The 71,079-nt window shown below is 46.6% G+C and overlaps 3 protein-coding genes and 2 non-coding genes across 7 annotated transcripts; 4 read left to right on the top strand and 1 right to left on the bottom strand.

The window, feature by feature from the left end:
- Positions 1–15,146: 15,146 nt before the first annotated feature.
- LOC138656801 (uncharacterized) lies at positions 15,147–17,583 on the top strand. Its single transcript, XM_069744054.1, has 4 exons — positions 15,147–15,288; positions 15,706–15,818; positions 15,940–16,086; positions 16,437–17,583. Exons 1-4 carry the CDS (start codon positions 15,205–15,207, stop codon positions 17,353–17,355), a joined length of 1,263 nt encoding a protein of 420 aa, XP_069600155.1. The 5' UTR covers positions 15,147–15,204; the 3' UTR covers positions 17,356–17,583.
- Positions 17,584–17,668: 85 nt separating this feature from the next.
- Positions 17,669–35,235, bottom strand: LOC138656802 (uncharacterized). Of its 3 annotated transcripts, XR_011316972.1 has the most exons (5): positions 35,147–35,235; positions 30,504–30,602; positions 19,275–19,410; positions 19,046–19,190; positions 17,669–18,965 (listed from the first exon to the last, which is right to left on the bottom strand). XR_011316972.1 is itself a non-coding variant. In XM_069744056.1 (4 exons), the coding sequence occupies exons 1-4, from the start codon at positions 35,150–35,152 to the stop codon at positions 18,197–18,199; spliced, it is 1,056 nt and encodes a 351-aa protein (XP_069600157.1). In that variant the 5' UTR covers positions 35,153–35,216; the 3' UTR covers positions 17,669–18,196. The 3 variants fall into 3 exon arrangements, 2 of the variants coding, with proteins under 2 accessions (XP_069600157.1, XP_069600156.1); XM_069744056.1 differs by lacking the exon at positions 30,504–30,602 and having other exon boundaries at positions 35,147–35,216; XM_069744055.1 differs by lacking the exons at positions 30,504–30,602; positions 35,147–35,235 and having other exon boundaries at positions 18,073–18,965; positions 19,275–19,581.
- A 19-nt stretch (positions 35,236–35,254) lies between these two features.
- Positions 35,255–58,340, top strand: RPS3A (ribosomal protein S3A). The gene is made up of 6 exons (XM_069744057.1): positions 35,255–35,411; positions 41,412–41,515; positions 43,339–43,526; positions 44,810–45,018; positions 54,788–54,897; positions 58,169–58,340. The coding sequence occupies exons 1-6, from the start codon at positions 35,350–35,352 to the stop codon at positions 58,288–58,290; spliced, it is 795 nt and encodes a 264-aa protein (XP_069600158.1). The 5' UTR covers positions 35,255–35,349; the 3' UTR covers positions 58,291–58,340.
- Positions 43,861–43,929, top strand: LOC138660483 (small nucleolar RNA SNORD73). The gene has a single exon (XR_011317877.1). It is a non-coding gene; the product is annotated as a small nucleolar RNA SNORD73 (small nucleolar RNA).
- On the top strand, positions 45,079–45,147 carry LOC138660485 (small nucleolar RNA SNORD73). The gene has a single exon (XR_011317878.1). It is a non-coding gene; the product is annotated as a small nucleolar RNA SNORD73 (small nucleolar RNA).
- Positions 58,341–71,079: the final 12,739 nt, after the last annotated feature.

Raw genomic sequence — 71,079 nt, forward strand, 5'->3', positions numbered from 1 at the left:
AATTAATGGACACACTGTCTGGGGGAAATGCTGGACATACTGGGGCAGATTGCTTGGCATACTGGGGCAGATTGCTGGACACACTAGGGGTAATATGCTGGACACACTGGGGCAGATTGCTGGACACACTGGGGGCAGGACTGGAGGCATGGGCAGAATGTAGATACGGGGCATGATTGGAGACACGGGGCAGAATGAAATGCATGGGGCAGGATTGGATCATGGGGCCGGATGGATACGATGGAGACAGATGGGGCAGGATGTGGAGATCATATGGGGTAGAATGGATACTCATGAGGGCAGGATGCGAGAACATATGGCTGGAGCCAGGAATGAGATAAACGGGGCCAGGGTGAATTAAGGGATATTATTACTGCAGTGATGTATTTATTTTATTTTTTGAGTATACTGTTTTAAATGGGGGGACGGTCCTGTTACTGTGCAGAGTGACAATATATCGCCTTTTTTTCTTCATGTGGTGTAATGTAGAAGTTGGGAAAAATTAAGTAATATGTTCTGCAAGCGGAGCTTGAGATAACTGTGTTATTTCCTGCAGAAATGAGTCCTGACTGGAAGAAATCATGGTGGTCTGTGCTGGATGAAAGATGAAGGACTTCACCTAGAGACGTCACTGGTGAGTCAGTGTTACCTATACACTGACACTATACACTGTATACTATATACAGAGCTCCTGTGTATAATGTCACCAGTGATCACAGTATTACCTCTACACAGACACTGCATATCAAGTACAGATCTCCTGTGAATACTGGCACTTATGGTGATAGTATTGTGTTTTTTTGTTTGTTTGTTTTTTATTACTGATCAGTATTGTAGTATTCAGTCACTATGTGGTAATATGTGGTCTGGAAATGGTGTTGTGGTATTTGTCCCTTGTATATGCTATTTGGTCACCAAGTGGTGGTAATATGTGGTCTTGACATGGTGCAGTGGTATTTGTTCCTTGTATGTGATATTATTCGATCACTGTGGTTGTAATTTGTGGTCTGGTCATGGTGCGGTGGTATTTGCCCCTTGTATGTAGTATTATTCGGTCACTATGTGGTCTGGTCATGGTGTGGTGGTATTTCTTCCTGTATGTGGTATTATTGGTCTTGGTCTTGGATTGTGTTGTGTATGGCGGTCATTTGTTCTCTCTGATATTAATTAGGAGAAGATTCTTCATTTCCATTAGAGTTTTAATGCTTTGTACACAGCGGCGGAGATGCACTTACAAGGGGTTTCCTGTGGAAAAAAGTAATCGCCTCTCCACAGGATAAGTGATAGCGTATTGATTGGTGGGGGTCTGACTGCTTGGACCCATTCAGCAAAATGTGGAACGTTTTATCCCCATTAGACTGGAGTGGCATCCATATTCATTCCCTCAGTGGCTGCACTTGTTTTTTTCTGGAAGCCCCAAAGAGAATGAATGGAGCTGCGGTCAGAAATCCCACCTGCCGCTGCATTTTAAAATAGTGATAAAAGTGTCCTGTCAGGGATAAAACTTCCCCATACTTCCGATCGGTGCAGTTTCTAATGGTCGGATCTAAGCGATCACCTATCCTGTGGAGCCCATGGATGGGTGATAACTTGTTTTAACCAAGAACCCCTTTACCCCCAAGGGTGGTTTGCACGTTATGGACCGGGCCAATTTTTACAATTCTGACCACTGTCCCTTTATGAGGTTATAACTCTGGAACGCTTCAACGGATCCCAGTGATTCTGACATTGTTTTCTCGTGACATATTGTACTTCATGATAGTGGTAAAAATTCTTTGATAGTACCTGCGTTTATTTGTGAAAAAAAACGGAAATTTGGCGAAAATAACACCATTTTTTTTTTAGGGACCGCATCTCATTTGAAGTCATTTTGAGGGGTCTATATGATAGAAAATACCCAAGTGTGACACCATTCTAAAAACTGCACCCCTCATGGTGCTCAAAACCATATTCAAGAAGTTTATTAACCTTTCTGGTGCTTCACAGGAATTTTTGGAATGTTTAAATAAAAATGAACATTTAACTTTTTTTCACAAAAAATTTACTTCAGCTCCAATTTATTTTATTTTACCCAGGGTAACAGGAGAAAATGGACCCCAAAAGTTGTTGTACAATTTGTCCTGAGTACACCGATACCCCATATGTGGGGGTAAACCACTGTTTGGGCGCATGACAGAGCTCGGAAGCGAAGGAGCGCCATTTGACTTTTCAATGCAAAATTGACTGGAATTGAGATGGGACACTATGTTGCGTTTGGAGAGCCCCTGATGTGCCAAAACATTGAAACCCCTCACAAGTGATACAATTTTGGAAAGTAGACCCCCTAAGGAACTTATCTAGAGGTGTGGTGAGTGCTTTGACCCACCAAGTGCTTCACAGAAGTTTATAATGCAGAACCGTAAAAATAAAAAATCATTTTTTCACAAAAATTATTTTTCGCCCCCAATTTTTTATTTTCCCAATGGTAAGAGAAGAAATTGGACCCCAAAAGTTGTTGTACAATTTGTCCTGAGTACGCTGATACCCCATATGTGGGGGTAAACCACTGTTTGGGCGCATGGGAGAGCTCGGAAGGGAAGGAGCGCTGTTTGACTTTTCAATGCAAAATTGACAGGAATTGAGATGGGACACCATGTTGCGTTTGGAGAGCCACTGATGTGCCTAAACATTGAAACCCCCCCAAGTGACACCATTTTGGAAAGTAGACCCCCAAAGGAACTTATCTAGATGTGTTTTGAGCGCTTTGACCCACCAAGGGCTTCACAGAAGTTTATAATGCAGAACCGTAAAAATAAAACAAAAATTTTTTCCCACAAAAATTATTTTTTAGCCCCCAGTTTTGTATTTTTCCGAAGGTAACAGGAGAAATTGGACCCCAAAATTTGTTGTCCAATTTCTCCTGAGTACGTTGATACCCCATAAGTGGGGGGGAACCACTGTTTGGGCGCATGGGAGGGCTCGGAAGGGAAGGAGCTCCATTTGGAATGCAGACTTAGATGGAATGGTCTGCAGGTGTCACATTGCGTTTGCAGAGCCCCTAATGTACCTAAACAGTAGAAACCCCCACAAGTGACACCATTTTGTAAACTAGACACCCTTAGGAACTCATCTCGATGTGTTCTTAGAGCTTTGAACCCCCAAAGTGTTTCACTACAGTTTGTAACGCAGAGCCGTGGAAATAAAAAAAAAAACTTTCCCCAAAAAATTATTTTTTAGCCCCCAGTTTTGTATTTTCCCGAGGGTAAGAGGAGAAATTCGACCCCAAATGTTGTTGTTCAATTTGTCCTGAGTACGCTGATACCCCATATGTGGGGGGAACCACTGTTTGGGCGCATGGGAGGGCTCGGAAGGGAAGGAGTGCCATTTGGAATGCAGACTTAGATGGAATAGTCTGTAGGCGTCACATTGCGTTTGCAGAGCCCCTAATGTACCTAAACAGTAGAAACCCCCCACAAGTGACCCCATATTGGAAACTAGACCCCCCAGGGAAGTCATCTAGATGTGTTGTGAGAACTTTGAACCCCCAAGTGTTTCACTACAGTTTATAACGCAGAGCCGTGAAAATAAAAAATCTTTTTTTTTTTCCACAAAAATTATTTTTTAGCCCCTAGTTTTGTATTTTCCCAAGGCTAACAGGAGAAATTGGACCCCAAAAGTTGTTGTCCTATTTGTCCTGAGTACGCTGATACCCCATATGTTGGGGTAAACCCCTGTTTGGGCACACGGGAGAGCTCGGAAGGGAAGGAGCACTGTTTTACTTTTTCAACGCAGAATTGGCTGGAATTGAGATCGGACGCCATGTCGTGTTTGGAGAGCCCCTGATGTGCCTAAACAGTGGAAACCCCCCAATTATAACTGAAACCCTAATCCAAACACACCCCTAACCCTAATTCCAACTGTAACCCTAACCACACCTCTAACCCTGACACACCCCTAACCCTAATCCCAACTCTATTCCCAAATGTTAATGTAATCTAAACCCTAATCCTAAATTTAGCCCCAACCCTTAAGGCCCCTTCACATTAAGCGACGCTGCAGCGATACCGACAACGATCCGGATCGCTGCAGCGTCGCTGTTTGGTCGCTGGAGAGCTGTCACACAGACAGCTCTCCAGCGACCAACGATCCCGAAGTCTCCGGGTAACCAGGGTAAACATCGGGTAACTAAGCGCAGGGCCGCGCTTAGTAACCCGATGTTTACCCTGGTTACCAGCGTAAAAGTAAAAAAAAAAAAAACACTACATACTTACCTACCGCTGTCTGTCCCCGGCGCTCAGCTTCTCTGCACTCCTCCTGTACTGGCTGTGAGCACAGCGGCCGGAAAGCAGAGCGGTGACGTCACCGCTCTGCTTTCCTGCTGACCTACGCTCACAGCCAGTACAGGAGGAGTGCAGAGCACAGCGCCGGGGACAGACAGCGTTAGGTAAGTATGTAGTGTTTTTTTTTTTTACTTTTACGCTGGTAACCAGGGTAAACATCGGGTTACTAAGCGCGGCCCTGCGCTTAGTTACCCGATGTTTACCCTGGTTACTAGTGAAGACATCGCTGGATCGGTGTCACACACGCCGATCCAGCGATGTCCACGGGAAGTCCAGCGACGAAATAAAGTTCTGGACTTTGTTCAGCGACCAACGATCTCCCAGCAGGGGCCTGATCGTTGGTCGCTGTCACACATAACGATATCCTTAACGATATCGTTGCTACGTTACAAAAAGCAGCGATATCGTTAACAATATCGTTATGTGTGAAGGTACCTTAACTGTAGCCCCAACCCTAACCCTAGCCCTAACCCTAATGGGAAAATGGAAATAAATACATTTTTTTAATTTTTCCCTAACTAAGGGGGTGATGAAGGGGGGTTTGATTTACTTTTATAGCGGTTTTTTTAGCGGATTTTTATGATTGGCAGCCGTCACACACTGAAAGATGATTTTTATTGCAAAAAATATTTTTTGCGTTACCACATTTTGAGAGCTATAATTTTTCTATATTTGGGTCCACAGAGTCATGTGAGGTCTTGTTTTTTGCGGGACGAGTTGACGTTTGTATTGGTAACATTTTCGGGCACGTGACATTTTTTGATCGCTTTTTATTCCGATTTTTGTGAGGAAGAATGACCAAAAACCAGCTATTCATGAACTTCTTTTGGGGGAGACGTTTATACCGTTCCGCGTTTGGTAAAATTGATAAAGCAGTTTTATTCTTCGGGTCAGTACGATTACAGCGACACCTCATTTTTATCATTTTTTTATGTTTTGGCGCTTTTATACGATAAAAACTATTTTACAGAAAAAATTATTATTTTTGCATCGCTTTATTCTCAGGACTATAACTTTGTTATTTTTTTGCTGATGATGCTGTATGGCGGCTCGTTTTTTGCGGGACAAGATGTCGTTTTCAGCGGTATCATGGTTATTTATATCTGTCTTTTTGATCGCGTGTTATTCCACTTTTTGTTCGGCGGTATGATAATAAAGCGTTGTTTTTTGCCTCTTTTTTTTTTCTTACGGTGTGTACCGAAGGGGTTAACTAGTGGGCCAGTTTTATAGGTCGGGTCGTTACGGACGCGGCGATACTAAGTATGTGCACTTTTTTTTTTTTTTTAGATGAAGAAATGTAATTATGGGAATAATATATATATTTTTTTTTCATTATTTAGGAATATTTTTTTTTTTTTTTTTACACATTTGGAAATTTTTTTTTAACTTTTTTATTTTGTCCCAGGGGGGGACATCACAGATCAATGATCTGATAGTTTGCATAGCACTCTGTCAGATCACTGATCTGACTTACAGTGCTGCAGGCTTCACAGTGCCTGCTCTGAGCAGGCTCTGTGAAGCCACCTCCCTCCCTGCAGGACCTGGATCTGCGGCCATCTTGGATCCGGGCCTGGAGCAGGCAGGGAGGGAGGTAAGACCCTCGCAGCAACGCGATCACATCGCGTTGCTGCGGGGGGCTCAGGGAAGCCCGCAGGGAGCCCCCTCCATGCGCGATATTTCCCTGTACCGCCGGCACATCGCGATCATCTTTGATCGCGGTGTGGCGGGGGTTAATGTGCCGGGGGCGGCCCGTGAGCGCTGCCGATCGCATATGACGTACTATCCCGTCCATGGGAATTAAGGCCCACCCCACATGGACGGAATAGTACGTCTAATGGCAGAAAGGGGTTAATGTAAACTACCGTAATTGTACATCCCAGTTATTGGGACACACGGTAGTTGTGCACCAGCCGCTGGTGATTTACAGCTGATGCTCCACTATAATGACAGATATTTGCATATAGCTGTAGGGTGGGCCCCTAGAGTCCATTCCTCTGGTGGGCCCCAGACACCCCAATCCGACGCTGTATGGGGCGTATTTTGTATGGAGCCATCATGAACTGTATGGAACATTATATGGGGCTCCTGATTCAATATGGATATTCAAAAACACTTAACCTACTGATGTCTCAATGAATTTTACTTTTATTGGTATCTATTTTTATTTTTTGAAATTTACCGGTAGCTGCTGCATTTTCCACCCTAGGCTTATACTCGAGTCACTAAGTTTTCCCAGTTTTTTTATGGCAAAATTAGGGGGGTCGGCTTATACTCGAGTATACACGGTATGTCCCTAAGCCAATGTGCATAATGTAAATAACTTCTTATACTCACCTACAGGGCGGTCCGGTGTTATGTTTGGCGCTGGTCTTCATCCGGCGCAGTCCTTCCCGTGGATGATGTGTTCTACATCATCCACACAACCTCCCTCATCACGCTTCTGTGCAGGAACACTTCTCTGCCGAGCACAAAGCAAAGTACTGCAACGGGCAGAAAGAAGTGCGCTTGCACAGGAGCGCGATGGAAGACACCGTGTGGATGACATGGGACGCGTCATCGACTCAAAGAAAGAAGGACGGTGATAGAGGAGAAGGCCCTGGATTAAGACTAGTGAAGCCCATTGGATAGGGCTAGGCAAGTCTAATATGCCACTATCCTAAGGGCATACAGATAATGGTTGTGCTTTATAAAATGCTGTATATAAGGGTATACAGGCAGTGGGCCTACTATATATACACAGCATTCTAGAATGCTGTAGAAAAGTGCATATAGGTAGTGGTCGTACTTTATATGGGGGGGGATAGAAACAATGATTGAATACTCTGTAGTAAGTAAACGGCTATAGTGCAAGAAAATAACTTAGTTAACATGCTTTTTGGGGGCCCGAGAAAGGAGTCAGAAAAGCGTGTCGGGGCAGATGCGCTGCTGTGAATGTCAGAGTCTATATCTACCATGGTTCTCTTAAGGTAATTTTACCAGAATCGTTTTATCTGAGCATGGTCTCATATAAGGGTACTAGCTATTGAACCGTTCTACGCCCGGGTGGCGAGCATTTATATTGGTATATGGTCTTCATCCTGGTATGTGCTGCTCCATCCTGCGTCCCCATCCTGTCATGTGCTGCTCCATCCTGCGTCCCCATCCTGTCATGTGCTGCACCCATCCTGCTCCCCCATCCTGTCATGTGCTGCTGCCATCCTGCGCCCCCGTTCTGTCATGTGCTGCTCCCATCCTGCGCCCCCATCCTGTCATTTGCTGCTCTCATCCTGCCATGTGCTGCTTCCATCCTGCGCCCCCGTTCTGTCATGTGCTGCTGCCATCCTGCGCCCCCGTTCTGTCATGTGCTGCTGCCATCCTGCGCCCCCGTTCTGTCATGTGCTGCTCCCATCCTGCACCCCCGTTCTTTAATTTACTGCTCCCATCCATATGCCCCATACGCTGCTCCATAAAGGTTTATGGCCCCCATAAAATGCTCCATAGTATATGCCCCTATACACTGCTCCATAAAGGTTTATGGCCCCCATAAGATGCTCCATAGTATATGCCCCATACACTGGTCCATTATGGTTTATGGCCCCCATAAGATGCTCCATAGTGTATGCCCCATACGCTGTTCCATAAAGGTTTATGGCCCCCATAAGATGCTCCATACTATATGCCCCCGTACACTGCTCCATTATGGTTTATGGCCCCATAAGATGCTCCATAATATATGCCCCCGTACACTGCTCCATTATGGTTTATGGCCTCATAAGATGCTCCATACTATATGTCCCCGTACACTGCTCCATTATGGTTTATGGCCCCATAAGATGCTCCATAATATATGCCCCCGTACACTGCTCCATTATGGTTTATGGCCTCATAAGATGCTCCATACTATATGTCCCCGTACACTGCTCCATTATGGTTTATGGCCTCATAAGATGCTCCATACTATATGCCCCCGTACACTGCTCCATTATGGTTTATGGCCTCATAAGATGCTCCATACTATATGCCCCATATGCTGCTCCATTATGGTTTATGGCCTCATAAGATGCTCCATACTATATGCCCCCATACACTGCTCCATTATGGTTTATGGCCTCATAAGATGCTCCATAGTATATGCCCCCGTACACTGCTCCATAAAGGTTTATGGCCCCCATAAGATGCTCCATAGTATATGCCCCGTACACTGCTCCATTATGGTTTATGGTCCCCATAAGATGCTCCATAGTGTATGCCCCGTACGCTGTTCCATAAAGGTTTATGGCCCCCATAAGATGCTCCATACTATTTGCCCCCGTACTCTGCTCCATTATGGTTTATGGCCCCATAAGATGCTCCATAATATATGCCCCCTTACAATGCTCCATTATGGTTTATGGCCTCATAAGATGCTCCATACTATATGCCCCCGTGCACTGCTCCATTATGGTTTATGGCCCCATAAAATGCTCCATTGTATATGCTGCTCCTATATATATATATATATATATATATATATATATATATATATATATATATATATATATATATATAAATAACATACTCACCTATCGTCGCTGGGCGCCGAGTGCTGGGGGGGCCTGAGCAGGCGGGGACACTGGCGCGCTGTGGGGGTCAGGTGCCGGTATCGCTGCCAGCTCAGGCCCCCAAGCACTTACTATATTCACCTGGCCCCATTCCACCGCTGCGCTCCGCCATCTTCCCGGTCCTCGGCCTGTGACTGGTCAGTCAGAGGGCGGCGCCGGCGCGCATTAAGCGCGTCATCGCACCCTCTGAACTGAACGTCACAGGCCGAGGACCGGGAAGATGGCAGCACGCAGCGGTGGAACGGGGCCAGGTGAATATAATACTTACCCTCCTGGCGGTCCCTGCTTCTCTGTTGGAGATCGCGTTATGCGTTAAGGGTTTACGCATACCGCGATCTCCTGGGAGCGTCACTCTGTGAGGCCCAGACTGCGCCGGCGCTTGCGCAGTCTATAAAGGCTTCGGACAGAGTGACGCTCCCAGCGTTATATTATAGATATTACCCTTAGTGGTAGGATGTAGCCGGTGGTGGGTGGAGAAACACAGGAGTAAGTAATGTGGTTTTAAAATTATGCTTTTCAATAAATATTTGTATTTTATTATCCATTAATGGCCTTTTGATCATCGTTTTTGTCCTCATCTATGTAGTAGATTTATATAAGTCCTATTAATTTCATGGTATTTAAAAAATTTTTTTTTATAAATGGTGTTATACAATTTTCAAAAAATATTTATCTACCATGATTGTTTGTCATGTTTATCTAGATATGTGCGCACGTTGCAGACATGCTTGAGGAACGTTCTGCATCTCTTAGCAGAAAACAGTGGAAATTCTGCATTTTTTTTTATGCGGATTTGATGTGTTTTTGCAAATCCAGAGCGCTAAAGATATATTTCTAAAAAAAAAAGGAATTGTGATGTATTTTCCATATTCAACCTCTTCACGAGATACCCTCATTAATATTAACTAAAGACACACACATCCATGTAGGAGCATTAACATAATTAACCTACATATGCTGAAAAAAAATCAACTAAGAAACCTGCTTGAAATGTAATGTATTTTTCAAAAAATAAAAAAAAACCTGCATGGGCTCCCGCATAATTTTCATAACCAGCAGAGGGAAAGTTGACAGCTGATGTTAATATTCTGGAAAGGAACCAATAACCATAAAGGTTTCCAGGCTATTAATATCAGCTCACAGCTGTTTGCTTAGCCTTTACTGGCTATTTTACAGGGGGACACAAAAAATATTGACATGGGGTCCCCCTATAAAATCCAACCAGCAAAGGCTGGGCAGACGGCTGTAGGCTGATATTAATAGCCTGTGAAGAGGCCATGGATATTGGCAGCCCCACAGGCTAAAAACCATCAGCTCTTAGCCATCCCAGAAATGGCGCATCTTATAGATGTGCCAATTCTGGCACATAGCCTCGCTCTTCCCACTTGCCCTGTAGCAGTGGGGTTCATATTTGTGGGGTTGACGTCACCTTTTTATTGTCAAGTAACATCAAGCCCACAGGTTAGAAATGGAGAGGCATCTCCATTACTAAGCTGGCCTAATGTCACCTTACAATACAAAAGGTGACATTAACCCCTTATTACCCCATATGCCACCGCTACAGGGCAGTGAGAAGAGAGAGGCTGAGTGCCAGAATTGGCGCATCTTACAGATGCACCTTTTCTGGGGTGGCAATAACCATGGTCCCTCTCTAGGCTATAATATCTGTCCTCAGTCACTGGCTTCCCTCTGTGGCACAGAAAATTGTGCGGGAGCCCACGCCAGTTTTTCCAGTGAAAACATTTTTAATAAATACATACAGGTCCCAAATTTTACACACACGCACTAACCGTATTAATCACTGACCTATATAAATCTAACCGTTCTGCAATGGTTTACTGTATGTAAACCATGTCTCCTATCCTGTCAGCTTCTGCAATGATTTGACAGAATCCGACAAATTAACTCTTTGTAAGTATTGTAAGCTGTCAGTGTGATTTTACTGTACACTGCACCTGAATTGCCAGCCTTTCAAAGAACACCGTTGCATATTTCTCGCAAGTCACACTGATGGCCCGTGTGGTGTGAATTTTTCTTGCACAAACAGACTTTCATTGGCGAGTCTCGGCTGATATACGGTGCAAATCGCAGTATACTGCAATTTCACTCGCACATATAATACGGCCGTGAAAAAAAAAATTGATGGGAGCTGCCCAATAGATTAACATTGGTCCGAGTGCTATGCGATTTTTTTTCTCACATAGCACTCGTCCATATTCTTCTCTAGTGTGATTCAGGCCTTAAGGGGAAAATCATTCAAAACGTGAAAATTTCTATTTTTTAAAATTTGTACCATTTCTGATTTTTTACAAAATAAAGCAAAACATATCAACCCAAGTTTACCGTTATCATAAAGTCTAATATGTCACGAAAAAAAAAAAAATCTCAAAGTCAATGGGATATGTTGAAGCATTCCTGAGTTATTACTACAGGTCCTTCTCAAAAAATTAGCATATAGTGTTAAATTTCATTATTTACCATAATGTAATGATTACAATTAAACTGTCATATATTATAGATTCATTATCCACCAACTGAAATTTGTCAGGTCTTTTATTGTTTTAATACTGATGATTTTGGCATACAACTCCTGATAACCCAAAAAACCTGTCTCAATAAATTAGCATAATTCACCCATCCAATCAAATAAAAGTGTTTTTTAATAACAAACAAAAAAACCATCAAATAATAATGTTCAGTTATGCACTCAATACTTGGTCAGGAATCCTTTGGCAGAAATGACTGCTTCAATGCGGCGTGGCATGGAGGCAATCAGCCTGTGACACTGCTGAGATGTTATGGAGGCCCAGGATGCTTCAATAGCGGCCTTAAGCTCATCCAGAGTGTTGGGTCTTGCGTCTCTCAACTTTCTCTTCACAATATCACACAGATTCTCTATGGGGTTCAGGTCAGGAGAGTTGGCAGGCCAATTGAGCACAGTAATACCATGGTCAGTAAACCATTTACCAGTGGTTTTGGCACGGTGAGCAGGTGCCAGGTCGTGCTGAAAAATGAAATCTTCATCTCCATAAAGCATTTCAGCCGATGGAAGCATGAAGTGCTCCAAAATCTCCTGATAGCTAGCTGCATTGACCCTGCCCTTGATGAAACACAGTGGACCAACACCAGCAGCTGACATGGCACCCCACACCATCACTGACTGTGGGTACTTGACACTGGACTTCAGGCATTTTGGCATTTCCTTCTCCCCAGTCTTCCTCCAGACTCTGGCACCTTGATTTCCGAATGACATGCAAAATTTGCTTTCATCAGAAAAAAGTACTTGGGACCACTTAGCAACAGTCCAGTGCTGCTTCTCTGTAGCCCAGGTCAGGCGCCTCTGCCGCTGTTTATGGTTCAAAAGTGGCTTTACCTGGGGAATGCGGCACCTGTAGCCCATTTCCTGCACACGCCTGTGCACGGTGGCTCTGGATGTTTCCACACCAGACTCAGTCCACTGCTTCCTCAGGTTCCCCAAGGTCTGGAATCGGTCCTTCTCCACAATCTTCCTCAGGGTCTGGTCTCCTCTTCTCGTACAGCGTTTTCTGCCACATTGTTTCCTCCAACAGACTTACCATTGAGGTGCCTTGATACAGCACTCTGGGAACAGCCTATTTGTTGAGAAATTTCTTTCTGGGTCTTACCCTCTTGGTTGAGGGTGTCAATGATGGCCTTCTTGACATCTGTCAGGTCGCTAGTCTTACCCATGATGGGGGTTTTGAGTAATGAACCAGGCAGGGAGTTTATAAAAGCCTCAGGTATCTTTTGCATGTGTTTAGAGTTAATTAGTTGATTCAGAAGATTAGGGTAATAGGTCGTTTAGAGAACCTTTTCTTGATATGCTAATTTATTGAGACAGGTTTTTTGGGTTATCAGGAGTTGTATGCCAAAATCATCAGTATTAAAACAATAAAAGACCTGACAAATTTCAGTTGGTGGATAATGAATCTATAATATATGAAAGTTTAATTGTAATCATTACATTATGGTAAATAATGAAATTTAACACTATATGCTAATTTTTTGAGAAGGACCTGTATATAAAGCGACACTGGTCAGATTTAACCCCTTCAAGTCGCGGCCCTTTTTCGTTTTTGCGTTTTCATTTTTCACTTCCCTCCTTCCGAGAGCCATAACTTTATTTTTCCGTCAATATGGTCATGTGAGGGCTTATTTTTTGCCGGAACGAATTGTACTTTTGAACGACACCATTGGTTTTACCATGTCTTTTACTAGAAAACGGGAAAAAAATTCCAAGTGCGGTGAAATTGCAAAAAAAGGGCAATCCCACACTTGTTTTTTGTTTGTCTTTTTTGCTAGGTTCATTAAATGGTAAAACTAACCTGCCATTGTGATTCTCTAGGTCATTACGAGTTCATAGACATCTAACATGTCTATGTTATTTTTTATCCAAGTGGTGAAAAGAAAATTTGCTTAAAAAAAAAAAAAAAAGTGCCATTTTCCGATACCCGAAGCGTCTCCATTTTTCGTGATCTGGGGTCGGGTGAGGGTTTATTTTTTGCGTGCCGAGCTGACGTTTTTAATTACACCATTTCGGTGCAGATACGTTCTTTTGATCGCCCGTTATTGCATTTTAATGCAATGTCACGGCGACCAAAAAAAACGTAATTCTGGCGTTTCTGATTTTTTTTCTCACTACGCTGTTTAGCGATCAGGTTAATGCTTTTTTTTTTATTGATAGATCGGGCGATTCTGAACGCGGCGATACCAAATACGTGTAGGTTTTTTTTTTTTTGTTTTATTTAAGATGGGGCGAAAGGGGGGTGATTTAAACTTTTATATTTTTTTCATATTTTTAAAAACATTTTTTTTTTACTTGTGCCATGCTTCAATAGCCTCTATGGGAGGCTGGAAGCTGGCATAGCCTGATCGGCTCTGCTACATAGCAGTGATCATCAGATCGCTGCTATGTAGCTGAAATGCAGGTGTGCTGTGAGCGCCGACCACAGGGGGGCGCTCAAAGCAAGCCTGCATCAGTAACCATAGATGTCTCAAGGACCTCTATGGTTACCTTCCTGATGCATCGCCGACCCCCGATCATGTGACGGGGGTCGGCGATGACATAATTTCCGGCCGGAAGCGCCGGTTGAATGCTGCTGTCTGCGTTTGACAGCGGCATTTAACAGGTTAATAGCGGCGGGTGAGTAGCGATTTCACCCGCCGCTATTGCGCGCACGTCAGCTGTACAAAACAGCTGTTATGTCGCGACTTTGATGTGGGCTCACCGCCGGAGCCCACATCAAAGGGGGTGACACGGCATGCGCAGTACTAGTACGGCGCATGTCGTGAAAGGGTTAAAAAAAATTGGCCCCGTCACTAAGGGGTTAAGTGCTTGTACAAGTGAACATTGTTTCAAAAGTGGTTTACCCGGCTAAGGCTACTTTCACACTAGCGTTTTTTTCAATACGTCGCAATTCGTTGTTTAGGGGAAAAAACGCATCCTGCAAAGTTGTCTGCAGGATGCGTTTTTGCCCCATAGACTAACATTAGCGACGCATTGACACACGTCGCAACCGTCATGCGACGGTTGCGCCGTGTTATGGCGGTCCGCCGGGAGCAAAAAATGTTACATGTAACGTTTTTTGCTGCAGACGGTCCGCTTTTTCCGACCGCACGTGCACGGCCGGAACTCCGCCCCCACCTTCCAATGAGGCAGCGGATGCGCTGGAAAAATGCATCTGCTGCCCCCGTTGTGCGGCGCTTTCGCTGCTTGCGTCGGTGCGCCACAACATCGCATAGCGACGTGCGGTGCACAACGCAAGTGTGAAAGTAGCCTAAGGCTGGTTTCACACCAGCGTTCGGCAGCCTTCTTCCTCCGTTAAGCCCCACCCACTACTGCACCTCTTCTTTCAGCTCCGCCTACGTCTGCATGCGTCCCCTATCTTTAACATTGGGTACGCAGGCCTGCGTCGTTTTGACGATGCGCTGAACTCAGTTGAACGCAACATGTTGCATTTTGTTGCGGTCGGCGCGTCTAAACAACGCATGCGGAGGCATCCGCTTGGCCTGCGTACCCAATGTTAAGGGTATGTGCACACGTCAGGTTTTTTGTGCAGAATTTTCCTGAGATTTTCCTGAGGAGAAATTGGCACCACTCCCAGGAAAACCGCATGCGTTTTTTGTGCGTTTTTTATGCGTTTTTTATGCGTTTTTTTACATGCGTTTTTTGTGCGTTTTTTATGCGTTTTTTACAGCAGTAAAGTTGGTTGAAAAAAAAAAAAAAACATGAGCTCATTTCCTGGTCCAACCCCTCTTCACCATTTAGCTTCCTTGTTGAATTCAAGATGCCGCACCATCGTCTAACTCCAGAACAGAACTGCCTACTGTTGCATACGGCACTACTTTTGCTGCACCACTACAGCGAGCTGGTAAGAAAATGTCATTAGATGTGAACACTTTCCGTATTAGGCTGGGTTCACAATGTGTACAGCAGCCCGTTCAACACATACGTTCACGGTCTGCTGCAACGCAAGTGCTGACTTTGGCACATCACTAACGCAGATGGAGCATCTGCTAGCTACATCTGCGCTAGCAGTGACAGACCCGGAAACGCTGCAGTCAGAGTCTAGAGGTCCGACCGTCACTCAAATGACGGCACATGGCTAGTGATGTCACACATAGGAGTCAATTGTGGCGCTAGCGGACTACGTTTCACCGCATTATGCAGCGGTGTTACGAAGTCCGTCAAAACGGACTGGGGGAACGCAATGTGAACCCAGCCTTGCCAGCTGTATAACATGTGTTGTACAGTTCCATGTAATAACACATACTATATTCTCCCATAGGAGCAATCGCGGAGAAGAAGGGATAGACGGCAAAAAAGGATGTGGGTTCATCCCATCATTCATGAACGGGAGGAAAAGGGACACTTCCATGTTCTTTATCGTGATTTAAGGAGGTAAGATATAGTGAGAAATTGTATGTTGACAGCTGTGTTTCTTTGTACCTTTTTTTGATATATACAACATACATTATGTGTGTGTTTAAAATTAAAGTTTTATGTTCCTTTTTATTTTCAGCTTTCCAGATAAATTTTCTCAGTTTTGCCGTCTTTCCATTGAGGCATTTGATCGTCTTCTAATTCTTCTTGGTCCACACCTCACTTACGAAGATACGGTCATGCGAAGAGCGATCTCTGCAGAAGAAAGGCTGCTCATCACCTTGCGGTAAGGCCTTGCTGCTAGTGCACCCCTAAATGCTGCCACAAATGCTGCCTGTTTAATCCGTAATGCTGCCGCTATGCTGCGAGTGCCCCCATAATGCTGCCAGTTTCCCTCATAATGCTGCCGCTATGCTGCGAGTGCACCGTTTCCCTCATAATGCTGCCCCAATGCTGCGAGTGTACCGTTTACCTCATAATGCTGCCCCAATGCTGCGAGTGCACCCTGTTTCCCTCATAATGCTGCTGCAATGCTGCCTGTGTCCCCATAACGCTAGTGGCCATGATGTGGATGTTTTATCTTGCGACACAATTTGTGTTGGTAGGTTTTCTAAATTTTTTTTTTTCTTTCTTCAGGTTTTTAGCCACAGGAGAGAGCTATACATCCCTGCACCTCCAATTTAGGGTTGGCAAATCGACCATCTCGCAAATTGTACGGTGCACATGTACCGTCATCTGGCAGAAGTTGCGGCCCATCGTGATGCCTTGCCCAACCGAGGAGACTTGGCTGCAGGTTGCAGCAGGCTTTCAAACTGTGGCCAATTTCCCCAACTGCGTAGGTGCTGTTGATGGTAAACATGTGAGAGTGCTAAAGCCACCAAGATCAGGATCACGCTTCTTTAATTATAAGAAGTATTTTTCAGTGGTCTTGATGGCGGTGGCTGACGCACATTACAAGTTTGTTGCCATCGACGTTGGTGCCTATGGTAGTACTGGGGATTCTCGGGTGTTGCAATCATCACAGATTGGACTTCAAATTCTTCGAGATGGCGGCACGCTCCCAGCCCCTAGACCTTTGCCAGGTTCCACACATCCAGTACCCTTTGTGATGGTATCGGATGAGGCATTTCCCTTGAAGCCCCACCTGCTGCGCCCATACCCACGAAGAGCACTGGATGACCGGCGGAGGATTTTTAATTATAGGCTGAGCCGTGCACGAAGATATGTGGAATGTACCTTCGGGATCATGTGTAGTCGGTGGAGGATCTTTCACACTGCCATCCAGTTAGATCCGGAGACCGTGGACACTGTGATAAAGGCATGCTGTGTGCTCCACAACTATGCTCGTGAATACAGCACTGAGGTAGTTGAGGAATTACAGGTGTCAGAATTAGATGCAGTGGACAACTTTGGTCAAGGAAGGCAATGTAACACGGGTGTGCGTGTGAGAGAAACCTTTGCAGACTACTTCATGAGTCCTGAAGGTGCCGTGCACTGGCAATACTCTTGTGCCGGTGTTGAGCTGCCAGAACTGCAGAGAAGATCTGATGCCTAAACAGAATCAAGGCCCAAGACTGGACGTGAGATATAACAGCACAGAACATATGACGGCGGAACCCTATCCACTAATGAACCAGTCTGTACGGCACAGATGCTAACACCTGTGAAAATGTGAGGCATAATCCCTATCAACCGTCGCCAAATCCCTATCTACCAAGGCCCCTTTTTAATTAATCTAATTGTAAACATTGCTAATAAATAAAAAATATTATTTAAACAATAATCGTTTCCATGTTGTTATTGTTTACCGTTGCTTAATCAGATCCCATTTCCGAGCTTCTTATTTTTATGATAATAAGAAATCTGAGTAGTTAAAATAATTTTTTTTAATAAAGTAAAAGAAAAATTAATTACATTAAGAAACTTTTTTTAATGTATATGAACTTACATTTTATAACAAAACTTAAAGGGAACCTGTCACCCCAAAAATCACGGGTGAGGTAAGCCCACTTCTGTAATGCTGTAGATAAGCCCCCGATGTTATCAGAAAAAGGAGAAAAAGACGTTATGTTATACTCAACCACAGGCGCTCTCGCTGCTGGTCAGGTCAGATTGGCGTCTCCGGTACGCTGCGGCCTGACCTGATCAGCAGCGAAAGCGCCTGTGGTTGAGTATAACATAACGTCTTTTTCTCCTTTTTCTGATAACATCGGGGGCTTATCTACAGCATTACAGAATGCTGTAGATAAGCCCCTGATGACGGTGGGCTTACCTCACCCGCGATTTTCGTGGTGACAGGTTCCCTTAAAGAACTTTTGTAAGATTTGGTCATGAACACAACGGTTTAACATTCAGTACACTTCCGTCTCTACTGAAATAGGATGAGATATCGAAACTCAAAATTGATGGTATTCCGGTTGGTAGCCCATATCATTAAATAAGTCAGGTTGGGAGTAGACACTGCTATTGGGCATACTGGAACGATGGCCAGTTGAACTAGGTAAAGGTGTATGGCCACTGTACGCATCTACTTGATTGGCCCTGTATGTTGCCGCCTGTCCGTAACGCTGCGATGCAGCAGCTGGTGGTGGTGGTGGTGGAGGCATAATGGGGTTGCTGAAAATGTTGAAAATACCCGTCATTACTTGTGGAGCAGGGGGTAGGGTTGGTGTGTCATCAATTGCCATTAACAGACAATTGACAGCTGTAACGAACATTTGCTGCTTGTCCCGTGGCAGTGTTCTAACACGGTCTGCCAAAAATGACCCAAATTTGTCATGCTCATCTTGCTTAGAAGAATTATCAAGAAGATTGAGCGTTTTACTCGTTAATTGTTCTATAATTTGACCTTGTTTGGTCTTCTTTTGCACCGGTCTTTTCACTGCCACGGGACGGACAGAAGCAGCCCCCCTCCCCATGTGCCTCGACACACCGCCACCAGAGTTTGCACCAGCGTCAGAGGAAGTAGAAGTAGTGGTATTTGCTGCAACGTCCTGTTCTCCAAGGGAATCACTTATTTCGTGTGACCTTCCGGACAAAGACATGTTCCCCGGAGATTCTTGGCTGTTCATTATGCAGTCTTCTACTTCCTCTCCAATACTGTCCACCGTGGTGTCACCATCGGTAAGGTCCGGAGGTGTTTGGGCAGAGATGTTGCTTTCGGTTCTGCAGACCCAAAAATAAAACAAAGGTTACAAAAATACAAATCATTACGTCAAGCAACACTATTTATTTATATTATCTACCTCCTCAAACTCCGGCTTCCCAATATGAACTTCAGCTGGTCTCCATAGGGCACCCTCTTCCTTGGCGGCGAGCTGCCACTCGGAGTCTTGAGTGATTTAAGATATCTGTCTGTGACAGACCGCCATCTCGTCTTCACATCGCCCACTGCAAATTTAAAATTTTTAAATAAAACATTACAAATCCATTCTTCTTCCTTTTTTTAAAAAAAGGAAATAAATTTATACTTACAAATCTGTGTTTGCTGCTGTGTTGGGAGATTCGGCCACTCTGGAAAGAGAGCGGTTACTATTTTGGGCCAGGCATCACGTTTTGCCCCCTTGTATTTTTCACTTGACCGGTCCCAGACCTCAGGGTGTTGTTCAATCTTCATAAAAAAGGACAACAAGTAAAAAAAATTGAAATTAATTGTGGCCAACAATAAATACACGGTTATGTAAATTTGCATATTTTAGATATAGTAGCATACATCGCAGCAACATAACATAGTGACCAGCCACGTAGTATATTGCACAGGCACTTAGTATATTGGCCAGCCATGAAGTATATTGCCCATCCACGTACTATATATTACCCATCCACGTAGTATATTCCACGTAGTATATTGCCCTACGTTGATGGCCAATATACTACGTGAATGGGCAATATACTATGTGGAATATACTACGTGGATGGCCAATATACTACGTGAATGGGCAATATACTACGTGAATGGGCAATATACTATGTGGATGGGCAATATACTACGTGGAATATACTACGTGGATGGCCAATATACTACGTGAATGGGCAATATAGTACGTGGATGGGCAATATACTACGTGGAATATACTACGTGGATGGCCAATATACTACGTGAATGGGCAATATACTACGTGGATGGGCAATGTACTACGTGAATGGGCAATATACTACGTGCATGGGCAATATACTACGTGGATGGGCAATATACTACGTGGAATATACTACGTGGATGGCCAATATACTACGTGAATGGGCAATATACTACGTGGATGGGCAATGTACTACGTGAATGGCCAATATACTACGTGAATGGGTAATATACTACGTGCATGGGCAATATACTACGTGGATGGGCAATATACTACGTGGAATATACTACGTGGATGGCCAATATACTACGTGAATGGGCAATATACTACGTGGATGGGCAATGTACTACGTGAATGGCCAATATACTACGTGAATGGGTAATATACTACGTGAATGGGCAATATACTACGTGGATGGGCAATATACTACGTGGAATATACTATGTGGATGGCCAATATACTACGTGAATGGGCAATATACTATGTGGATGGGCAATATACTACGTGGAATATACTATGTGGATGGCCAATATACTACGTGAATGGGCAATATACTCCGTGGATGGGCAATATACTACGTGGATGGCCAATATACTACGTGGATGGGCAATATACAAAATATAGTATATTGCCACATCCATTTTGTATATTGCCCAGCCACATAGTATATTGACCATCCACGTAGTATATTACCCATTCACGTAGTATATTGCCCCGCCACGTAGTATATTGCCCATCCACATAGTATATTACCCATTGACGTACTATATTGCCCATCCACATAATATATTACCCATTCACATACTATATTGCCCATCCACATAGTATATTGACCATCCACGTAGTATATTACCCATTCACGTAGTATATTGCCCCGCCACGTAGTATATTGCCCATCCACATAGTATATTACCCATTGACGTACTATATTGCCCATCCACGTAGTATATTACCCATTGACGTAGGATATTGCCCATCCACATAATATATTACCCATTCACATACTATATTGCCCATCCACGTAGTATATTACCCATTCACGTAGTATATTGCCCAGCCACGTAGTATATTGCCCAGCCACGTAGTATATTGCCCAGCCACGTAGTGTTTTAATGAAATAAAGACACCGAGTTTTTGACCATATTTTATTAGTTTGGTATTGGAAGGGTTAAAAAAAATGGTTTACAATGGAACAGGTGCAATTGCACCTGTCCCATTGTAAACATTACTGCAGATGACATATATCATCTCTGCGCAGCCTCACCGGCTGAACGGAGATGAACTGATAGCATGGGAAAATTTTCCCACGCTCCAGCGTTCACCTCCGGTCAGCCGGGGAGTCCGCGCAGCTGCAGTGACTGCCGAACGAGTTCCCCCGAACAGCGCGAGCTGCGTTCGGGAGAACTCGGTATACAGTGAACGGGATCGCTTTACGATCCCGTTCATTGTATCGGCGGCCGCGGTTTAGAGCAGCCGCATGTTATGTGGCTGCTCTAAACTCCAGATCATCGTGGGACAATCGTTTAATTGGATGCTGCGGAGGGTAGGTATACGTTGTGGTTTGTTATTTTAATTTTTTCTGACAAGGGAATCGTGGAATTGGGCGTTTAGGTGAGTATGGTTTTTTTTTTTTTTTATTTTAGGTGGCGATCGCCGGGGACAGGTAATTATAAGGTAACCACTGGCCACCAATGAAATTGTACTTTTTATTATTATTTATTCCACTGTCCACCAATGAAAATAAATAATAATTTACATATCCGTTCCACTGGCCACCAATGATAATTATTAAACACTGGCCACCAATGATAATACACTGGCCACCAATGTAAATAATTATACACTGGCCACCAATGTAAATAATTATACACTGGCCACCAATGTAAATAATTATACACTGGCCACCAATGTAAATAATTATACACTGGCCACCAATGATCATACACTGGCCACCAATGACAATTAAGTTTAGGGGAGAATAGGGGTATATAACTAAGTTTATTAGGGGAATGGGCCCGTAACCACTGTTCACCAATGACCATAGGGGACATTTCATGGGGGAAATAGTACATTGCAGCAGGGACAGTTGGATGGGAAATACTGCTCCCATCGAGCTGAGCCTGCTGCAACGACTTGGAGGGAACAGACATCGGCCGATGAGACTAGTCTCATCGGCCGCTGTCCGAACACACGCACACACATAGATACACATACACACACATATATACACATATACACACACACTTACCACACTTATCATCTGCACCACATCCAGCCTCATCCGATCATACCCCTCCATGTCGGCAGCCATAATACAGGAAGACGGGAATGGTGAGTTTCCTCTTCCTGGATTATGGGATGGGCATGAAATGGCATGATGGGATAGATGGCATGTCACTTCCTGTAGTTTTTCAGGAAATAAACGCTAGAAATCCGCAAATTTTAATATGATTGCGGATTTCTAGCGTTTCAATACAAGTCAATGCATGCGGGAAATCAGCGATTCCGCAAAAATAATGAACATGTTGCTTCTTTTTCCGCAATTCGTTTTTTTTGCGGAAAAAAACGCTACATTGGCACAATTTTTGCGGATTCAATACAAAAGATTGGGAGCCTTATGTTAGCGTTTTTTTCACGTTTTTATCGCGATTTTATTGCGTTAAAAACGCGAAAAAAACGCAAAAAAACCTGAACGTGTGCACATAGCCTAAAGATATGTCTGCATGCATCCTGCATACCCTAGCTGGAGCTGAAGGAAGAGGTGTGGCAGTGGGTGGGGCTTAATGGAGTAAGAAGTCTGCCATCCGCAGCCCTGCCGAACGCTGGTGTGAAACTAGCCTAAGGCCAGTCTCACACGTCCATATAATTCCGGTACCGGAAAAATCGATACCGGAATTATCCGTGTCCGTGTGCTCACGTGGCACATCCATGTGGCACACGTGCGGCATCCGTGTGCCGATTGGGTACCACACGCACCGTGCAGGAGACAGCGCTACAGTTAAGCGCTGTCCCCTGCATCTGGTGCTGAAGCCGCCATTCATTTCTTCTCTCCAGCAGCATTCGCTGGAGAGAAGATATGAAAAATCTTCTTTCCCCAACCCCCTCCATACAGGAGAATCTGCGGCCAGGAGAGGAAGCAGCGAGGGAGCCAAGTAAGTATTTTATTAACAGCGAGGGGGCGCACAGGGGGTGGGAGGGGGTTGGGGACAGGGATCTTTTTTTAACCCCTTTACCCCCAAGGGTGGTTTGCACGTTAATGACCGGGCCAATTTTTACAATTCTGACCACTGTCCCTTTATGAGGTTATAACTCTGGAACGCTTCAACGGATCCCAGTGATTCTGACACTGTTTTCTCGTGACATATTGTACTTCAGGATAGTGGTAAAAATTATTTGATAGTACCAGCGTTTATTTGTGAAAAAAACGGAAATTTGGCAAAAATTATGAAAATTTCGCTATTTTCCAACTTTGAATTTTTATGCAATTAAATCACAGAGATATGTCGCATACAATACTTAATAAGTAACATTTCCCACATGTCTACTTTACATCAGCACAATTTTGGAACCAAAATTTTTTTTTGTTAGGGAGTTATAAGGGTTAAAAGTTGACCAGCAATTTCTCATTTTTACAACACCATTTTTTTTTTTAAGGACCGCATCTCATTTGAAGTCATATTGAGGGGTCTATATTATAGAAAACACCATTCTAAAAACTGCACCCCTCAAGGTGCTCAAAACCATATTCAAGAAGTTTATTAACCCTTCTGGTGCTTCACAAGAATTTTTGGAATGTTTAAATAAAAATGAACATTTAACTTTTTTTCACAAAAAATTTACTTCAGCTCCAATTTGTTTTATTTTACCAAGGGTAACAGGAGAAAATGGACCCCAAAAGTTGTTGTACAATTTGTCCTGAGTGCGCTGATACCCCATATGTGGGGGGGGAACCACTGTTTGGGCGCATGGGAGGGCTCGGAAGGGAAGGAGCGCCATTTGGAATGCAGACTTAGATGGAATGGTCTGCAGGTGTCACATTGCGTTTGCAGGGCCCCTAATGTACCTAAACAGTAGAAACCCCCCACAAGTGACCCCATTTTGGAAACTAGACCCCCTAAGGAACTCATCTAGATGTGTTGTGAGAGCTTTGAACCCCCAAGTAACATAGTAACATAGTTAGTAAGGCCGAAAAAAGACATTTGTCCATCCAGTTCAGCCTATATTCCATCATAATAAATCCCCAGATCTACGTCCTTCTACAGAACCTAATTGTATGATACAATATTGTTCTGCTCCAGGAAGACATCCAGGCCTCTCTTGAACCCCTCGACTGAGTTCGCCATCACCACCTCCTCAGGCAAGCAATTCCAGATTCTCACTGCCCTAACAGTAAAGAATCCTCTTCTATGTTGGTGGAAAAACCTTCTCTCCTCCAGACGCAAAGAATGCCCCCTTGTGCCCGTCACCTTCCTTGGTATAAACAGATCCTCAGCGAGATATTTGTATTGTCCCCTTATATACTTATACATGGTTATTAGATCGCCCCTCAGTCGTCTTTTTTCTAGACTAAATAAACCTAATTGCGCTAATCTATCTGGGTATTGTAGTTCTTCCATCCCCTTTATTAATTTTGTTGCCCTCCTTTGTACTCTCTCTAGTTCCATTATATCCTTCCTGAGCACCGGTGCCCAAAACTGGACACAGTACTCCATGTGCGGTCTAACTAGGGATTTGTACAGAGGCAGTATAATGCTCTCATCATGTGTATCCAGACCTCTTTTAATGCACCCCATGATCCTGTTTGCCTTGGCAGCTGCTGCCTGGCACTGGCTGCTCCAGGTAAGTTTAGCATTAACTAGGATCCCCAAGTCCTTCTCCCTGTCAGATTTACCCAGTGGTTTCCCATTCAGTGTGTAATGGTGACATTGATTCCTTCTTCCCATGTGTATAACCTTACATTTATCATTGTTAAACCTCATCTGCCACCTTTCAGCCCAAGTTTCCAACTTATCCAGATCCATCTGTAGCAGAATACTATCTTCTCTTGTATTAACTGCTTTACATAGTTTTGTATCATCTGCAAATATCGATATTTTACTGTGTAAACCTTCTACCAGATCATTAATGAATATGTTGAAGAGAACAGGTCCCAATACTGACCCCTGCGGTACCCCACTGGTCACAGCGACCCAGTTAGAGACTATACCATTTATAACCACCCTCTGCTTTCTATCACTAAGCCAGTTACTAACCCATTTAAGTGTTTCACTACAGTTTCTAACGCAGAGCCGTGAAAATAAAAAATCTTTTTTTCCCACTAAAATTATTTTTTAGCCCCCAGTGTTGTATTTTCCCAATGGTAACAGGAGAAATTGGAAGTTGTTGTCCTATTTGTCCTGAGTACGCTGATACCCCATATGTTGGGGTAAACCCCTGTTTGGGCACACTGGAGATCTCGGAAGGGAAGGAGCACTGTTTTACTTTTTCAACGCAGAATTGGCTGGAATTGAGATCGGACGCCATGTCGCGTTTGGAGAGCCCCTGACGTGCCGAAACAGTGGAAACCCCCAATTATAACTGAAACCCTAATCCAGACACACCCCTAACCCCAACCCTTTTCCCAACCGTAAATGTAATCTAAACCCTAACTTTAGCCCCAGCCCTAACGGGAAAATGGAAATACATTTTTTTTATTTTTCCCTAACTAAGGGGGTGATGAAGGGGGGGTTTGATTTACTTTTATAGCGGGGTTTTTAGCGGATTTTTATGATTGGCAGCCGTCACACACTGAAAGACGCTTTTTATTGCATAAAGTATTTTTTGCGTTACCACATTTTGAGAGCTATAATTTTTCCATATTTTGGTCCACAGAGTCATGTGAGGTCTTGTTTTTTGCGGGACGAGTTGATGTTTTTATTGGTAACATTTTCGGGCACGTGACATTTTTTGATCGCTTTTTATTCTGATTTTTGTGAGGGAGAATGACCAAAAACCAGCTCTTCATGAACTTCTTTTGGGGGAGACGTTTCTACCGTTCCGCGTTTGGTAAAATTGAAAAAGCAGTTTTATTCTTCGGGTCAGTACGATTACAGCGATACCTCATTTATATCATTTTTTTATGTTTTGACGCTTTTATACGATAAAAACTATTTTATAGAAAAAAATAATTATTTTTGCATCGCTTTATTCTAAGGACTATAACTTTTATTTTTTTGCTGATGATGCTGAATGGCAGCTCGTTTTTTGCGGGACAAGATGACGTTTTCAGCGGTATCATGGTTATTTATATCTGTCTTTTTGATCGCGTGTTATTCCACTTTTTGTTTGGCGGTATGATAATAAAGCGTTGTTTTTTGCCTCTTTTTTTCTTACGGTGTTTACTGAAGGGGTTAACTAGTGGGCCAGTTTTATAGGTCGGGTCGTTACGGACACGGCGATACTAAATATGTGTACTTTTATTTTTTTTTATTATTATTTAGATAAAGAAATTTATTTATGGGAATATTTTTTTTTTGTTTCATTATTTAGGAATTTTTTTTTTTTTTTTTTTTTTTTTTACACATTTGGCAACATTTTTTTTTACTTTGCCCCAGTTTGCACAGCACTGTGTCAGATCACCGATCTGACTAAGAGCAGTGCAGGCTTCACAGTGCCTGCTCTGAGCAGGCTCTGTGAAGCCACCTCCCTCCCTGCAGGACCTGGATGCCGCGGCCATCTTGGATCCGGGCCTGGAGCAGGGAGGGAGGTAGGAAGGAAGACCCTCGCAGCAAAGCGATCACATCGCGTTGCTGCAGGGGGCTCAGGGAAGCCCGCAGGGAGCCCCCTCCCTACGCGATGCTTTCCTGTACCGCCGGCACATCGCGATCATGTTTGATCGCGGTGTGCCAGGGGTTAATGTGCCGGGAGCGGTCCGTGACCGCTCCTGGCACATAGTGTCGGATGTCAGCTGCGATAGGCAGCCGACACCCGGCCGCGATCCCCCCGTGAGCACTGCCGATCGCATATGACGTACTATCCCGTCGGTGGTCATAGGGGCCCACCCCACCTCGACGGGATAGTACGTCTAATGACAGAAAGGGGTTAAACACCAAAAAAAAAAAAAGATTTTTCATATCTTCTCTCCAGCGAACGCTGCTGGAGAGAAGAAATGAATGGCAGCTTCAGCACCACTCTGGGGGGACAGCGCTTACTGTAGCGCTGTCTCCTGCACGGCACACGGACAGCATCCGTGTGCGGTACGTGTTTTACACGGACCCATTGACTTTAATGTGTCCGTGTAATTCGTGCGCTCCCACGAACACTGACACGTCTCCGTGTTTTTCAAACGGACACACGGTCCGTGAAAACAAGCTGACATGTGCAGAGACACATTGATTTTCATGTGTGTACGTGAGTCAGTGTCCCAGATACGTGAGGAAACTGTCACCTCACGTACCGGAGCCACTGACGTGTGAAACCGGCCTAAGGCTGTTATTATAGCACCTTACATGGGTTACACAGATACATCATGGGCTTGTCCTGCCCTACGCATGAAATGAAAAGCTAAAATACAATGTGGAGACTTAATCAGAGCAATGTTTTATTTACATTCAGAACTGGTTTAAGAGGTAAAAAATTACCATTTTCCCACAGAAATATCAGACTTTTACTTATAGAAATACTGGATAAATAGAATTTTAACATTAGATATGGAAACATTTCTAATTTTATAAAACTGCATTTTTTTGCAGTGAATAACTTTATGCCTTTGCTTGTTTGATTTTATGCATTTCTAAAGTATTGTAAAACTGTAATATGCTGTTGATGCATGCGGGCAGGACTGTCAGTAGGGTTTGTGGCCGTGAATAGTGAAGGACACGGAAGCCGACCCTGAGAAACATCCAAGGTGGGAACAGCCCATCATGTCGAAGAGAGTCTGCTAGATCCAGGCCTAGCAGACCAGTGCTGGTGGGTTCATAGATGCTAGGAGGGGGCTGGCCTAAAGGAAGGTCTCGTCTTTTCCTGGTGGGTCAGAGAGTTGTCCCGTCGTTTTTTTTGGACAGAACATTTCCAAAACAACCAAAATTGAACAGCAGATCTCTTGGGAGGCAGACTTTAGTCCTCTGTTGCAGAAGCGAAGTACTCTTAAAGGGAACCTGTCACCCCGTTTTTTCAGATTGAGATAAAAATACTGTTAAATAGGGCCTTGTTATGTAGGCAATCCAGTGACACAGTGTGCCAGCAATCAGAGCACATACAGTGATCTGACAATAACCCAAAAACAATAGAACGAGCTCTGAGACGTGGAATCTCTGTAGACCGCAATACCTGAACCTATCCTAAACACAACTAAAGGCAGCTGTGGATTGCGCCTGTCACTACCTATGCAACTCGGCACAGCCTGAGGAGCTGACTAGCCTGAAGATAGAAAAACAAGCCTGACTTGCCTCAGAGAAATACCCCAAAGGAAAAGGCAGCCCCCCACATATAATGACTGTTAGCAAGATGAAAAGACAAACGTAGGGATGAAATAGATTCAGCAAAGTGAGGCCCGATATTCTAGATAGAGCGAGGATAGCAAAGAGAACTTTGCAGTCTACAAAAAACCCTAAAGCAAAAAACCACGCAAAGGGGGCAAAAAGACCCACCGTGCCGAACTAACGGCACGGCGGTGCACCCTTTGCGTCTCAGAGCTTCCAGCAAAAACGAATAGACAAGCTGGACAGAAAAAGTAGCAACAAAAGCAAAGAAGCACTTATCTAAGCAGAGCAGCAGGCCACAGGAAAGATCCAGAAGCTCAGGTCCAACACTGGAACATTGACAAGGAGCAAGGAAGACAGAATCAGGTGGAGTTAAATAACAAAGCAGCCAACGAGCTCACCAGAACACCTGAGGGAGGAAGCTCAGAAGCTGCAGTACCACTTGTGACCACAGGAGTGAATTCAGCCACAGAATTCACAACAGGGCCTGCGCTGTGCGTTACAATAGTGTATGTAGTGTACCCTGATTCCCCACCTATGCTGCGAAATGCATTACCAAAGTCGCCATTTTCGCCTGTCAATCAGGCTGGTCGTGTTCAAATCAGGCTGGTCACGTCGGGTGGGCGTGGTCACAGCGCTGTTTCTTCCCCAGCTTTACGTTGGTGGCGTAGTGGTGTGCGCATGTCCCAGTGCCGAATCCACTTGCGCGCACGTGAAGAAACAGCACCACGATCTGCGCTATTACTGTCTTCGGTGGGGGCGGCCATCTTCCTGGGGCCGCGCGTGCGCAGATGGAGTGCTCTGCTGCACGGGGCTTCAGGAAAATGGCCGCGGGATGCCGCGCGTGCGCAGAAGAGATCGCGGCGGCCATTTTCCTGAAGCCGAGTTTGCAAAGGGTACACTACATACACTATTGTAACGCACAGCGCAGGCCCTATTTAACAGTATTTTTATCTCAATCTGAAAAAACGGGGTGACAGGTTCCCTTTAAACTGATATTAGGACGCACTAGAAAGTTGGCGTGCATGATTGTTCAGGGCGCTGGCAGTGTGGACCTGCCACCAGAGGAGGCCTAGACCGAAGTCTGGATATTTTAACAGCAGGGTCACAGGAGCCTCTGGAAAACATGGAGGCTGCATGAATAGGAAGGCTTCCCCAGGAGACGTCCATATTGCTCAGCGGAAAACTAGGACTTTTTTGTCCGGTGTTTTTTTTTGTTTTTTTTAAGTAGCCCCCTCACTGCCTAGTAGGATACACCTGTCCTGAAGATCACAAATCCTTCTTCGCAGTCCGATGATGAAGATGGGCATAGAATAACCTGGACTAAGACTTTTCGGTGGCTGGCGCATAACGAATTTGTCTTCCCTCCCTACTCTATCTGGCTCTGGGGGAGGAGGGGGGCAAGAGGGTAGGGGGATTCGTGGCATGGACCGTCCTCTGGGGAACCCAAAACACTCTTGATGTGTAAGGGTACCGTCACACTAAGCGACCCTGCAGCGATACCGACAACGATGTCGATCGCTGCAGCGTCGCTGTTTGGTCGCTGGAGAGCTGTCACACAGACAGCTCTCCAGCGACCAACGATCCCGAAGTCCCCTGGTAACCAGGGTAAACATCGGGTTACTAAGCACAGGGCCGCGCTTAGTAACCTGATGTTTACCCTGGTTACCAGCGTAAACGTAAAAAAAACAAACACTACATACTTACCTTCCGTGTCTGTACTCCGGCGCTCTGCTTTCCTCTGCACTGTCAGCGCCGGTCAGCCGGAAAGCACAGCGGTGACGTCACCACTGTGCTTTCCAGCTGGCTGACGCTCACAGCCAGTGCAGAGAAGCAGAGCGCCGGGGACAGACACGGAAGGTAAGTATGTAGTGTTTGTTTTTTTTACATTTACGCTGGTAACCAGGGTAAACATCGGGTTACTAAGCGCGGCCTTGCGCTTAGTAACCCGATATTTACCCTGGTTACCAGTGAAGACATCGCTGGATCGGTGTCACACACGCCGATCCAGCGGCGAAATAAAGTGCTGGACTTTCCTCAGCGACCAACGATCTCCCAGCAGGGGCCTGATCGTTGGTCGCTGTCACACAACGATTTCCTTAACGATATCGTTGCTACGTCACAAAAAGCAACGATATCGTTAACGATATTGTTATGTGTGACGGTACCTTTAGGGCCTTGCCTCGTAGACCACAGATGATACGGTAGTGACAATTCTAGGTGGGAGATTAGAGTGACAATTCCACTGTCGCCCTCAAGAGCCGTATCTGGAAAAAGAAAAAAGGAAAATCATTAATAAAAAACAAAACCTAAGCCAGAAACTGGGCTGGGCGGTCCAGACCCATGTCTGCCTCCTACTGACATTAAGCTAAAACGGATTAGCTTCGTGCCCTTTTTTGGGCATAGCATAAGCAGCATACACCCATGTTTTTTTTGTGTACCCCCAATGAAGCATTAGCGCCCCCTCCCCCCCCCCCCCCATATTAACCAGAGGGCCACACAGCATAACCTCGCTCCCCCAGTCAGAAACCTCCACCTCACATTAACCAGAGGACCGCACAGGATAAAGGTACTGTCACACTAGACGATATCGCTAGCGATCCGTGACGTTGCAGCGTCCTCGCTAGCGATATCGTCCAGTGTGACACGCAGCAGCGATCAGGCCCCTGCTGGGAGATCGCTGGTCGGGGAAGAAAGTCCAGAACTTTATTTCGTCGCTGGACTCCCCGTAGACATCGCTGAATCGGCGTGTGTGACACCGATTCAGCGATGTCTTCACTGGTAACCAGGGTAAACATCGGGTAACTAAGCGCAGGGCCGCGCTTAGTAACCCGCTGTTTACCCTGGTTACCAGCGTAAAAAAACAAACAGTACATACTTACATTCAGCTGTCTGTCCCTTGCCGTCTGGTTCCTGCACTGACTGCTGGCCGTAAAGTGAAAGCAGAGCACAGCCACAGCGGTGAGTCACCGCTGTGTGACTCACCGCTGTGCTTTCACTTTCACTTTACGGCCAGCAGTCAGTGCAGGAACCAGACGGTAAGGGACAGACAGCTGAATGTAAGTATGTACTGTTTGTTTTTTTACGCTGGTAACCAGGGTAAACATCGGGTTACTAAGCGCGGCCCTGCGCTTAGTTACCCGATGTTTACCCTGGTTACCGGGGACCTCGGGATCGTTGGTCGCTGGAGAGCTGTCTGTGTGACAGCTCTCCAGCGACCAAACAGCGACGCTGCAGCGATCCGGATCGTTGTCGGTATCGCTGCAGCGTCGCTAAGTGTGACGGTACCTTTAATCCAAAGCCCACCAGACATTCCCTCCCCCCCAAGCGTAAATCCCCATATGACGCCCCCTGCCCCAACCGTAAATCCCATCAGAAACCCCTCATCGGATGCCTCCCAGCATAAACCCGCGTCGGACGTCAAACCCCCACAAACCTACATTGAAAGCAGACCCCCCCCCCCCCCCCCCGCAGCACAAACCCCCATCGTAAGCGGACCCTCCCCCACCCAGCACAAACCCCCATCGGAAGTGGACACCCCCCCCACCCAGCACAAACCCCCAGATGCGGACCTCCTCACCCAGCACAGACCCCCAGATGCGGACCTCCTCACCCAGCACAAACCCCCATCGGAAGCGGACACCACCAACCCAGCACAAACCCCCAGATGCAGACCCGCCACCCAGCACAAACCCCCATCGGAAGCGGACACCCCCCACCCCACCCAGCACAAACCCCCACATGCGGACCTCCCCACCCAGCACAAACCCCCAGATGCGGACCACCCACCCACCCAGCACAAACCCCCAGATGCGGACCTCCCACCCACCCAGCACAAACCCCCACATCCCACAAGCAGGTCACCCTCAAATCCCACCACAGGGATCCCCCCACAGACAGCAGGTCCCGCCCCCCCAAAACCCGACCACAAGCATGTCGCCCTCAAACCCCACCACAGGGGTCCCCCCAATAGCCAGCAGCAGTTCGCCCCCACTAAATGGGGTCCACCCTGTAAGCAGCAGGTCACCCCCAAACCCCACCACAGGGGCCCCATCAATAGCCATTAGCAGGTCACCCCCACTAAAAGTTGTCCCCGCAAGCAAGTCGCCCTCAAATCACACCACAGGCATCCCCCACAGCAGCCAGCAGCAGCGGTGCCCCCCCCAAAAAAAAGCCCACCACAGGGATCCCCCACAGCAGCCGCGGTGCCCCCCCAAAAAAGCCCACCACAGGAGTCCCCCCACAGCAGCCAGCAGCAGCGGTGCCCCCCCAAAAGGTCCCCCACAGCAGCAGCAGCGGTGCCCCCCCCAAAAAAAAGCCCACCACAGGAGTCCCCCCACAGCAGCCAGCAGCAGCGGTGCCCCCCCAAAAGGTCCCCCACAGCAGCAGCAGCGGTGCCCCCCCCAAAAAGCCCACCACAGGGGTCCCCCACAGCAGCAGCAGCGGTGCCCCCCCAAAAAGCCCACCACAGGGGTCCCCCACAGCAGCAGCAGCGGTGCCCCCCCAAAAAGCCCACCACAGGGGTCCCCCACAGCAGCAGCAGCAGCGGTGCCCCCCCAAAAAGCCCACCACAGGGGTCCCCCACAGCAGCAGCAGCAGCGGTGCCCCCCCCAAAAAGCCCACCACAGGGGTCCCCCACAGCAGCAGCAGCGGTGCCCCCCCAAAAAGCCCACCACAGGGGTCCCCCACAGCAGCAGCAGCGGTGCCCCCCCCAAAAAGCCCACCACAGGGGTCCCCCACAGCAGCAGCAGCGGTGCCCCCCCAAAAAGCCCACCACAGGGGTCCCCCACAGCAGCAGCAGCGGTGCCCCCCCAAAAAGCCCACCACAGGGGTCCCCCACAGCAGCAGCAGCGGTGCCCCCCCAAAAAGCCCACCACAGGGGTCCCCCACAGCAGCAGCAGCGGTGCCCCCCCAAAAAGCCCACCACAGGGGTCCCCCACAGCAGCAGCAGCGGTGCCCCCCCAAAAAGCCCACCACAGGGGTCCCCCACAGCAGCAGCAGCGGTGCCCCCCCAAAAAGCCCACCACAGGGGTCCCCCACAGCAGCAGCAGCGGTGCCCCCCCAAAAAGCCCACCACAGGGGTCCCCCACAGCAGCAGCAGCGGTGCCCCCCCAAAAAGCCCACCACAGGGGTCCCCCACAGCAGCAGCAGCGGTGCCCCCCCAAAAAGCCCACCACAGGGGTCCCCCACAGCAGCAGCAGCGGTGCCCCCCCAAAAAGCCCACCACAGGGGTCCCCCACAGCAGCAGCAGCGGTGCCCCCCCAAAAAGCCCACCACAGGGGTCCCCCACAGCAGCAGCAGCGGTGCCCCCCCAAAAAGCCCACCACAGGGGTCCCCCACAGCAGCAGCAGCGGTGCCCCCCCAAAAAGCCCACCACAGGGGTCCCCCACAGCAGCAGCAGCGGTGCCCCCCCAAAAAGCCCACCACAGGGGTCCCCCACAGCAGCAGCAGCGGTGCCCCCCCAAAAAGCCCACCACAGGGGTCCCCCACAGCAGCAGCAGCGGTGCCCCCCCAAAAAGCCCACCACAGGGGTCCCCCACAGCAGCAGCAGCGGTGCCCCCCCAAAAAGCCCACCACAGGGGTCCCCCACAGCAGCAGCAGCGGTGCCCCCCCAAAAAGCCCACCACAGGGGTCCCCCACAGCAGCAGCAGCGGTGCCCCCCCAAAAAGCCCACCACAGGGGTCCCCCACAGCAGCAGCAGCGGTGCCCCCCCAAAAAGCCCACCACAGGGGTCCCCCACAGCAGCAGCAGCGGTGCCCCCCCAAAAAGCCCACCACAGGGGTCCCCCACAGCAGCAGCAGCGGTGCCCCCCCAAAAAGCCCACCACAGGGGTCCCCCACAGCAGCAGCAGCGGTGCCCCCCCAAAAAGCCCACCACAGGGGTCCCCCACAGCAGCAGCAGCGGTGCCCCCCCAAAAAGCCCACCACAGGGGTCCCCCACAGCAGCAGCAGCGGTGCCCCCCCAAAAAGCCCACCACAGGGGTCCCCCACAGCAGCAGCAGCGGTGCCCCCCCAAAAAGCCCACCACAGGGGTCCCCCACAGCAGCAGCAGCGGTGCCCCCCCAAAAAGCCCACCACAGGGGTCCCCCACAGCAGCAGCAGCGCCCCCCCAAAAAGCCCACCACAGGGGTCCCCCACAGCAGCAGCAGCGGTGCCCCCCCAAAAAGCCCACCACAGGGGTCCCCCACAGCAGCAGCAGCGGTGCCCCCCCAAAAAGCCCACCACAGGGGTCCCCCACAGCAGCAGCAGCGGTGCCCCCCCAAAAAGCCCACCACAGGGGTCCCCCACAGCAGCAGCAGCGGTGCCCCCCCAAAAAGCCCACCACAGGGGTCCCCCACAGCAGCAGCAGCGGTGCCCCCCCAAAAAGCCCACCACAGGGGTCCCCCACAGCAGCAGCGGTGCCCCCCCCAAAAAGCCCACCACAGGGGTCCCCCACAGCAGCAGCGGTGCCCCCCCAAAAAGCCCACCACAGGGGTCCCCCACAGCAGCAGCAGCGGTGCCCCCCCAAAAAGCCCACCACAGGGGTCCCCCACAGCAGCAGCGGTGCCCCCCCCAAAAAGCCCACCACAGGGGTCCCCCACAGCAGCAGCGGTGCCCCCCCCAAAAAGCCCACCACAGGGGTCCCCCAGAGCAGCCACGGTGCCCCCTCCAAAAAGCCCACCACAGCAGCCACCCACACCCACACCAGCAGCGGTGACCCCCCAAAAAGCCCACCACAGGGGTCCCCCACACAGACATGCAGGTCGCCCACCACAGGGCCTCCCCCCAATAGCGAGCAGCAAGTAGCATTTTTCACCCTGAAACTAACTAACCTCCATACGCCATGGCGTCCACAAGCTATAATCATCATGCTGCTTTGCCGCCCATGATGTGCACTCAGAACACGCCCCCTCCCGATAGGACACGCCCCCGGAAATGACGTCACACATGGAAGGAGCCCATACACTCTAGCTTTTACCCTGTGAAATCTCTCGTCTGCGGCCTGCACTTCCTCTTTCTCTCCCAGCCCGGCAAGATGGCAGTCGGCAAGAACAAGCGTCTGACCAAAGGTGGCAAAAAGGGTGCCAAGAAGAAGATGTGAGTACAACTATCGATGCTTTTGTGAGGGGAGACAGTCAGTGCGGGCACCTGTGATGTGCGGAGGGTTAGAAAGGAAAGGATGGCGCCAGTGTGAGGCGGATTGTACCTGTCCCGGCTCCGTGCTCGGCAGCTGTGCGCTGTATGGAGTGCAGGTCACCATGTGGGCCTGGAGAAGGGAGAGCGGAGGGCCTCCATAGTGAGCTGCTCATGGGGCAGTGCTGGTGTGTGCTGACAGTAGTAATGCCCCATAGTGATATTACAGGCAGTGCTGGTGTGTGGTGACTGTAGTAATGCCCCATAGTGATATTACAGGCAGTGCTGGTGTATGGCGGCTGTAGTAATGCCCCATAGTGATATTACCCCCAGTGCTGGTGTGTGGCGACTGTAGTAATGCCCCATAGTGATATTACCCCCAGTGCTGGTGTATGGTGACTGTAGTAATGCCCCATAGTGATATTACCCCCAGTGCTGGTGTATGGCGACTGTAGTAATGCCCCATAGTGATATTACCCCCAGTGCTGGTGTGTGGCGACTGTAGTAATGCCCCATAGTGATATTACCCCCAGTGCTGGTGTATGGTGGCTGTAGTAATGCCCCATAGTGATATTACCCCCAGTGCTGGTGTATGGTGACTGTAGTAATGCCCCATAGTGATATTACCCCCAGTGCTGGTGTGTGGTGACTCTAGTAATGCCCCATAGTGATATTACAGGCAGTGCTGGTGTATGGCGGCTGTAGTAATGCCCCATAGTGATATTACCCCCAGTGCTGGTGTGTGCTGACAGTAGTAATGCCCCACAGTGATATTACCCCCAGTGCTGGTGTATGGTGACTGTAGTAATGCCCCACAGTGATATTACCCCCAGTGCTGGTGTATGGTGACTGTAGTAATGCCCCACAGTGATATTACCCCCAGTGCTGGTGTATGGTGACTGTAGTAATGCCCCACAGTGATATTACCCCCAGTGCTGGTGTATGGCGACTGTAGTAATGCCCCATAGTGATATTACCCCCAGTGCTGGTGTATGGCGACTGTAGTAATGCCCCATAGTGATATTACCCCCAGTGCTGGTGTATGGCGACTGTAGTAATGCCCCATAGTGATATTACCCCCAGTGCTGGTGTATGGTGACTGTAGTAATGCCCCACAGTGATATTACCCCCAGTGCTGGTGTGTGGCGACTGGTAATGCCCCATAGTGATATTACCCCCAGTGCTGGTGTGTGGTGACTGTAGTAATGCCCCATAGTGATATTACCCGCAGTGCTGGTGTATGGTGACTGTAGTAATGCCCCATAGTGATATTACCCGCAGTGCTGGTGTATGGTGACTGTAGTAATGCCCCATAATGATATTACCCACAGTGCTGGTGTGTGGCGACTGTAGTAATGCCCCTTAGTGATATTACAGTCAGTGCTGGTGTGTGGTGACTGTTGTAATGCGCCATAGTGATATTACCCCCCAGTGCTGGTGTATGGTGACTTTAGTACTGCCACATAGTGATATTACACCCTGTACTGGTGTGTGGTGACTGTAGTAATGCCCCATAGTGATATTACAGTCAGTGCTGGTGTGTGGTGACTGTAGTAATGCCCCATAGTGATATTACAGTCAGTGCTGGTGTGTGGTGGCTGTAGTAATGCCCCATAGTGATATTACAGGCAGTGCTGGTGTATGGTGACTGTAGTAATGCCCCATAGTGATATTACAGGCAGTGCTGGTGTATGGTGACTGTAGTAATGCCCCATAGTGATACTACACCCTGTGCTGGTGTGTGGTGACTGTAGTAATGCCCCATAGTGATATTACAGGCAGTGCTGGTGTATGGCGGCTGTAGTAATGCCCCATAGTGATATTACCTGCAGTGCTGGTGTATGGTGACTGTAGTAATGCCCCATAGTGATATTACAGGCAGTGCTGGTGTATGGTGACTGTAGTAATGCCCCATAGTGATATTACAGGCAGTGCTGGTGTATGGTGACTGTAGTAATGCCCCATAGTGATATTACACCCTGTGCTGGTGTGTGGTGACTGTAGTAATGCCCCATAGTGATATTACAGGCAGTGCTGGTGTATGGCGGCTGTAGTAATGCCCCATAGTGATATTACAGGAAATGCTGGTGTATGGTGACTGTAGTAATGCCCCATAGTGATATTACAGTCAGTGCTGGTGTGTGGTGACTGTAGTAATGCCCCATAGTGATATTACAGTCAGTGCTGGTGTGTGGTGGCTGTAGTAATGCCCTATATTGATATTACAGGCAGTGCTGGTGTATGGCGACTGTAGTAATGCCCCATAGTGATATTACCCGCAGTGCTGGTGTATGGTGACTGTAGTAATGCCCCATAGTGATATTACAGGCAGTGCTGGTGTATGGCGGCTGTAGTAATGCCCCATAGTGATATTACAGGAAATGCTGGTGTATGGTGACTGTAGTAATGCCCCATAGTGATATTACACCCAGTGCTGGTGTATGGTGGCTGTAGTAATGCCCCATATTGATATTACAGGCAGTGCTGGTGTATGGCGACTGTAGTAATGCCCCATAGTGATATTACCCGCAGTGCTGGTGTATGGTGACTGTAGTAATGCCCCATAGTGATATTACAGGCAGTGCTGGTGTATGGCGGCTGTAGTAATGCCCCATAGTGATATTACAGGAAATGCTGGTGTATGGTGACTGTAGTAATGCCCCATAGTGATATTACACCCAGTGCTGGTGTATGGTGACTATAGTAATGCCCCATAGTGATATTACCTGCAGTGCCGGTGTATTGCGACTCTAGTAATGCCCCATAGTGATATTACACCCAGTGCTGGTGTGTGGTGACTGTAGTAATGCCCCATAGTGATATTACCCGCAGTGCCGGTGTATTGCGACTGTAGTAATGCCCCATAGTGATATTACCCCCAGTGCTGGTGTATGGTGACTGTAGTAATGCCCCATAGTGATATTACACCCCGTGCTGGTGTGTGGTGACTGTAGTAATGCCCCATATTGATATTACAGGCAGTGCTGGTGTATGGCGACTGTAGTAATGCCCCATAGTGATATTACCCGCAGTGCTGGTGTATGGTGACTGTAGTAATGCCCCATAGTGATATTACAGGCAGTGCTGGTGTATGGCGGCTGTAGTAATGCCCCATAGTGATATTACAGGAAATGCTGGTGTATGGTGACTGTAGTAATGCCCCATAGTGATATTACACCCAGTGCTGGTGTATGGTGACTATAGTAATGCCCCATAGTGATATTACCTGCAGTGCCGGTGTATTGCGACTCTAGTAATGCCCCATAGTGATATTACACCCAGTGCTGGTGTGTGGTGACTGTAGTAATGCCCCATAGTGATATTACCCGCAGTGCCGGTGTATTGCGACTGTAGTAATGCCCCATAGTGATATTACCCCCAGTGCTGGTGTATGGTGACTGTAGTAATGCCCCATAGTGATATTACACCCCGTGCTGGTGTGTGGTGACTGTAGTAATGCCCCATAGTGATATTACCCGCAGTGCTGGTGTATGGCGACTGTAGTAATGCCCCATAGTGATATTACCCCCAGTGCTGGTGTATGGTGACTGTAGTAATGCCCCATAGTGATATTACCCGCAGTGCTGGTGTATTGCGACTGTAGTAATGCCCCATAGTGATATTACCCCCAGTGCTGGTGTATGGTGACTAGTAATGCCCCATAGTGATATTACACCCCGTGCTGGTGTGTGGCGGCTGTAGTAATGCCCCATAGTGATATTACACCCAGTGCTGGTGTGTGGCGGCTGTAGTAATGCCCCATAGTGATATTACACCCAGTGCTGGTGTATGGTGACTGTAGTAATGCCCCATAGTGATATTACACCCAGTGCTGGTGTATGGTGACTGTAGTAATGCCCCATAGTGATATTACCCGCAGTGCTGGTGTATGGCGACTGTAATAATGCCCCATAGTGATATTACCCGCAGTGCTGGTGTATGGTGACTGTAGTAATGCCCCATAGTGATATTACCCCCAGTGCTGGTGTGTGGCGGCTGTAGTAATGCCCCATAGTGATATTACACCCAGTGCTGGTGTGTGGCGGCTGTAGTAATGCCCCATAGTGATATTACACCCAGTGCTGGTGTATGGTGACTGTAGTAATGCCCCATAGTGATATTACACCCAGTGCTGGTGTATGGTGACTGTAGTAATGCCCCATAGTGATATTACCCGCAGTGCTGGTGTATGGCGACTGTAATAATGCCCCATAGTGATATTACCCGCAGTGCTGGTGTATGGTGACTGTAGTAATGCCCCATAGTGATATTACACCCAGTGCTGGTGTATGGTGACTATAGTAATGCCCCATAGTGATATTACCTGCAGTGCCGGTGTATTGCGACTCTAGTAATGCCCCATAGTGATATTACACCCAGTGCTGGTGTATGGTGGCTGTAGTAATGCCCCATAGTGATATTACACCCAGTGCTGGTGTATGGTGGCTGTAGTAATGCTCCATATTGATATTACAGGCAGTGCTGGTGTATGGCGACTGTAGTAATGCCCCATATTGATATTACAGGCAGTGCTGGTGTATGGCGACTGTAGTAATGCCCCATAGTGATATTACAGGCAGTGCTGGTGTATGGTGGCTGTAGTAATGCCCCATAGTGATATTACACCCAGTGCTGGTGTGTGGCGGCTGTAGTAATGCCCCATAGTGATATTATTTATTTATATAGCACCATTGATTCCATGGTGCTGTACATGAGAAAGGGTTACATACAAATTATAGGTATCACTTACAGTAAGCAAACTAACAATGACGGACTGATACAGAGGGGCAAGGACTCTGCCCTTGCGGGCTTACATTCTACAGGATTGTAAGCGGAAGGAGTCAGTAGATTGGGGAGTTGCAGCAGCTCCGGTGTTGGTGAGGCGGTAGCTCCGGTAGTGGTGAGGAGACAGCGGGGTTATTGCAGGCTGTAGGCTTTCCTGAAGAGGTGGGTTTTCAGGTTATTATTTATTTCTATAGCACCATTAATTCCATGGTGCTGTACATGAGAAAGGGGTTACATACAGAGTTATAGATAACATTTACAGTTAACAAATTAACAGTGACAGACTGGTACAGAGGGAAGAGAACGCTGTCCTTGCGGACTTACATTCTACTTTCCGTCTGAAGGTTCCGAGTGTGGTTGATAGTCGGATGTGTTGGGGCACAGAAGTCCAGATGATGAGGGATATTCAGGAGAAGTCTTGGAGGCGAATAAGTGTGGAGAGCAGGTGGTCTTGGGTGGACCGGAGATTACATGAGGGGAGATAAGTTCAGAGATATATGGAGGAGACAGGTTATGGATGGCTTTGTAGGTCAGTATTAGTAATTTGGACTGGATACGCTGAGGAAATAGGAGCAAGTGAAGAGATTCGCAGAGGGGGGAAGCGGCGGAGTAGCGAGGAGAGAGATGAATTAGTCGGGCAGCAGAGTTAATAATGGACTGGAGAGGTGCAAGGGTGTTAAGGTACCGTCACATTTAGCGACGCTGCAGCGATCTAAACAACGATCCCGATCGCTGCAGCGTCGCTGTGTGGTCGCTGGAGAGCTGTCACACAGACAGCTCTCCAGCGACCAACTATGCGAAGTCCCCTGGTAACCTGGGTAAACATCGGGTTACTAAGCACAAGGCCACGCTTAGTAACCCGATGTTTACCCTGGTTACCAGTGTAAATGTAAAAAAAAAAAACACTACATACTTACATTCCGGTGTCTGTCCCCCGGCGCTGTGCTTTTCTGCACTGGGTATGCGCCGGCCGGAAAGCAGAGCACAGCGGTGACGTCACCGCTGTGCTTTCCGGCCGGCTCTCCGATAATATAGTGATATTACCAGCAGTGCTGGGTGTATGATGGCGGCACTAGTACTACTGCCGCATAGTGAGGTTACCGGCAGTGCTGGTGTATGATGGCAGCACTAGTAATAAAGTGGCTCATGTTTGAAGTGTTATGCTCTTTGTATTTCCAGTGTGGACCCTTTCTCCAAGAAGGACTGGTACGATGTCAAGGCACCTGCCATGTTCAATATCCGCAATCTTGGGAAGACTCTGGTCACAAGAACACAGGGAACAAGTAAGTGCATGTACTAATGTGCATCAGAACTGTCCATTCATAGAGAGGCTACATTATTCGAGAGAATTGACTGTTTAAAGGGGTTGTCCAGGTTTGGAGCTGAAGACTGCAATCACGTTTTGCACAGTGCATGTTGTCAGGATTCTCTGGTGTTGGGAGCTGGTGGTCACGTGGCTGTAGGTACACAATTTGCATTCCTCCCGCCACATTCCGTCTAGCTGTGTCTTCACTCAGTTCACCTGTATTGAGCGAAATTGCACATATTTAATCAATACATGACCGTGTGTATGCAGATCCCATAATTGCAGTCACATGCTCGCACTTTGGGGCTACGGTGGTCGGACCCACAGCGATCAGAAAATTATCCCCAATTCTGTGTGTGGGCAATCACTTTCAAACTTGAAAATACCCCTTTAGCTGCAAAAATAGTACAGTGGTATTTATTTTGGGTAAAAGAAGATAAAAAAAAAATAGGTCCCTTTTGTATAAGGCCAAAGATTGTCTTGTGACTGATCCACAACTTTAATTTTTCTACCGCTGTGACTGAAGAGAACAGGAAATGGCAGTGTAGATGTGAATGAAGCCTTGTGTTATTTTGTTTTTTTACTGACAATTCTGTTAATTTTTTCATTTTACCTAGGTCCTGTAACGGTAATATTTAGGCTACTGAAGGACATTTAGCAGTATATAGAACTAGATCTTGTGCAGCCTCAGATGACCATTTTCTTCATTATTTGGCTTCAGTGTTACTGTACTTTTCACACTATAAGACACACTTTTTCCCCAAAAAATTTGGGAGGAGAATGGAGGGTGTGACCTGTAGTGCGAACGCAGGCTTACCAGAGGGTGGCGGCAGAGGTGTGGCGATGCTTGGGCGGTGCGTAGTGCACCTGAGCAGGGTTCCTTCCTCAAGATGCCAGCAGCAGAAATGTGTCCACACCGTGGGCCCGGTGTCCACGCTGCGCAGAATTGAGCTCTTCACCAGTTTCCCTACGGCCATCTTCCTGAAGCCATGGGCCACCGGAGGCTGTGCGCGCACAGATTGAGATCTCGATGGCACTCGGCTTCAAGAAAATGGCCGCCGAGATCTCAATCTGCGCACGCTCGGCCTCAATCGGTCCATGGCTTCAGGAAGATGGCCGCAGGGAAACGGGTGATGCGCTCTGCTCGGTGTGGACAAATTTCTGCCGCCGGCATCCTGAGGACCCTGCTCCAGTGCTCTGCCTCACTGCTGATACTGGACCCGGAGCATCACACCCCGGGACTGCAGCATTGCCCCACTTCTGCCTCAGCCGGCTTCCTGAGGAAGGGACCATGCCTCCTGTGACCCCGCTGTACCACCGCCGGCCCTCAGCTAAGATATCTTAAATTCGGGCAATAAGACGGACCCCTATATTATAAAAATATTTTTTCTGCTATTTTCCACCCCAAAATTTGGGGTGCGTCTTAGTCTGAAAAATACGGTAATACTCAAGTTTATAATAATAATTATTATTATTATTGCACCATTTATTCCATGGCGCTTTACATGTGAGGAGGGGTATACATAATAAAAACGAGTACAGTAATCTTAAACAAGTCTCGACCCTGCCCACTAGGGCTCACCATCTACAATATATAAATTTACTTACATGATTTACATACCATCTGTATCTCGCATGACCTTTCCTTTGTAGAAATGGGAATGAATGATGAGCGTTTCAGTCCCAAATGATTTCTGTAATTATCGTACCTCGAGATTGTTCTAATTTTTACCACTTCATGTAAGAAATTGAACGGGTTCCTCAGAAAGTGCTCAGTATTTCCTATGTTGTTCAAAACAGAAATTGCTTCTGATGGACTGAAAGGCCGTGTGTTTGAGGTGAGCCTGGCTGACCTGCAGAATGATGAAGTGGCCTTCCGTAAATTCAAGCTGATTACAGAGGATGTACAGGGCAAGAACTGTCTCACCAACTTCCACGGCATGGATCTAACAAGAGACAAGATGTGCTCAATGGTCAAGAAATGGCAGGTATGTGTTTCCCTGTGACTTACAATAGAACAATCTAGTTTGAGCATTGTGCTAGGTTTCCTTTTCTTGTCTGATAGCCTACTGTTTTCTGATTCTGTGTTCTAATCTTTTTGCAGTGCCTCTTTTTTTTTCGCCATATTTATTTTAATGTTGCTGGGGAGTTCTCTTCCTTTTTTTTTTTTTTTTCCTATTCCCCTGCCACAAAGCTTAGAATACTATAAATAACATACCTCCAATGCTGCATTACCTAGCTAGTTCACCAGCTTTCTGTACGCAATGCCACAGCCAATTGCTGGCTGCAGCAGTTAAAATTATCTGATAAAGATGATTTGGGAACAAATGATGACAAACTGTTTCGGTCCCAAATGACGAGCAGTGATTACCACGAGATTTTTCTGATGTTCCCTTGTATATGAGGAAGTCTCCATTTTTTTATTTTTTTTTATTTTTTTTTAGTTGTGGATAGCAAGTATGACTTACTTTGTGTGACTACTAAGGTGTTGTTCTCATATCTTGAAGTACACAGGCTATGCCATTAATGTCTCACCTCTGGTACCTACACCTATCTCAAACATGTCCCTGTCTCGCGCTGCTCAGAAAGGCAAGGGTGGGGCTCAGTTTTGCATTTCCTTTTAGGGTATGTGCACACGTTGCGGATTCTCTGCATATCCGCAGCGTTTTTTGCAGTGCAGAAACGCTGCAGATCCGCAATTGATTTACAGTACAATGTAAATCAATGAGGAAAAAAATGCTGTGCACACTTTGCGGAAAATCCGCTGTGGAAACGCTGCGGTTTAAAAGAAGTAGCATGTCACTACTTTTTTTGTGAATCTGCAGCGTTTTTTGTACCCATTCCATTATAGAAAACCGCAGGGGTAAAAAAACTCAGCAAATCCGCAAGAAAACCGCAGCAAAAACGCTGCGGATCCGTACAAAAAACGCAACAAATTTGTAGCTGCGTTTTCTGCTAGGAGAGGCAGAATCCGCACCAGAAATTCCTAAGCCTAATCTGCAACGTGTGCACATAGCCTTAGAAGTGAATGAAACCATCTTTTACTCACTCTGACCTGCATCTGTCAGGACGTTTATGGCCTATCTTAAAGATATAGTCGTAAGCGTTCGACAACTCATTTATGGAGGGCTTAAAACATTTTAATAACAAGGAAATTAAATTGAGCAGCTCTGACCTGGTAAAGGTGTATGCGATCAGATTGAGTGGGTATGTCTCTAGTGCACAGTAAGATTAAATGAAGACTATGGTTATGCCATGTTGTCCTCTACAGACCATGATTGAAGCACATGTTGATGTGAAGACTACAGATGGCTACCTTCTCCGTCTCTTTTGTGTTGGATTCACAAAGAAGCGCAACAATCAGGTCAGAAAGACATCCTACGCTCAGCACCAACAAGTCCGTCAAATTCGTAAGAAGATGATGGAAATCATGACCCGGGAAGTGCAGACTAATGACCTGAAGGAAGTTGTTAACAAACTGTAAGTTTCTACTTGACCTAAATTATGACTCCTAGCTGTGACGTTAACACTTCCATGTAGGAAAAGTGATCACAACTTGTTTCAGTCCCAAATGAAAATCTGTGGTTATTTTGAGCTTATTCTGAGTTTCCCACCTTGATTCTTTGAGTAATACTGTACTGTTTCAGAGCCTTCCTGTGAAAGAATTGTCTACATGTACATATAATCCATGCTGTCTGGGGTCACTGTGTAGTTGCCATTTCAGCTCTTTCTTTATAGGCACAAGGTTTTTTTTTTGTTTTCTTTACACCATCACTGCCCAGTTACCACAATGAGAATACTTTATTGTTCGAATATTTGTGTGTTAAAAAAAAAAAACCTGCTGTGCATGTCTTGGAAAAAAAAAAGACAATTTTGACCAAAGCAAATACCCATTGTAGTGCGGCGGTGTCCACACTGTGCAGTGATGAGTCAGTGACAGAAGAAAGTTTAAAGTAAATGTAGTTTTATGCTATGTGCACACATTCAGGAATTTTCACGTTTTTTTCGCTATAAAACCGTGAAAAAAACTCATACATTAAGCATTCTATTATTAGAATAGATTCAGCATTTTTCTCTGATCGCCCATGACGGCACCACGGAGAGAGGGGATCCGCCCACCAAGGACAGGAAACCTACGGATAAAAAGGCGGTACCACTCTCCTGCATTAGTTGGTTTCCTGTCCTTGATGGGAGACCTACGGACTTACCAGTTCGTCGTTGGATCCGGGGCCAACCAGTCCGATTCAGGCAGCTGGGGTCCCTCTGCCTCGGCTAGGGTGGTGACCCGAAGCGCCACCGCTGGGAGCCAGTGGGCCGACAGGGTGTGCGGGGGAGGTGACAAGGAGTTCGCGGTCACCTCCCCAGGTAAGATGCAGTAGCGGCAACATCCAGGGGGGTCCCTCTGTGGTTGCGGGAGGTGCAGCGCGACCCTCCCTAAATCAAGCGTCAGTCTGCACACTGCATCGCCATCAGGCGTGCAGGTATTGCGCTACTGGGGCTGCATAGGACCGGGGGTGCCAGTCAGCAGCGCCATATCTGCTTCCGGGCGCTGCTTTGCACAGGCCCGGTATCCAGCTGGTCTCGCGAGGTCTGCAGAGCGCCGGTATGCGCAGGCGCCGGCGGTGCTTGCGGCCGGGCGCTTGGTGCGCTCTGCGCAGGCGCCGGCGTGGCTCCAGCCGGGCGCTTTGTGTACACTGCGTGGGCGCCGGCGGGGCTTCTGGCCGGGGCGCGCTCTGCGCAGGCGCCGGCGTGGCTCCAGCCGGGCGCTTGGTGTGCATTGCGCAGGCGCCGGGGGTGCTTCTGAAGCCGCCGGTATGTTTCGGCGGGGCGCTTGATGCGCACTGCGCAGGCGCCGGCGGGTCTTCCGGTCGGACGGCGCGGATTACCGCTAGAGCGTGTTTTTGAGTCGGATTACTGCGCAGGCGCCGACCGCTCCTCCTATGATCAGTCGCTACTGCGCAGGTGCAGGGAAGCGGCGGGAGGGTTCAAATAGTAGAACCCTCATCCTCTTGGTGGCTCTGCAGTAATAGGCAGGAGCTTCAAGGGGAATAGGAGCGACAACTCAGCCGAGTTCAAGGCACGCAGACCAGCAGCAGTATGAGTGACCCAGCATCACCTCCGCCCGAATCACCTCCACCTGCAGTATCGCCACAGCAGCAGCAAAAAAGGCGGCAGCAGAAAGGGCACCAGGACACCAGCAAAGAACGCCAAAGGTCTCAACACAGTAAGGAGTCCAGTACGGCGTCGGGGGAAAAAGCCAGAGGCAGAGAACCCCCAATCGGTATTTATGGGTCCTGGAGGTGGTAAGTGGATCTTCGTGAATGTCAGAGACAGTAAGATTGTTATTTGTCTCTTTTTAGGGGAGGAAAAGCGTAGCTAAAACTAAACACAAAAGTTGCGCCATCTGTAGAGAGGACCTTCCACCTACATGTGATAAAAGACTATGCAATACTTGCATTCAACAAACTGTGTCTGAAAACCTTCCAGGGTTTGCTTCAGATCTTAAGAGCCTAATTAAAGAACAAGTAGAGGACACTTTTAGGTCACTAAAAAGTGGAAAAAAAAGGAGAAAGACCAGGCATAGGTCTCCATCTCCAGCCTCAAAATCCGAAAGTGGTAGTGAGAGTTCAGCGTCCTCCGTCTCCTCCGACTCATCCTCATCATCTACTTCTTCCTCGGGGGGACATAACTGTTTCCCACTAGAGGATACTGATGGCCTCATAAAGGCAGTAAGAAGCACCATGGGGTTGGTAGACTCCCATCCTAAAAAAACAGTACAAGACATTATGTTTGGAGGCCTAGAACAGAAAAAGAGGAGAGCTTTTCCGCTTAACGAAGCAATTGCAGCCCTAATTAAGAAGGAATGGAAAAAGCCCATGAGGAAGACTCTCTTAACTCCAAAAAGGAAATACCCCTTCGAGGAAGAATCGTGCTCCTTTTGGGAGAAGGCCCCGAAATTAGACGTGGCAATTGCTAAAGCCTCAAAGAAATTCGCCCTCCCGTTTGAGGACATGGGGGTTCTGAAGGACCCAATGGACAAAAAGGCAGATGCATTTCTCAAGGGCTCTTGGGAGGCAGTGGGAGGAGGCCTGAAGCCAGCAGTTGCAGCTGCATGCACTTCGCGCTCCCTGATAATCTGGCTGAACCAACTAAAGGGTCAGTTAAAGGGGAAAACTTCCCGGGACTCAATTCTGGATACATTACCCGTAATGAGGGGGGCTGCGGCCTTCCTAGCCGATGCCTCGGCCGACTCCATCAGGCTATCCGCCAGAGCAGCAGTGTTTGCTAATGCGGCCAGGCGCGCCCTCTGGCTTAAGAATTGGCCAGGCGACCTACAAACGAAAACGAAACTCTGTACCATCCCCTGTGAAGGGGAGTTTCTGTTTGGGTCGACTCTAGACGACATCTTAGAGAAAGCCGGGGACAAGAAATAGTCCTTCCCCTCTCTGGGTCTCCCCTCTTATCGGAAGCCCTTTCGGAACAAGAGGTTTTTCCGTAAGAACCCAGGGAAAGGCCAGGGGAAGTGGGACGATAAGAAAAATAAAAATAAAGGATTTATCTTCAATAAAAACCTCAATGACAGCAAGAAACCTCCACAATGAAGGTTCACCCCAGGTGGGAGGGAGATTATCTCTCTTTCTCCCAGCCTGGAAAAAGATCACCTCCAGTCATTGGATCCTAAACATCATAGAATCAGGACTGAGGTTAACATTCAAGAGGTACCCTCGTCCCTCCTTCAAGGTAACATCTACCAGATCCTCAGCAGAAGAACAGTTAACTCTAGAAAACGAGATTGTGGGGTTAGTAAAAAAAGGAGTACTCCTAGAAGTTCCCCCTCAAGAAAGAGGGCAAGGGTACTATTCCCCTCTATTCCTGAGGAAAAAACCAGATGGTTCCTTCAGGACCATTATCAATCTGAAGAATCTAAACAATTACTTAGAGGTTCAAGCATTCAAAATGGAAACGATAAAGTCATCAATCAAAATGCTGTTTCCTCAGTGTTTCATGGTGGTCCTGGACTTGAAGGACGCATATTATCACGTCCCAATACACAAGGATCACCAGAGATTCCTCAGAATGGCAATCCACATCAAGGGAGTCCTAAGACACTTCCAGTTTACAGCTCTTCCATTCGGCCTAGCAATAGCCCCGAGGGTTTTTACAAAGCTGGTCGCAGAGGTAATGGCTCACCTCAGGGAAGAAAACACCCTGATCGTACCATATCTGGACGATTTCCTGGTGATAGGCTCCTCCCAGCAACATTGCAAGAATCAGCTAGATTTAGTGATTCAATCTCTAAAAAACCTGGGCTGGCTAATAAACCTAGAGAAATCCAAACTGGTGCCTTCTCAGGTTCAGGAGTACCTAGGTCTCACTCTAGACTCCAGAAAAATGGAATGCCAGCTCCCAGAGGGCAAATTACAAAAGATAAAAAGCTTAGCATCAAGAGTACAATCTCTCCCCTCTATAACTCTCCGACAGGGCATGTCACTGTTGGGCTGTATGACCTCTTGCATCCCGGCAGTCCAGTGGGCCCAACTACATTCGAGGGATCTCCAATGGCAGCTACTGTCCGAGCAAATCCGCCTAGGAGAGCATTTAGACGGGCGGTTAACATTGTCTCCTCGCACCAATCTCTCTCTAACTTGGTGGACATTGCAGGAAAATCTTTCCCAGGGAGTTCCATGGGTAATCCCGATATCAAAGGTCCTAACAACGGACACAAGCCCCTCAGGGTGGGGGGCTCATCTGGGCGACCTTGTAGCTCAGGGCATTTGGTCCCCGTCCCTTGCAAACAATTCCTCCAATATGAAGGAACTCCTGGCAGTGAAATTTGCCCTTCAGGAATTCCTGGGGGTCCTTCAATCTCACCATGTAAGGGTGATGTCGGACAATCAGGTGGTAGTATCGTATATAAACCATCAGGGGGTTACCCGTTCCAAAAGTCTAATGGAAGTGGCCAACTCGATCCTTCAGATAGCCGAAAACAACCTTCTATCCCTGACAAGTCTACACATAAAAGGGATAGACAATTACAAGGCAGACTTCCTCAGTCGTTCCAGCCTAAAACAGGGAGAATGGGAACTAAATCCAGGCATATTTACCCAGATCACTCAGAAATGGGGGGTTCCCAAAATAGATCTCTTCGCGAGCCATTTAAACAAAAAAGTAGCCGCCTTTTGCTCTCTATCTCCCATGGGGAACCCAGTAGCCCTGGATGCTTTCCTGATTTCTTGGGGTCACCATCTGGTCTATGCCTTTCCTCCTCTCATTTTGATTCCAGCAGTGCTGAGGAAGATTCGGGAGGACGGGGCGTTGGTCATCTTAATTGCCCCGTTCTGGCCGAAGAGACCTTGGTTCTCATGGATGAGAAAGATGTCGATGTCCGACCCTTGGGTATTGCCAGACCTACAGGATCTGTTGTCACAGGGCCCAATCTATCATCCGAGGGTCAAGAACTTACACTTGACAGCCTGGCTCTTGAGAGCAAAATATTAGAAAGCAGAGGGTTCTCTTCAGGGTTAATTTCAACTCTGTTGAAAAGTAGGAAGCCGGTTACAACAAAACAGTACGGCAAAATATGGAAAAAGTTCCTGTCCGTTTCAGGCGCTAAAATAGGGAAAGAAATTCCTATTAATGCCATTTTAGAGTTCTTGCAAAACGGGTTGGAAATGGGGTTAGCCACCAGTACCCTAAAAGTCCATGTGGCAGCATTAGGTGCTCTATTTAATTTTGACTTGGCTTCAAATAGGTGGGTCTCTAGATTCATTAGGGCGGCAGGAAGATCTAGGCCTCTGCCAGTAAAAGTGGTTCCTCAGTGGGACTTAAATTTGGTCCTTAAAGCCCTGACTAGTCCTCCATTTGAACCATTACATGAATCTACAATAAAAACGCTATCCCTCAAGACAGCTCTTTTAGTCGCCCTTACTTCTGCCCGTAGGGTTAGCGACTTACAGGCCCTTTCAGCCAGGCCTCCTCACACACAATTTCTAGAGGATAGGGTTGTTTTAAAAACAGACCCAGCATATCTCCCGAAAGTGGCTTCAAAATTTCACAGGTCTCAAGAGATATCTCTTCCCTCCTTCTGTCCCAATCCTAAAAATAAGGAGGAACAAAATCTACATACACTAGATGTAAGGAGATGTCTCTTACATTACCTTGAAGTCACTAGAGAGAGTAGGGAGGATTCCTCTCTGTTTGTGTGTTTCCAGGGTCCCCGGAAGGGGAAAAAAGCATCTAAAGCCACCATAGCAAGATGGATCACGGACGCCATCAGCCTAGCATACTCAGCAAGTGGGATGCCCGTTCCCGGGGAGGTTAAAGCTCACTCAACAAGGGCAGTAGCAACTTCCTGGGCGGAGAAGGCCGGAGCTTCCATAGACCAGATATGTAGAGCTGCTACCTGGTCCTCACCATCCACATTCTATAGGCACTATAGATTGGACCTAATCTCCTCTTCAGACCTTACTTTTGGTAAAAGGGTTCTGGAGGCAGTGGTCCCTCCCTGAATGTACTATCTATGTAATTCTCTCCGTGGGGCCGTCATGGGCGATCAGAGAAAAATATAGTTCTTACCGATAACGGTATTTCTCTGAGCCCATGACGGCACCCATACATTCCCTCCCTTCACTTATGGGTGCACACATGGAAATAGTGCCATAGTCTATTATAATTTAAAGTCACGCGGTATCTTGTTATGCTAAACAGTTAAAATTTTTACAAATGTCTTAGTAGTCTCCCATCATTATCTATGTAAACAACTGATGCAGGAGAGTGGTACCGCCTTTTTATCCGTAGGTTTCCTGTCCTTGGTGGGCGGATCCCCTCTCTCCGTGGTGCCGTCATGGGCTCAGAGAAATACCGTTATCGGTAAGAACTATATTTTTTGTGCACATGCTGCGTTTTTTTCCGCGGCGGAATCACATTTTGGAAAAAACACAGCATGTTAATTCCGAACACATTGGAATGCATTGATCCGCTTACTTCCCGCATGTGGCTATGCCCACCATGCGGGAAGTAAGCGGATCGTGTGCGGTTGGTACCCAGGGTGGTCCTCCTGGCCCTGGGAACCATATAATTGTTAAAAAAAAAAAAAAAGAATTAAAATAAAAAATCATGATATTCTCACCTTCCGGCGTCCTCGGCAGTCTTCTCGTTCCTCGCGATGCTCGCGTTCCCAATAATGCTTTGCTGCAATAACCTGTGATGACGTAGCGGTCTCGCGTGATGCTACGTCATCTGAAGTCGTTGCCGCTAGGCATTATTGGGAACGCGAGGAGCGGGAAGACTGCCGGGGACGCCAGAAAGTGAGACTATCGTGTTGTTTTTTTTTTTTTGTTTTGTTTTGGTTTTTTTTTTAATTATTTTTAACATTGGATCTTTTTACTATTGATGCTGCAAAAGTTGGTCACACTTGTCAAACACTATGTTTAACAAGCATGACCAACCTGTCAATCTTCTTGGATTGTTTGGAAAACGCTAGCATTCTGCAAGCTAATTACGTTTGGAAAACGCTAGTGTGCCAATTCCGCATGCGGAATTGCCGTGGAAATTTCCGCGGGAATTCCGGATGTGAGCACATAGCCTGAATGTCCAAAACTTTCAAACAAATGGTATCCTCTGGATTGCAGCCGAGAAACAAGACAGTCTGTAAATGCATCAAGTTGCCGAGGGCAACTGCACCACCGTATTATGCTGCGAGGTGCCAGGCTTTCGCTTTGTTCCCTCGCACAGGCTGAGCTTTTGCAGAGCTGTCTACTCTGCACCTTGCAAACTCCACACTGACACACCCAACCCTCTGCTTCAGGGGTTTTTACAAGGAACATGTAAAACCCGGCCGGAAAGGAAACTGACTGCCCCACTACCATCCTGTAGTCCGTTTCAAAAATAAAAGCCCAGAGCAGGTTTTCCTAAATCTGCCTTGGACAAATACTTGCCCCAAGACCAACACTTTTATTTTGCATTGCAATCACAGCTGTGCCTTTTAACTGCAGTGCACTCCCACTACCTCAATACACCTCCATGCGCATCCTGGGGGGAAAATATAGTGACCCTCGCATGTGACACCGGTCACTGCCTCACACCTTCCACTAGTTTAGTGAAACTAATACGGTAATCTTTTCAACATGACAAACATTCATATTGTGCAAAACATCAGTTGGGCTTGTTAAATGTTTTTAGCTAATCAGCACTTGTTGCATAATTGGGTGGAAAGAAATTCCAACTTTGGCCGATGCAGTCTGTTGATGACCAATGATGTCTACCCATTTTCATCTAATTTGTGTGGGGAATATAAAGGGTTTTCTGGTGAAAACAAGTTATTGATAGCTGATAACTTGTTGATCTGAGGGGATCCAACCGCAAGTACCCGCACTGATCGTTGTCTGACGCCGATGATTGACTGCAATAGTCATGTCGGTAGGTGGCAAGTGATCAGCAGCAAAAGAGTAAAGGAGTCTATAGGGACATCTGGAGCTATAGGGATTGTGAGCGAATTGTCTTGGCCAACCTCTATACTTCAGGTCTTTTGTGCGTTGTGCATTCATGGCTTCCTGACCTGCTGCTTTTTTGAGCGATGTGCTAGTACATTACTATGGTAGTGAAGTGAAATCATGGCTCAGTGTGTAAGGACTTCATTTTGGTACATGCTAGACTGATTCTTTCCAAAACCACACATGGGAAACGACTGTTAGGGTTTGTGTGAAACTTAACACTGAATTCCAGGGGGTATTCTGTACTACAACTTTTAAAACGATACAGTCAACGTGTATGCAGTGTTGGTTTTTTTTCCTTGTATAACATTTATTAAAGTTTTATGCTTGAGTTCAGGCTGTGTTCACACGTTGCAAAAAAGTTTTGTTTGGTGTGGTTTTTTTTCAGGGCATATTTGTCTCTTTTGAATGTTGATAAAGTTTAGTGCATAAAAAAAGCTGATTCTACTTCACCAAGTTTTCACAGCAAAAACGGATACCTGCGGTTTTTGCACCACCCATTGCTTTTAATGGGTGAAATGCGCTGAAAGAGGGGACCTGCTCCATTTTGCAAAACCCAAGGTTTTGCGCAAAATACAGAGGACAAAAAACATGCTGTGTGCATGAGACTTCAGAAGACTTTTTGCTGGTACTGTGAAACGCAGCTGAAAACAACGCAGCATGTGAATATAGCCTAATAATTTAGAGATCAGTTTTTGTTGTGGTATGCTGAAGATAAATTTATAGTGGTTTCATCTAGGTAACTTACTGAACAGGGTGCAGAGGTGGTGGTACCTGAATCCCAGTGCCCTGTAGAAGGTCTATGGCACTGACTGGTATATAGTACAGACCTCAGCCATTGTCAGCAGGGCCATAGACGGAGCTAAGAATGAGCATACACGCTGACACAATCTACAATAATTGGTAGGGATGTTTTAAAAACTGTCAATAATGAGACCGGCTCAGTGTTCTGTTGGGAATGAATCCTATGATATCCTGTGATTGGCTGTGATGGTCAGGTGACAGTAACAGTATATCAGAGACACATCAGCCAATCATCTGATGCTTCCTATGATTGCTGCAGTGCTTCGGTACTTGAAACCGCACCATTACAGGCCTGTCTTTCCTGTCTGCTGGATTCATAAGCGCTAGAGTGCGCGAGTTTGATTTTGTTTCCAAAGCAATCTGTTTTAGCAATTCTTGAACATAACGCTAAAAGGTGGTACTTACAGGGAAGATGGGTATTCTGTTTGGATTTTTCACATTGAAAAGGATGTGTAAAATATCTGCTCAGTAACTGATCCATGATTAGGATTTTTACGTTTTGCAAATCAGACAATGGCATATGCAGCGAAGTCCACAATTTTGCATCGGACTAATAACGTGTTTTCTTTTTAAAGCTCTGTATGCCCCTGTAGGTGCTATTATATTTTTTGTTTGTTTTTGTTTTTCCCAAATCTATATCTGCTTTTGAATTTTTCCTGACTTGGGGGCAGAGACTTGTCTTTCATTGGTGTCAGTATGTCGTAACTATTGTAATTTTCTCGGCAGATTTTCCTGACTTGGGGGCAGAGACTTGTCTTTCATTGGTGTCAGTATGTCGTAACTATTGTAATTTTCTCGGCAGATTTTGTTCACACGCTTGAATTACTTGTACTGGTCTTCAGTTTCTATGCAGTGTATTTATTTTACTTTTTTTGTTTTTTTTATAACTTCAATGTTTTTCTTGAAGTAAGAAAATGTTGTACGTACTTCATCTTAATTTGCCTTTATTTTAGGATCCCAGACAGCATAGGCAAAGACATTGAAAAGGCCTGCCAGTCTATCTATCCCCTCCATGATGTCTATGTTCGCAAAGTCAAGATGTTGAAGAAGCCAAAATTTGAGCGTAAGTTGAAGATTTACTAATGCTTAAAGGGTTATTCCAAGAAAAAGCAAGTTATTCTTTATCCATAAGATAAGGATAATTTCTTATCACTGGGGTTGCTAGTGGTTGGGAAAGGCTCTGTAAATGCTTCCTGAATGGAGCTGCAAATGTGTGGTCTCTGCTCCATTCGTTGTCTATAGGGTGCTGGATTGTCAGTTTCATAGGAACTGAATAAAGTTGAAGTCAAACATGCACTCTCTGATCCCTAGGGATCCTAGTGCCAGGATCCCCAGTGATCAGCAAGTTATTCTGTGACCAATGGATATAAGGCATGGAATTTGCCCCGATAATTGGTAATTTGACATCCTATATGTATATGCCTTCAATGTCTTTGGTGGGAAAGTGCAGTGAAGATTTTCCCAGAATATATTCCAATTCATTGCTTATCATAAGAAATGCATATGCATAGAGGATGAACAATATGGTGCAGTCTGTGCCTTCTACTAAGCAAAAAGTCACCCCCTTTTCAATATAACTTTACAGGCAGAGTCATTAAAAGGGTTGTCCAATACTAGGACAATGCCTTCAAAAACTAAATGTTCGTCCCCTATAAAATAATAGCCTATACTCGCCTCTCATGCTGGCTCTGTTCTCGCAGTGTCTGCACTTGCGGTCCCGGGGCTTTGATGCGGTGGAATGACACATAATACCCTGCACCCAGTCAGCGCTGGCGTCACTGTCCCCGCCTTCAGACAAACTGTACATGAAGAGGAAGTCCAGGCTGCAGCTGATCCCTGGCTTCCTCTTCATCTTCAGTTCGTACTTAGATGGAGACAGGGATGCGCTGATTGGGTGCCAATGTCAAAACACCGCATCACAGCCCCTGAGAGTGAGTGCCGACACTCCGGGAATGGTAGCTCCAATTACTGTTGAACCATGCAGATGCTGATGTTAATCTAATATTGGTATTTAAAGGGTTCTGGAGCACAAATACAGAGGCAACAGAACCAATTGGCTACCTTTGCAGCCAAAACAACCCTATCCGCCCCCAACCTGAAACACAATATTGATGGGTTGCCTTGGTGGCCAGTGGTCCACTGAAGGCTCCTGTAGCTATACATGTGCTCTCATGATGCTCAGATAGTGCTCTATATGCTGAAGTATTGCAGTGTACAATTCAAACCCCCTAGGAAAAATGCTTTGAAAATGTTAACTTTTGAATTAGGAAAAAGCTAAACATGAAAAGAAATTAAATAAGTTATTCAGTATCACCAATTCATGAAATTCTGAATAACAATATAAATGTAATTAGCCGTTGAGGAAAATTGAAGTGGCCAAACTTGTCATTTTTAAGTCTTATTAAATTTTTGGTTATCTACCTCAAAATATGCAATAAAAAGTGGGGAAAAAATGTTGCATGTACTCAAATGGTATGGATAAAAACTAGTTCTGCACATAACTAACAAGTCTTCACACTGCTTTGACAGTAAAATGAAAGTGTAAGGTTAAAGGAAATCAGTCACCCCATTTTTCGCCTATAAGCTAAGGCCACTGCCATCAGCGGCTCATCTGCAGCATTCTGTAATGCTGTAGATAAGCCCTGCCCCCTCCCCCCCCATACCTCCCGATGTAACCTGAAATATAAGAAAAACAAGTTGGATTATACTCACCCAGGGGCGGTCCGGTCCGATGGGCGGTGACCTTAGCTTATAGGCGAAAAATAGGGTGACAGATTCCCTTTAAGTTCCAGCAGAGTGGATGGGACTTATAGAAATCTCATGCCCACTGGTTTTATTTTACTCCACATAAACTGATTTGTGGTGTGTGTTTCAAATGTGCAAAACGTCAATTTCTCTGCACAGAAATGCACTAAAACCGTTTATAATGTGACTATCGATAGTTGACTATCAATAGTTTTTTCAAAACCAAATGCGAGGTAGTATCAAAAACAAGCTTAATTTAAATCATGACTCACCAGCAAGTCAAAAACACGTTAAGAATACCATTAAATGCAATGACAAATATACAAGTAATGTAATTTACCGAATGGGTGAAACATCAAGAACTCGTCAAATATTTGTGTGACCATAGGCTTACAGGTCACAAACCATTTTTTTTTTTATTTGCAAAGTTCTAAGCCTTATATTTTATTAGTTTAAAATAAATATATATGTACTAGATGGTGGCCCGATTCTAACACGTCGGTTATTCTAGAATATGTAGTTTACGGCCACGTAGTATGTTGCCCCGGCCACGTAGTATGTTGCCCCGGCCATGTAGTATGTAGCAATGTGGGCACCATATCCCTGTTAAAAAAAAAAAAAAAAAAAAAAAAAGAATTAAAATAAAAAATAGTTATATACTCCCCTTCTGTCGGCCCCTGGATCCAGCCCAGGCATTTACCGATGCTCCTCGTGACACTCCGGTCCGAAGAGTGCATTGCGGTCTCGTGAGATGATGTGCGGTCTCGCGAGACCGCTGCGTCATCACCTCGCGAGACCGCAATGTATGGACCGGTCACCGGAACGTCGCGAGGAGCGGGAAAGGCCTCGACTGGATCCTGGGGCCCACGGAAGGCGAGTATATAATGATTTTTAATTTTTTTTTATTTTTAACATTAGATCTTTTTACTATTGATGCCGCATAGGCATCATCAGTAGTAAAAAGTTGGTCACACTGGGTTAATAGCAGCGTTAACGGAGTGCGTTACACCCTGGCATAACGCGGTCTGTTAACGCTGCCATTAACCTTGTGTGAGCGTTGACTGAGGGGGTGGGGGTATGGACTGTGGGCATTAACTGTGGGGAGTAAGGAGTGGCCATTTTGCCGCCGGACTGTGCCCGTCACTGATTGGTCGTGGCCTTTTCGTCGCGACCAATCAGCGACTTGGGATTTCCGTGACAGACAGAGATGGAAGTGACCCTTAGACAATTATATAGTAGATGTATGGCAGTGCTATAATTATACTCGCCTGAAGAACAGTGTTGCCAGGCCATGTTAACTGGACAAAGTTTTATGAACAAAAGAGCTGAAAAAACCCAAAAGCTCACAGATTAAAAATTGCCTGGACAAAAAGGCTTAGATAATTCTTTTACTTGAGAACTTCAGGATTTCAGTGCAAAGATTAAAACATTGCTTTTATATTTTTTTCTCTGCCCATTTTATGGCTGTTACCTTTTCTATATCCTACCAACTGTTGACTGTTTGTTTTTTTTAACCTTGCTGTCTTAAGTCATTGAGTATATGAAGAAGACATCCACAATCTAAAGATAGTTTGTTCTCCTTTTTGCAGTGGGTAAACTTATGGAGCTCCATGGAGAAGGCAGTGGTGCTGGAAAACCTTCTGGCGATGACACGGGCGCTAAAGTTGACCGGGCTGATGGATATGAGCCTCCTGTGCAGGAGTCTGTCTGAGATGCTAGATTTGAAGTAGCCTGCAAAAAAAATAAACAAACTGTTCTATATTATGTGTCTGTATTATTTGTGCGCTATGGACAATTGCTTAAAGGTTTCCCTCAGTACGGACATGTACATATCCTATAGTGATACCATCATTATCTTGTGGAGGCTTCAACTTTAAGATCTATTAAAATGCGTGGACCAAAGCAGTCTTTGGCGTGCATTAACATTAGTCTTTTAAAGGGAACCTGTCACCTGAATTTGGCGGGACCGGTTTTTCCATTCGCCACGACAGCACCCACGAGAGAGGGGATCCGCCCCTAGGAACAGGAAACCTACAGAGAGATAAAAGGGGCGGCCCCCCCTCGCTCCTCAGTTGGTTTCCTGTTCCTAGAAGGGAACCCACAGAGAAAAACTATGGAGTACAGATGAAGAGGAAGGTCCGCCTGGATGCCGCCTGTCCGTCTCTGATGAGAGACAGGGGCTCCAGGACGGATGGACAGAGTCGGGGGTTCCTGCTGGCTCCCCCCTCATCTGCTATGGCGTGGAGCAACAATGTCCCTGCTGGGACATCGTTGTGAAGTATGACCGAGGAGGGGAAATGTACCTCAGGTAAGCGGTGCTGCCTTGTGTAGAAGCCGGCGTCGCTGTTTCCGATCCTGGATGGTGGTGAGAGCGGCCGGCAAGCGGCAGGGACGCCGGCGCTGAGCAGTGCAGCGGCGCTCCCTGGACTCAGAGGTCGCGTTACCACTTCTGGGGGCGGCGGTGCGGCCTAGCGATGGCGCCGGCGGGTGGAAGGAACGCCGGCGCAGTGCGGCGACGCTCCCTGCACTCAGAGGTCGAGTTGCTACTTCCGGGGGCGCCGCCATATTGGATTTTATGAGCGATCCTCCCCCCTGGGCTGCACTACGGCGCTGGTAAGAGAAAAAAAAAAAAAAAAAAATGGGAAAGGGGTGTGTGAGACCGGCGCTATAAATTGCAGCTCAGCTGTGTAGAAGGTGCGTTAACATGTCGTCTCATGAGGAGATTTGTGAGCGCCCTATGGAGGTATTGGTTGTACCCAGTGAAAAGGTCAGGAAGAGAGATGGTACAAAAGTGAGCGACTCCACTGACAAGTCAGGAAGGAGGTCGTCCCGTGGCACACCCCAGGCCGAACAAAAGAGCCGAGACCCAGTATATAGAAATACTTCAGGGTGAGTGTTCATTTAACTTCATGAAAGCTTATGTTAGGTCTCCTCTCCTTATGTGTTTGTAGGGGAAAAGGACGGGGAAGACCAAGCACGTGCAGTGTGCAATATGTACTGAGCCCTTACCTGATGCTTATAGCAAAAAATTGTGCCCAGCTTGTATAGATAACACCCTGCGGCAGGAAGAGTCCGTTAAAATGGATGAAATCTGCCTTATGATTCGGGAGGAGCTTCAAAGTTTGCGAAGCAGTCCGTCCGTAAATATTGAGAGGAGAGTTAGCAGAGCATCCTCGCCTAAAGCTGACACGTCGGCAGAAAGTGGGGAGGTCGAGTCAGATGTCTCTGTTATCAGATTCACCAGATGAAGAGGACTATGCTTTCCCATAGATGGCATAAATAACTTGGTTAAATCCGTAAGAAGTACTATGGGGGTTTCTGAATTAAAAGAACCTCAGACTCAGCAGGAGGTGATGTTCGCGGGTCTTTCTCAGCGAAAGGGCCATGTATTTCCGGTGAACCAGGCTATAAAGGACCTGGTCAAGAAAGAATGGAGTAAGGGTCAAAAGGGGTTTGTGCCAGTGTCCTGTAAGAGACGCTACCCCTTTGATGATGAGGACTTGGCCACTTGGGCTAAAGTACCGAAAGTTGATGCGGCTGTAGCATCTACTGCTCGCCGTTCCTCTTTACCGGTAGAGGATGCGGGTTCTTTGTCCGATCCAATGGACAGAAAATCTGATGCGCTTCTCATAAAATCATGGGAAGCCTGTGTGACTGCATTTAAACCTGCAATCTCCGCTACATGTACCAGTAGATCCATGTTGGTCTGGCTGGATCAGCTAGATCAGAACATCAGAAGTGGCGTTTCCAGAGAAAAGTTGCGAGCCTCCATTCCATTAATCAAGGGGGCTGCGGCATTTATATCTGATGCCTCAATAGACTCTCTCCGCCTGGCGGCTAGATCAGCAAATCTCTCAAATACGGCTCGTCGAGCGTTATGGCTAAAGAATTGGAAGGGAGACGCCCAGTCCAGGGCTAAATTGTGTGCCATACCCTGCCAGGGTGAGTACCTCTTTGGATCTGTCCTGGATGACCTACTCACTAAGGCGGGCGAAAGGAAAAAAGGGTTTCCTAATCCCTTTATTCCTTCCTACAGAAGAGCGTTCAGAAAGCCACCATTTGGAAGGAAAGGAGGCTTTAAAGACCGCTGGAGTAACAGGGAGTTCAGGCAGAAGGGCAATCTGTTCAATAAGCGTCCCTTCAGACCAGCGGATAAATTCCGTGAACCCTATTCCACCAGTGGGCGGTAGACTACTACAATTTGTGGAACAATGGAGAGAGATAACGGCTAATACATGGGCCTTAAATTTAATTTCATCAGGTCTCACTTTAGACCTCATCCGGACACCTCCGGATTCTTTTCTTCTTACATCCCTGAAATCCAGGCTGCAGCAAGAAGCACTGGAAACTGAAATCAAGTCTCTTTTGTCTAAACAAGTATTAATAAAAGTTCCACCATCTGAAATAGGAAAGGGCTTTTATTCTCCCTTATTTCTAATAACTAAGCCGGATGGGTCCTTTAGGACTATATTTAATTTAAGAAAGTTAAACCCCTTCATAAGACCTAAAGCCTTTAAAATGGAGTCCATTCGATCAGCCATTAAAAATCTATTTCCCAACTGTTACATGGTGGTGCTGGATCTTAAGGATGCTTACTACCATCTGCCTATACACCAGTTACACCAGCAGTTTCTCAGGGTAGCAGTTGTTAGATGGTCAGGTTTGTCATCTGCAATATAGGGCAATGCCCTTTGGCCTATCTTTGGCTCCGAGGGTCTTCACTAAATTGTTAGAGGTAATGTCTTTTCTGAGCTTAAAGGACACACTAATCATCGCGTATTTAGATGATCTTCTAATAGTGGGTAGAGACTCCCTACAGTGTGAACAGAGATTGTAAGAGGTAGCCGTTTCATTACAATCTCTTGGTTGGATTATTAATTGGGAGAAATCCAGACTCCGGCCTGTTACATGTCAGAAGTTCCTTGGCCTCCTTTTAGATTCGGTTGATCAAGTATGTTGCCTGCCAGATAGTAAAAAGACCTCCATAATTGATAAAGTGAACTTAGCAATCAATAGGCGTAGTATGACTTTGAGAAGCGCCATGTCGTTGCTGGGGTCTTTAACTTCTTGTATTCCTGCAGTTGAGTGGGCACAGTTTCATACCAGGCAGCTGCAGAGATTTATATTACAGGAGAATATTGAGAATCAGGGTCGTTTAGATCAGATAGTTTTTCTTCCAACAGAAGTGGTACACTCCCTCACATGGTGGTTAGATTGGGGAAATCTGTCAAAAGGAGTCCTGTGGGTAATCACTCCTTCAAATATAGTTACCACAGATGCTAGTCCTGAAGGTTGGGGGTGCACATTTTCGAGATCAGATGGTCCAGGGACTCTGGTCCAGATCAGAGTATAGTGATTCTTCTAACGTTAAAGAGTTGAGAGCTGTATCCACTTTCTTCCTCAGCTGCAAGGCTCTCACACAAGGGTCCTCTCCGACAACACCTCTGCGGTGGCCTATCTAAACCGTCAAGGAGGTACACGGTCGGACACTCTCATGGAGGTGACATCAGACATCATAATGTTAGCCGAAGGTCATCTGTTGTCCTTATCAGCGGTACACATAAGAGGGGTAGACAACTTTCAGGTCGATTTCCTCAGTCGTCATACTCTTCATCAAGGGGAATGGATGCTCAACAGGAAGATTTTCAAAATAATAACAGCCCGATGGGGCATGCCTCAAATAGACTTGTTCTCAACAAGATCCAATCGACAGGTCAGGATGTTTGCCTCCCTATGCAGGCTAGACAATCCAGACATATTAGATGCCCTTCAGGTACCATGGACATTCGACCTGGCATACGCTTTTCCCCCATGGAATCTATTGCCCATGGTGATAAGGAAGATAAGAGAGGAAGGGGCAAGAGTTGTGTTAATAGCCCCCTTTTGGCCCAAGAGGCCATGGTTTTCATGGCTCAGAGCCATGTCAGTGACAGACCCGTGGATTCTGCCTCTGGCCGACAACATGCTGTCTCAAGGTCCGTTTTTCCATCCTCAAGTGAAGGGCATGAACTTAACTGCCTGGAATTTGAGAGGCAATTACTAAGTAGAAAAGGGTTTTCTAGTGGATTGATAGATACCCTTATGAAGAGTAGAAAGCCTTCTACCACCAAAATTTGTTAGAATCTGGAAAAAATTTCTTCAATTTCACACTACACAAATTTCTTCAGAGGTGCCTATATTTTCAATACTGGAGTTTTTGCAAAAAGGACTAGAATTGGGACTTTCGGTTAATACTTTGAAAGTTCAGGTTTCAGCGTTAGGGGCCCTCTTCAGTTATGATATCGCAGGTGATAGATGGATATCCCGTTTTATATCTGCATGTGAACGGTCGAAACCAATAAATATTCCACAGGTGCCCCAGTGGGATCTATCTTTGGTCCTGGATGCATTGACACAAAGCCCGTTTGAGCCTATTCATGCAGCCTCATTAAAGAACATCTCGTTAAAAGCGATATTGTTAGTAGCATTGATATCAGCTAGAAGAGTAAGTGATCTGCAGGCATTGTCAATCGATCCTCCATACCTATCTATAACACCTGATAGAATAATTTTGAAAACAGACCCATGTTACCTGCCTAAGGTGGCCACTAGTTTTCATAGGTCCCAGGAGATCCTATTACCTACCTTTTATAAAGACCACTCATCTCCAGAGGAAGTAAGACTTCATACCCTAGATGTTAAGAGGACTATTCTAGCCTATTTAGAGAGAACTAGGGACTGGAGGAAGAGTAGGGCCCTGTTTGTGTCTTTTCAGGGTAAAACCAAAGGATCCAGAGTCACGAAGGGGACGTTATCTCGTTGGATCAGAGAAGCCATAACCTTGGCTTACAGAGCCAAAGGAAGAGATCCTCCGATGCATGTGGGGGCTCATTCCACAAGGGCCTTGTCGACTTCCTGGGCAGAAAGGGCGAACGTGCCAATAGAACTCATATGTAAGGCCGCAACTTGGGCTTCACCGGGCACCTTTTATAAGCACTATAGATTAGACCTATCTGCTGCTTCTGATCTAACCTTTGGGGTTTCGGTTCTTGACTCAGTTAACCCGCCCAATCTATAGTCTCTGAAAATCTCTCGTGGGTGCTGTCGTGGCGAATGGAAAATACCGGATTACTGCCTGAGGAGGTGGTGATGGCGAACTCAGTCGAGGGGTTCAAGAGAGGCCTGGATGTCTTCCTGGAGCAGAACAATATTGTATCATACAATTATTAGGTTCTGTAGAAGGAAGTAGATCTGGGTATTTATTATAATGGAATATAGGCTGAACTGGATGGACAAATGTCTTTTTTCGGCCTTACTAACTATGTTACTATGTTACTATGTTACTATGTATGTTACTCACCGGTAATGCTCTTTTATAGAGCCCACGACAGCACCCATTCACATCCCTCCCTTTTCTTTGTATAGTTGCACGTGGTGCTTTTTTGGTGAGGTGTAAATATTAGAAAGATGTAGTATAAGGTTGTAAATATGTATATATACCTGGACCTATTAACTAAAACCTGGCGGCGGTTCCTCCTATTCTCTGTAAAACAACTGAGGAGCGAGGGGGAGCCGCCCCTTTTATCTCTCTGTAGGTTTCCTGTTCCTAGGGGCGGATCCCCTCTCTTGTGGGTGCTGTCGTGGGCTCTATAAAAGAGCATTACCGGTGAGTAATCCGGTATTTCGGTTATATGGGCGGAGTTTTCGGGTGTTTGATTCACTCTTTCCTTACCCGCTGGCTGCATGCTGGCCGCAATATTGGATTGAAGTTAATTCTCTGTCCTGCATAGTACACGGACTACGTAGTACTACGGAGGACAGAGAATGAACTTCAATATTGCGGCCAGCATGCAGCCAGCGGGTAAGGGAAGGGTGAATCAAACACCCGAAAACTCCGCCCATATGACCGAAAACCAGTCCCGCCAAATTCAGGTGACAGGTTCCCTTTAAGGTTTCTTTTCAGCTTTAAGGCTATGTTCACACTAGGTGTTTTTGTATGCATTTTTAATGAAAATTTTGAGCTGCGTTTTACAGTACCAGCACCAGCAAAGTATGAGATTTCAGAAATCTCGTGCACACAACTTTTTGTAATCTGTATTGTGCTTTGTATGTTTGCACAATGGAGCATGTCACTACTTTTTAAGCGTTTCTTTTTCAGCATTTTTTTACCCATTGGGAGCAATGAGTGGTGGAAAAAAAACATAGGTATCGGGTTTTGCAGCAGTATTTGAAACCTATTTTTTCTATTCGCCACGACAGCACCCACGAGAGAGGGGACCCGCCCCTAGGAACAGGAAACCTACAGAGAAATAAAAGGGACGGCCCCCCCTCGCTCCTCAGTTGGTTTCCTGTTCCTAGAGGGGAACCCACAGAGAAGACTCTATGGAGTTGCTGTAGAAGAGGAAAACTCGCCTGGATGCCGTCTGTGCATCTCTGCTGAGCGACAGGGGCTCCAGAGCGGGTAGACAGGGGTTCCTGTTGGCTCCCCCCTCATCTGCTGCGGCCGTCTGCGGGGCCTGAAGTTTAGCAACGATCTCTCTGCTGGGAGATCGTTGTTTGGAACGGCCGAGAGAGCGGCATGTACCTGGTTCGACCCGGTCCTGGGTCAAGTAAGGGTGCCCTCCGGATGATGTGGCGGTGTGTCGGCTTTTCCCCGGTCCCTTGGTATCGTGGTGACCGGGTGTAGGTACTAGAATCTGCCGGCAAGGCGCGGAGGCGCAGTAAGCCGAAATCCGGATGTAGTTTCCTGAACCTCTGAGGTCAGTGTTGCATTTCCGGGGGAACCGCCATATTGGATTCTCTGGCGGTCCCATTGCCCCTGACGCTATACAGACTTCTATCAGGTAAAAAAAAAAAAAAGAGGTGCAGCGGAGGAAAGGGCGTGTATGGGGAGTTACTGCACTATAAATTTCATTTAGTAGTGCAGTCAGTGTGCCATTATGTTGTCCCAAAAGGAGGTCTGTGTGCACCCTATGGAAGAGCCACTAGTACCCAGTGGTGAGGCCAGGAAAAGGAGTAGTGGACACTCTAAAATGAGTGACTCCACTGACAAATCGGGAAGGAAGTCGTCCCGTTCCACATCCCAAGCCATGGCAAACCAGCAGCCAGTATAAAATAATACGCTGGGTGAGTGTATATATAGCTTCATTGAAGCTTATATTGATTCCTCTGCTTATATTCTTCCTAGGCAAAGAGGACGGGGAAGACCAAGCACAAACAGTGTGCTATATGTACCGAACCCCTGCCTGACTCTTATCTTAAAAGTCTGTGTCAGGCTTGTATAGATAACACCTTGCGGCAGGAGGAGTCTGTTAAGATGAATGAGATACGGCTTATAATTCGGGAAGAACTTCAGTCGTTGGGAGGTGGTCCTTCCGTAAATATTGAAAAAAGAAATAGAAGAGTATCCTCACCTAAAGCTGACACTTCAGCAGAGAGTGGGGAGGTCGACTCAGAGGTCTCTCAGCTGTCCAATTCTTCAGAGGAAGAGGACTTTGTTTTCCAACTGATGGCGTAAACAACTTGGTTAAGTCAGTGAGGAATACGATGGGGTTATCTGAGTCAAAAGAACCCCAAACGCCACAGGAAGTCATGTTCGCTGCTCTTTCTCAGCGAAAAGGCCACATATTTCCGGTAAACCAGGCCATAAAGGACCTCGTTAAGAAAGAATGGAGTAGAGGTCAAAAGGGGTTTGTGCCAATATCCTGTAAGAGACGCTACCCCTTCGATGACGAGGATTTGAATGCCTGGGCTAAAATACCAAAAGTTGATGCGGCGGTTGCGTCTACATCTCGCCGTTCCTCTTTACCTGATCCCATGGATAGAAAATCAGATGCACTTCTTAAGAAATCGTGGGAAGCCTGTGTAACGGCATTGAAGCCGGCAATCTCAGCCACGTGTACTAGCAGGTCTATGCTAGTCTGGCTAGAACAGCTGGATCAAAATATTAAGAGTGGCGTATCCAGGGAGAAATTACGTGCGTCTATTACCTTGATTAAGGGTGCTGCGGCTTTTATATCTGATGCCTCAATAGATTCCCTCCGCCTCGCGGCCAGAACAGCTAACCTCTCCAATACGGCTCGGCGTGCATTATGGCTAAAAAACTGGAATGGGGATGCCCAGTCTAGATCCAAATTGTGTGCCATACCCTGTCAGGGTGAGTACCTCTTTGGAGCTGTCCTTGATGATATACTTACTAAGGCGGGTGAAAGGAAGAAGGGGTTTCCTAATCCCTTTATTCCTTCTTACAGAAGGGCGTTCAGGAAGCCATCGTTTGGCAGGAAGGGAGGCTTTAAGGATCGATGGAGTAATAAAGAGTTCAGGCAGAAGGGCAATCTGTTCAACAAGCGTCCCTTCAGACCAGCAGATAAATTCCAGGGACCCTATTCCACCGGTGGGCGGTAGACTTCTGGGATTTATTAATCAGTGGAGGAAAATAACTGTGAATCCATGGGCAGTAAATTTGATATCTTCAGGCCTCACCCTAGACTTTATCCGAACTTTAATGATAAACTTACCTGGAGCAGCCAGTGCCAGGCAGCAGCTGCCAAGGCAAACAGGATCATGGGGTGCATTAAAAGAGGTCTGGATACACATGATGAGAGCATTATACTGCCTCTGTACAAATCCCTAGTTAGACCGCACATGGAGTACTGTGTCCAGTTTTGGGCACCGGTGCTCATGAAGGATATAATGGAACTAGAGAGAGTACAAAGGAGGGCAACAAAATTAATAAAGGGGATGGGAGAACTACAATACCCAGATAGATTAGCGAAATTTGGATTATTTAGTCTAGAAAAAAGACGACTGAGGGGCGATCTAATAACCATGTATAAGTATATAAGGGGACAATACAAATATCTCGCTGAGGATCTGTTTATACCAAGGAAGGTGACGGGCACAAGGGGGCATTCTTTGCGTCTGGAGGAGAGAAGGTTTTTCCACCAACATAGAAGAGGATTCTTTACTGTTAGGGCAGTGAGAATCTGGAATTGCTTGCCTGAGGAGGTGGTGATGGCGAACTCAGTCGAGGGGTTCAAGAGAGGCCTGGATGTCTTCCTGGAGCAGAACAATATTGTATCATACAATTATTGGGTTCTGTAGAAGGACGTAGATCTGGGGATTTATTATGATGGAATATAGGCTGAACTGGATGGACAAATGTCTTTTTTCGGCCTTACTAACTATGTTACTATGTTACCTCCGGATTTCTTCCTTCTCACCTCTCTAAAATCCAGGCTACAACAAGAGGCTCTAGAGATTGAAATTAAGTCCCTTTTAGCTAAACGAGTCTTAATAGAGGTTCCGTCGTCTCAAGTAGGGAAGGGGTTCTACTCCCCCTTGTCTCTAATTACTAAACCTGACGGATCCTTTAGAACTATATTTAATTTAAGGAAGCTGAACACCTTCATAAGACACAGAACTTTCAAAATGGAATCCATTCGGTCAGCCATTAAGAACTTGTTTCCTAACTGTTACATGGTGGTACTTGATCTTAAAGATGCTTACTACCATCTTCCTATACACCAATCTCACCAGCAGTTTCTTCGGGTAGCAGTTTTAATAGATGGTCAGGTTCGTCATCTACAATATAGAGCTATGCCCTTTGGCCTATCTATGGCTCCGAGGGTATTTACGAAATTATTGTTGGAGGTAATGTCCTTTCTGCGATTAAAAGACACTTTGGTCATTCCATATCTGGATGATCTCCTAATTGTAGGAAAAAATGCCCTACAGTGTGAGGAAAGGTTGGAGGAAGTGGTGTTTTCTTTGCAAAGGCTTGGCTGGATTGTCAACTGGGAAAAATCCAGACTCCAACCTGTTACCTGTCAAAAATTCTTAGGAGTCCTTCTGGATTCAGTTGACCAAGTATGTTGGTTGCCTGAGGATAAGAAGGTTTCCATAACTTACAAAGTAGACTTAGCCATCAAAAAACGTATGTCTTTGAGAAGTGCTATGTCGTTGCTAGGTTCATTGACTGCTTGTATCCCTGCAGTTAAATGGGCGCAATTTCATACCAGGCAGCTCCAAAAATTTATATTACAGGAGGATATTAAAAATCGAGGACGTCTGGATCAGACAGTTCCTCTAACGTCAGAGGTTGTACACTCCCTTACATGGTGGTTAAAATGGGAAAATCTGTCAAAAGGGGTCCTATGGGCTATCGTTCCTTCTAGTATAGTGACCACAGATGCTAGTCCTGAGGGCTGGGGAGCACATTTTCAAGACCAAGTGGTTCAGGGTCTTTGGTCTAGATCAGAGTCTGATAAATCCTCTAATGTTAAAGAATTAAAAGCCATATATTACTCCCTGCTCCACTTTCTTCCCCAGCTACGAGGCTCTCACACAAGGGTCTTCTCCGACAACACCTCTGCGGTGGCCTATCTGAATCATCAAGGAGATACTCAGACACTCTCATGGAAATCACATCAAACATCATGATGTTAGCCGAGAATCATCTGTTGTCATTGTCGGGGGTACACATCAAAGGCATAGACAACTTTCGTGCCGATTTCCTCAGCCGTCACACCATTCATCAAGGGGAGTGGATGCTCGACAGGAGGATTTTCAAACTGATAGCAGCCCGGTGGGGCACACCTCAAATAGACTTGTTTGCAACAAGGTTCAATCGTCAGGTCAAAACATTTGCCTCCCTGTGCAGACTAGACAACCCGGACATATTCGATGCCCTTCAGGTGCCATGGACATTCGACCTGGCTTATGCATTTCCTCCTTGGAATCTATTACCAATTGTAATAAGAAAAATAAGGGAGGAAGGAGCAAGAGTTCTGTTGATAGCCCCATTTTGGCCCAAAAGGCCATGGTTTTCATGGCTCAGAGCCATGTCAATTACAGACCCGTGGATTCTGCCTCTGACTGACAACATGCTGTCTCAAGGTCCGTTTTTTCATCCTCAGGTGAAGGGCATGAACTTAACTGCCTGGAATTTGAGAGGCAATTACTAAGTAGGAGGGGGTTTTCTAGTGGGTTGATGGATACCCTTATGAAGAGTAGGAAGCCTTCTACCACCAAAATTTATGTTCGGGTCTGGGAAAAAATTTCTTCAGTTTCACACTATCTCTAAACAGCAAAAGTACAAAAAGAGGATTCAGAGATCCTCCAAAAATTAGAAAAAACAGCAAAACACGGCAGAGGTTCTTACCTGCCTAGGCCTCCAAACAAATGCACTAACAGGATGCAGTGGACCCATGTGATAAAATAGAAACACAGGTGCAGCATAACCGATGACGCAGCCACTCACCAGCTACCAAACTAATGGAGGGGGTGGCTGCTTGGCACATAGCTGCACATAAAAACTTGCATGTGGCGCTGTTCACACAATGGAGATGCACAGCATCCAGGCAGGCCTAGTAGTGACACCCTACTATTAGATCAGGCGGGTCTGCCCAGCGCTATCAAAATGCACCCCACGTGCACAGACACCACAGTTTACAAGCAGAAAATGGGCCCAACTGCACCCTGAAAAAAAGTGCAAAAAACACAAAAAATATTATGTGAGGTATTGGTTTATATTCTGGCCAAAATACGCAAGCTCATAACCCACGTCAAGGGTCCTCACGCTTATGAGTCCTATCTCTAAACAGCAAAAGTACACCTGACAGAATAGTTTTGAAAACAGACCCATTGTTACGCCCACAGGGTGTGACAAGGTAAAGTGGACTCACTAGACCAGGGGTCCCCAACTCCAGTCCTCAAGGCCCACCAACATGTCATGTTTTCAGGATTTCCTTAGTCTTGCCCAGGTAATAATTGCATCACCTGTGCAGTGCAAAGGAAATCCTGAAAACATGACCTGTTGGTGGGCCTTGAGGACTGGAGTTGGGGACCCCTGCACTAGACCACTGATGGTGCAGTGGCGGCTGTATACCCGATACTCAAAAGACAGGAGAGTAGATCTCATAAACCAAAAGATATTTATTAACAAAAAGGAAACAGGTGTCAGAGGGAGAGAACCTCTGGATCACAGCACTGTACCACGTAGTGGAGCACCGGGCAAGGTGTACCCCTATACAGGGATTCCCCCGTCACAACACCAGGTGGCCTGAATGCTACGAATCCAGGACCAGAGGACGACCCATTCTGACAAACTAGCAACACAGTAGAATACTTGGGCCAGCTGGTGGGGACAATCCCAGAAGCTCCATGAAATCCAGCAAGGTAGTTTCCACTGGTAGCAGGGTCTGGAGGATTCCGTGAGGAGAGGCAAGACAACCTGGAGTGAGAACCGGAGAGACCAGAGAAGTCCAGAATGGGATTCACCAGAAGAGGACTCTGTGAAAATAGAGACATAAGTAAAGTGCAGAGCACAGCAGAGCGTGGCCTGAAGCTGCGGCAACAATCCAAAGAATGAACACATAGCCCAGGCACCTCCCTAAAGGGGAGGGTGCTTTTTATGCACAGTGCATCATAACACAGGCGGCCCTAATAGCGAACAGGTGTCCTGCTGTTTCAAGTATGTGCAGGAAGCGGGGCGCGGCTCCTAAGAGCATTTCCAGGAGAC

Source organism: Ranitomeya imitator, chromosome 1, assembly GCF_032444005.1.
Source record: "Ranitomeya imitator isolate aRanImi1 chromosome 1, aRanImi1.pri, whole genome shotgun sequence".
Lineage (NCBI taxonomy): Eukaryota > Metazoa > Chordata > Amphibia > Anura > Dendrobatidae > Ranitomeya > Ranitomeya imitator.

What these genes read in the sequence shown, in the direction of transcription:
- LOC138656801 (XM_069744054.1), top strand. Translation starts at nt 15,205, where the DNA reads ATGCCGCACCATCGTCTAACTCCAGAACAGAACTGCCTACTGTTGCAT. An exon ending in TGCACCACTACAGCGAGCTG is followed by an intron (nt 15,289 to 15,705) that starts GTAAGAAAATGT and finishes ATTCTCCCATAG; the next exon opens with GAGCAATCGCGGAGAAGAAG. An exon ending in AGGCTGCTCATCACCTTGCG is followed by an intron (nt 16,087 to 16,436) that starts GTAAGGCCTTGC and finishes TTCTTTCTTCAG; the next exon opens with GTTTTTAGCCACAGGAGAGA.
- LOC138656802 (XM_069744055.1), bottom strand. Translation starts at nt 19,491, where the DNA reads ATGCAAATTTACATAACCGTGTATTTATTGTTGGCCACAATTAATTTC. An exon ending in ACAGCAGCAAACACAGATTT is followed by an intron (nt 19,191 to 19,274) that starts GTAAGTATAAAT and finishes TTAAATTTGCAG; the next exon opens with TGGGCGATGTGAAGACGAGA. An exon ending in GGAAGCCGGAGTTTGAGGAG is followed by an intron (nt 18,966 to 19,045) that starts GTAGATAATATA and finishes TTGGGTCTGCAG; the next exon opens with AACCGAAAGCAACATCTCTG.
- RPS3A (XM_069744057.1), top strand. Translation starts at nt 35,350, where the DNA reads ATGGCAGTCGGCAAGAACAAGCGTCTGACCAAAGGTGGCAAAAAGGGT. An exon ending in AAGGGTGCCAAGAAGAAGAT is followed by an intron (nt 35,412 to 41,411) that starts GTGAGTACAACT and finishes TTGTATTTCCAG; the next exon opens with TGTGGACCCTTTCTCCAAGA. An exon ending in AAGGAAGTTGTTAACAAACT is followed by an intron (nt 45,019 to 54,787) that starts GTAAGTTTCTAC and finishes CCTTTATTTTAG; the next exon opens with GATCCCAGACAGCATAGGCA.